Raw genomic sequence first — 72,089 nt, 5'->3', positions numbered from 1 at the left:
ATGGAAAGGATACACTGAAAACTGAACAGAGTGTAAGTATATAGGGAGTACAAAAGCACTAGAAACCCTCATTTAACTGTGTTGGATGGATGAGCTGCAATGTGTTTGAAACTGGCAAGGTCTCAAGTATGAGTCAGTTCAGGGTGGCCATGAAAAAGGATCCAGAGGGACAAAGGAGTTTCATGGGACATGTACAGATCCTTTCAGACTGGGAGAAAATAGCACAGTGTAAAAGTGATAGAAATTGATGAATTTAAGAAATGGAAGGAAAGTCTGGTACTGGTGGTCCTGATGGAGTTGAGAAAGTAAAAGGATCAGAGGAGCTGCTAGATCTGAAGAGGTTATCAGAGACCGTACTGTGAAATAGATGAAGAATCATGAACTGTATCTTTCAGAACACAGGTAGTCTATGAAGAGTCTCAGTGATAAGATCGAGTTAAAATTTTAGAAGACCTTTCTGGTCCCATTAGAGAAATAATTGGGAATGAGGAATCTGGAGAGTGTTAACCTAAACTGGAGGTCATTTCAAGTAATCCAAAGAGAATTGATGTTGAACTTAGGGCTTCAGAATAGACTCCAGACTCGCAGTGTATAGCAGCAAAGGCCTGAATTAAAAACACAGTTCCTGATGGAGATATTGTCGAATGTTTTTAGCTACTTCTTCCACTACCCTCACACAAAGATGTGTCATAAACAAAATATCTTCACTTTCAAACATATTCTACATTCTCCCAACTTTTGCTACTTGGTTCTGAAAAACATCTTTCCAATCATCCTGCATAAGAAATTTAGAAAAATGGAGAGGTGGATGGAAATATATATTTATACAGAATACACACACACACACACACACACACACACACACACACACACACACACACACACATACACACACATACACACTTCTAAGATGTCAACTATGAGAAAGACAGTGATACAAATATTCCTTATTGCTCACTTCTATGATATACACTACCTATCACTAGCTGCTTTAAAGAAACAAAAGATATCTCAAGAATTCCTTTGGAAAAATTACCATTCACCCTGATGTGACTAGACTGTTACCATGGTTATTCAAGTTCTTTTACGTTGTGATAATTTCTCAAAATGGAAATTTGTTTTTGTCTTCTAATGTTACTTCCTTTTATTGTGTCTAGGTATTCACACTCACAGAGATGCAGCTTGGGTCAAAGAAATAAATACTTACAGATAAAGTAAAATTAAAGACTCTGTCCTTTAGTTATTTTCAGAATTCCTACTGCTTGCTATTCTGAAGATATTGTTGAGCTTTTTAAAAGATGCATAAAACGGAGTGTCACTGTCGGGGTTGGAGGAAAGATAATCCTATAATTTAGTTTCTTTTAAGATACAAATATTTTAGAAAAATAAAACATTTGTATAATACTCAATAATCCCAAATACTCGGAGCTCACACCATGCTCAAACACTCATTTCTTCCCAATTAAAACACCATTTCAAATCCAGAGATGGACAATTAAGCCAGCCACCTTGCAGCTCATAGGAAGCTCAGCGGGCTACCATTTCTCAGCCTCATCTGCATATGCCAACCATGTGTTTGGAGATCAGAACAGAAGTATTGCTTTATGCTGTTATCTAAATCTGAAATTAACTACGCATTGATTTTCAGATAGAGGCAACCATGACACAGGATATCTGGGTTGATGCAATTCATCTTTTTTGGTTATAGAATACATAGACACTTTCTGTTTTCAAACAGACACATTTGAACAGTTGTTACCCAAATGGCAGGAGTGCATATGCTGCTGCATACCATACAGAGCTCAGGTCAACTCTCTAAGCAAAGAATGACTGACCCTAAGATAATACTACCGTAGTGCTGTGTGTGAGTAATCCTGACTTAGAAGGTAGAGATGCTGTAGACACAGAGAGTGTGTACTGTGGATCAATTAATCATTAGGATTCACAGCTCCCTTTGTCGTTGAAACAGAAAGAATACATTTAAATGGACTGATAGAAAGACACTGAGAAAAGCAGAACTCATTCCAAATCCCATACATGTCAAATTTTAGATATATAAACTAGAACTTGAATCAAGGCAGCCAAAATTCCACTAGCCAGGCTCACTTTGTGATTTGTTTTGTCACTCACACATGGACTAAATACTGTTTTCAGTGTATTATGAAACATCACTACTACCCAATTTATTTTTGGTTTTGGCAAGTATTGAAGTACATAAATAAATGTTAATAACAGTTATAATAAATGATATATTTAGGGAAGTCAACTGATTTTATTTATTCAATATTTATATTACAAATTAAGATACAAATTTTGTTTTTGAGAGAATGAGGTAGACACACTCACACAGAGAGATAGAAATAGAGATGAGAGAAGGAGAAGGGGAGAGGGAGGGAGAGAGAGAGATAGAGAGAGAGAGAGAGAGAGAGAGAGAGAGTTTTGCTATATAGTTCATGCCTCTCTTGAACTTACTATATAGACCAAGATAGCCTGGAATTTATTGGGTTCACCTGTCTCTATTGCCCAAGTTTTAGGACTAAATACATGAGTCACCATAGCTGAAAAGAAAACTTAATTTAAGAAGAAAAGTATAAAAAATGACTAGAAGAAAATCTACTATATGAGTTAAACTGTGCTAATTACTAATGTAAGTGATATGCCTGTTGATATGGCCAGAACTCTAAACTGGTATGCAAATTATGAACCAATTACAGTTACAAAATGAAAACTCTACGTCTAAATATTTCTCTCATGCCCACTTTCTAAAAAAAATTTTAGGGTGATGCAAGGTGATTCATCACGTAAAGATTACAGCAGTAAGAATTAACTAAAGATGATTTCCATTCACAGGACACACATTATAGAAGAAATGTGATTCACACACCCACCCACCCATACACACACACACACACACACACACACACACATACACACATGCACAGGCACAAACACAGATGTGAGTGCATATTTTGAAGAAAGAAGTTTTATTAATTATTTAATTTGAAAACAAAACAATGAGTGTCATATTTGCTATCTGTATATTGTTTTATCTTGATCATATTCACTTTTCAATCTCACCCCTGTGTTAATTCCTCATGCATCTAACTGGTCTACTTCATCTTGGCAAATACATCACTCCCATTTGCATGCCATAGAAATCTTGAGATTTTTGCCTGGCTTATTTTGTTTTACATTACTATCTCTAGTTGCATCCATTCTCTAGAAAAATTACATAATTTTAGTTTCGTAATTGTGGAATGAAGTTACATTGTGTATTGTATACATATACCATCCATTTTCCCATTCCCCTCCTAGTTACGTATCTTGGATACAAGTGATATAACAATAAGTGTGAGCTTTGGTGTTAAATCCCTGCCAAGTACACATCCAAGAGTGGATCATATACTACTTCTATTCTAATTGTTTTGCAAAAGCTCCATGCTGCTTTCTTTCTTTCTTTTTTTTTTTCTTTTTTTTTTTTTCTTTTTTTTCGAGACAGGGTTTCTCTGTGTAGCCTTGGCCATCCTGGACTCACTTTGTAGACCAGGCTGGCCTCGAACTCACGGCGATCCGCCTGCCTCTGCCTCCCGAGTGCTGGGATTAAAGGCGTGCGCCACTACGCCCGGCTTGCTTTCTTTAGTATCTAAAGCTGTTTGAGTTTCTGCCAGCAATGTGTAACTGTTCCTCTCCCCATGCCCTCACCAACATTTATCAGTATTTATTCCTTTCCTGATGATAACCATTGTGGATGTGATAAGATAAAATTGTAAAACAGTTTGAATTTGAATGTTCCTGTTGAATATGACTGTTAAACATGTTTTCTGACATATAATGACCAATTATAATGATCTAATTCTGTTCAACTGGATCATTAACTGATTGGATGATTGGAGTTTGTTTTGATATTTAATTTTGGGAGCTCTCTGTAGCTCCTCAATCTTAATCCTCTGGAAGTTATAAAATTGGCATAATGTCTTTCACATGATATAGCTTGGTCTCTTTACACTGTTGAGTATTTCTAAGTAGCATAAAAGCCTTTTAACTTCACGTAATCTGATGTTTGAATCTGAGAGTACTCCTTTTGCTATGGGACTCTTTTTCAGATGTCTTGGTTGTGCCTATATCTCGAAGTTTCTCCTTTATATTTTTCTCTCACAGTTTCATAGTTCAGAGTCTTACGTTAAAGTCATCTCTTTGTAATTAAATTTTGTGCCAGGTGAAGGACAAGGATCTCATCTTATCCTTCACATGTGACTCTTCAGTTTCCCCACCACTATTTATTGAAGAGGCATCTGTGCCATAGTTCTTCAACCCCTGCCCACATCTAGCCAATGGACAGGACATGCTCCACAGCTGAGTGGAGAGTGGGGTCTGACTTTCTCACGTACTCTGGTACTCTGGTGGCCATATTTGACCATGTCCCCTGGAGGAGGAGACCTGGTGGCACTCAGAGGAAGGATAGCAGGTTACCAAGAAGAGACTTGATACCCTATGAGCATATACAGGGGGAGGAAGTCCCCCTCAGTCACAGTCATAGGGGAGAGGAGTAACGGGAAAATGGGAGGGAGGGAAGAATGGGAGGATACAAGGGATGGGATAATAATTGAGATGTAATATGAATAAATTAATATAACATATTAAAAAAACAAAAGGCATCTGTGATTTTGATATCTTTGTTAAAGGTTATGTGGCTGTAGCTGCTTTGTTTTGTCTGTGTCATCTACACTAGTGGTTTTCTACTTGTCAGGGAGTGACTCCTTTAGGGATAGAATGACCCTTTCACAGGGGTGGCCTAAGGGCATTAAGAAACATATATATTTATGCTATAATTCATAACAATAGCAAATTGACAGCTATGAAGAAGAAAATGAAATGATTTTATGGTTGAGTGCTACAACAGCATGAGGAACTGTACTAAAGGGGCACAGCATTAGGAAGGTTGAGAACTGTTGTTTATAGTGTTTCATTGGTTTCAATATGAAACCATTATGTTTATCAGTATACTTTGATATCATATGTAATGAGACATGTAATATTGTTCTTGAAGTTTATGATTTGCCAGTCTTTTTTAACTTTTTATGAATTTTAAGATTTCATATTTTAGGGAGGCAGAGGCAGGTGGATCGCTGTGAGTTCAAGGCCAGCCTTGTCTACAAAGTGAGTCCAGGACAGCCAAGGCTAACACAGAGAGATCTTGTCTCAAAAAACAAAACAAAACAAAAAAAAGATTTCATGTTTTAGCTTTTTGTAGGAGATGACTCCAATTTTTATAGGAATTGCATTGAATATGTGTATAATTTTTTTTGTAAATCAGCTATTTTTACAAGATTGATTCTACCAGTTCACAAGCATAAGAGTCTTTCCATCCTCTCGTGTTTTGTTCAACTTCTTTCTTCTCTGTGCTAAAATTTTCATCATGTATAGCTTTCACCTTCTCAGTTAGCTATATTCTTAGCTACTAATTTAGACTTTGTTGTCGATAAGCCTTTTTTCTTCTTTCTTCTCTCCACCTCCTCCTTCTTCTCTCATCTCTCCCTGTCTCTCTGTCTCTCTCTGTCTCTGTCTCTGTCTCTATCTCTGTCTCTCTCTCTCTCTCCTGGAACATTTAGTATTGTTATATAGAAATTATACAATTTTTAAATACTGATATTACGCTCTGCTACTTGCTAAGAGTGCTTTGAGATTTAAGAGTTTTCTACTAGCCTCCATGAGGTCATTTTAGAATATAGTGATGTAACTCAGAAAGAGGTATACTGGGATCTCTTCATTCCTTGTATATAACTTGCTATTTTATTTCTTTGTCCAGACTTAAACTATTCTAGCTAAAATGTCAATGTCTCTATTTCAGTAGTTTTTCCTGCATATTATTTATATTACAGTCATAACAGGAGCAAAATTACAGTTATAAAGTACCAACAAAAATAATTTTATAATTAGGTCACCTACCACAACATGAATTTTGTCAAAAGACTAAAGCATAAATAGTTTGAGAATAACAGTGCTATTACTTGATACCAGAGAGAATTGGTTCACTCCAGATTTGGGAGGAAAGTTTTTTAATATCTTCAAGTTTAGTAGTGTTGGCTGTAAGTTGATCCTAAGTAGCCTTAATTGTATTAGGCATCTTTCTTCCACTAATATATTTTTGAAGGCCCTTTGACACAAAGTTGATGAAATTTGTCAGAGGTCTATTTTTCATGTACTGAGGTGATCATGTGATTTCTATCCTTGTCTGCTATATTTCATTGTTTAGTTTACAAAGTAAATGATCCTTGTAAACTTTGCAAAACGGAACCTCTAGAACTTATTTGTCTGTGGTGGATGACCTTTCTAATGTGCTCTTATATTCTGTTTGCAATAATGTATCTACATATCTTGAAGAAATTTAGCTACAGTTGTTTGTTGTTGTTTTGTTTATTTTGGTTTTTTAATATTTTTCTCTTGTCTGGATAGCAAGGTAATACAAATTTTTTTAGAATGAGTTTTGTAATCTTTTGGCCTCTCTATTTTATGGTACAGTGTAAGCAGATTTTTTAAAAGTTTGGCTAGGAGTTTATTGATTTTCCCCAAAACCACCAATTATGTATTACTTAAGCTCTGCTTATTGTGATTTTGGTTTCTACATTATTATTGCATGCTTTGAATATTTATAAATTCTTTCCACCTTTTGGGTTCATTTTTGCCTTTTATTGACTTGAGAAATACATTTTTTATTACATTTCTCTGATTATTTAATGAAAGCATTCAATATTATAAAATTTGTTTTTACAGTTATTTTGTAATATTTCTATGGTTTTGATGTTATACTTTTATTTTCACTTGAATGTATAAATTTTTAATTTTTCTTCTTTATTGCTTCAACAAATAATTTTTCTTTCTAGGAGTACTTGGGTTGTTTGCAAGTGCTTGAAACATTCCTTCTTCCTGTTGCCATTAATTTCTAGTTTTATTCCACTATCTACTAGAACACATAAGAAATCATGCAGATGTATTTGCATTTATTCATGTGGTTTATTGAATGTAAAATATCATCTATAGACTCATGTACATGATAATTTGGCCCACAAGTATATTGCTATTTTGTAAAGTCATGGAAATTTTAAGACACGGAATCTTGAAAGAGGTTGTATGTAACAGGGTGTGGAGGTACGGGCAGATTCTGAGAGTTTATAGCTTCAATGCATGGTCAGTTATTTTTCTCTGTTAATTGTGTAATGTGATCTTTCAGCATTCTCTTCCAGACATCTACTGTCATGCTTTTGCCACCCATATAGGTTTTTTATTCTGGAATTATAAGCCAAAATATACTCTTTCTTCTATAATTTGGTTTGGGTCTCAACATTTAATTATAGCAACATAAAAATAACAACTACAATTAATAATTACTGTGTTTTCTAGAATGGAACCCATTTTAGAAGGGCTATATGTGTTGCTTGGAAGAATTATATCCTTTCTGTGTTCTAAAGAAATACACACACACACATTTGTTCATGACATCTGATCTAAAGGCTAACTTATTTCTGAACTACAGAAATATATTTGGATACTATTCTAATAACCATAATTTGAAAGTGCACAAAGCATAGTATATTAATAACTAAGAAGAAGAACAGAGCATGGGGAAAGGGACAAAAAGGAGAATAGAGTAGACACAGGAATGGAAGTGTATGGCACAAGCTTATGCAAGACAATTGACCAGAAGCTGGAAGATAGATATATATAAGAATCAAAATATAAAAGTAAAAATTAAGAAAAAGTATTGCATAAACCTTAAAGCTATTATATCATCATTATTTACCTTCATTGCTGTGATGACTATAACTTCATCTCTTTCTTAAATTATCATTTACAGTTGGTTATTATGCAGGTGGAAATCTCTATGTAAATCAAAATTAGGTAGCGTAGACTGAGTTAGGGTCCTCTACTACACAAAGATTCACTTTCCAGAGGAGTTTCCCAATCTTTATTGTGGTTTACCACACTGAATATCTTACACCAGTCCCTCCAACAAACCATCTGCAGGTATAATGGTTGAAGGCACTTTTCATGTCAGTTTCCAATTTCCTAGGACTATAGGCTGCTGATATTTGCATTTACCTTTGACAATGAGTCCTTTCTGCTTTTCTTATCTTTGGCTGTTTTATCACTGAAGACTGAAAAAAAAAAAGAAAAAAAGAAAAGAAAAAGAAAAAGAAAAGAAAAAAAGTTCTTGCTTGAGCATAACCATGGCCACAGAATTGTCTCAGATTCAATGCTAATCCATTTGATGGAAGGAGCCAGTTTCCTGGGATGGGTACATAAATTATTGCCATAATTTCTGCTTTTCCAAGGGAAGCCATTACTCTCAGTGACTCTCTTCTAAATGACACCCTGCTTTGCCCTGGTTTAGGAGGGTCCTGCAGGTGGCAAGTCACTTCGTAACATTTGCTTCAGGAGCTACAAGCAGACGTTTGTCTACAATTTTTGTTTTTGCCTTAGTTTTCTTCCAGAGACGTCTTCCTCACTGTTTATGGCATGGAGAAGTGAAGTGGGAGGTCATCTCTCTTTTCATGCAGCATTTTTTAGTTGGAGACTAATGTTTTCTTTGTAAAGGTAATGTTCAAATTTTTTAGATTTTAATAGCTTTCTTATTTTCTACTATTTACTCTGATATATCTTATCCTATTCATTTTTTAAAATTACTGTTTTGAAACTGCAAGGTCTGAGCAATGAAGAGATTATATAACAAAATATTTTTTAAGATAAAAATGGGTTATACATATAAAAAGGTACAAAAATAGAAGGAGATAGTTAGGAAGAAATGTTTCAGCAGATGGAGTTGGTGAGCTAGGGTAATAGGAGATGACATCATTAAAATTTATTATATAAATGCATGACACTCTCAAATTAAGTATATATATATATATATAAATCAAGAGCATGATGACAATATAAACAAGCAATATAATTAAACTATTAATAAATGTTATCTGCCTCACTCCACAAAGTGGAAAGTAAACTTTTATCTTTGATTTCTTCTGTGTCATCATGTATTTTATAGTGCATAGAAGATGATGAACATTGGGAGTGGTCTCAATAATTTCAGATTTCCTGGGCACAAACTCGAGAATGTTGAATCTTAATTTGTATAGGGACACAGAGAAATTTAGTGTCTGTATTGAACATTATTACAAAGTATATAAAAAATGATGATCCAACCTAAAACAATTAGCTGGAAAAATTCGGGTAAAATCCACACAGTTATACAGCATATGAACTATTCTGTTTCCTGATAGTTCCTTAAGAATGGGAAGAGGGAACATTGAGATTAGAACATATATGTAAATACTTTTACCATTTGTTAACAAAATATCAAATTCAAGAGTGTATGTCAATTGATTCTATTTTTCTAGAATTTCTTAAAGCTATAAACATATAATTTTGTTTTCATATGAATATTCAGATAATTAAACACTTAATATCTTTATCCCTGATCTTGGGACAGGAATCCACAGTTTCAAATACTGAGATTCATAAGTTAAAGATTTTTACCACAATTCCTAATTTCTAAGTATGACCACTTTTCTTAGTCACTGCAGCCCAGAAACCTGAGCATTTAAAAAAACATATCTTTATGAGCCTGTGGCTACAGCTCATTGGTAAAATACATGGTTAACAGGTTCCATAACTGGGTTCAGTAATCAGTATTGACCCAATTAATGTATTAATCAACTAATATTCTCTTTCAACAAGTCTTACTCTCTTTTCTTGAACTATACGGATTATATCTCATTTTGAAGGTTTCTCACAGAACAGTAAAGTAACAACATGAGTGGCCAAATACAACCATAAAAATAATACCTGTATCAATACAGTGATGGCATAAGATAAGCAATCCCCCCAGAATGAATATCTAGGTTATAAATTTCCCCTCCCACTAGAACCTGTTTTTTTTCTTTGAGAGTACTTGTTGATGAGTCCAGTTAAAGCATTCAAAAGCTGGAGATGAGGAATTAAATAACTACCTTACAGCTCAGAAGAAAGTTACCTGGTCAGCATTTCTCAGCTTCATGTGCATATATAAAGCATGTGCTGTAGGATCATGATAGAAGTGTGGCTTCATGCTTGTATTCAAAGCCAAAATTAACTACACATTACTGATTCTCAAATAGAGGGACCCAGGACACTAGTCATCTGGGTTGACACATCCATGCTTAGGGTTGACAGTCACTAGGGAGCAAACTTGCTTGAACAATTGTAACCCAAGGGGAGGAATGAGGAAGAGGTTGCTGCTACACATCCTAAAAATCTCAGGTAACATCAGTGTTCTTATTCCCTCCCTCACACGAAACTTTCCCTTCCTTATTAGTTTCTTCTAGAGAAACCAATTTTCCTTCTCAGCATTCACTACTCCCCAGGTCATTGCCATTAATAAGTAGCAAGATCTCCTTTAATTCACATCATAAATTACTGGGATAACCTGGAATTGATAGGCAATGGCTCTGATGAGCTAATTCATACCAAATTATGAATGAATAGTGATGAGTTTGTAAATTATCTGATTGGGAGTATTGTGGATTTTAAAGAAGTTACAAACATTTTTTTCAAGGATATGTGAAATGTGGAAATGAGTAAGATTGTTTCCAGCTGGACAAAATGCAAGAAGTGTTTAAGAAACACTAAAACCTCAGTATTCAAAGGGAGAAAATAAAGGGATTGGATGTTCTAAATATATCAAGAAAGAAGCCAAATACGTTACCCTTTTTACAAAAGATAATAGCAAGCATTGCTTAGTCTAACAGAGAAATACCAGGTTACTACTCACCCCAGGAATATCTGCTCACACCTGTGTGTATGCCCCTCTCTAGCAGATGTTCATTCCTTTTTCAGATCATTAACACAACAGGAAAAAGTTTCATCCACCCAGGACCCAGTCATCACCCACTGTCTCACAGTTCCAGAGCTAGGTTCTAAAATTGTAATCCACCCATTTGTGCTTGGCTTCTTTCCTTATGTAATGACCTAACAGTAAAACCAACTCAAATTTGCAAAACACAGTCAAGCAAAACTTATAAAAGATGGTTGTTGATTAAATACTCTACCTTTATAAGATGCAAGGTGTCCAGCATATAGAAGTTTCCATTTTACGATTTTTAGACTAGCAGATTCCTCCGAAGAGCTTCCTTGAAGTTAACCTATGAAACAAACTTGAATACTCTTGAGAAGGTCATTTGACATTTGGCTAATTCCAAATGTCCCCTAATGTTCACTGTTAAATTATTTGATGAGAACTTGATAAAAGGAGCCGTCCTCTGTGAGATTCTAGATTTAAAAATATACAAAATCAATGACCCATATGCAGAGGAAAATAACTAGTTCAATAGTAACTCCCTAGGTTACCCCTACTCCTCTTAAAGAGTTGTCTGATTAAAGATATTAGAAAAATTCAGCCCATTCCCAAGGCCTAAATGTGAGCCTTTCTGTATCCTCATTCTAGCAAAGAAAAAATGTTCATTTACCTTTTTGACTAAGCTATAGTCATAGCAAGATTAGGTATGCCCAGAACATCCCACAAATGGACACCTATGTCCTGAACTCAGAACTAAAAAAAAAGAAAAGAACAGATGATGAGGACACAGTAGAAGCCTCTTCTATAAACTGCTGGTCATTCATTTTTAATATTTAATTAGTCACTTTTCCTGTATAGAATCTTGGAAAGATCATAGTACAAATATCCAAAAAATATTCTTCATAATAAATACACCAAAATAAATATTTTATTTCCTTTCTTCTCTTTTTAAATTTTGTTTGTTTGTTTATTTGCTCCTCTACTCCTCTACTCCCAGTACCAGTCTTCTTCCCTCTTCTGTTATCCCACCTCCCCGACTCCTCAGAAAAGAAGAGTGTGTCTTCCTCCCCTACCAACCCACCTCAGCACATCAAGTTACATCAGGACTGAGAGCATCCTTTCCCTGTGGCCTGGCAAGGCAGCCCTGGCAAAGGGAAATGATCTAAAAGCAGGGAACAGAGTTCATGTAGGAGATAGATAGGCACCACTCCCCTTCCTAAGGGAACCACATGAACACTGAGCTGCTGATCAGCTACATCTGTGGCCTGCGTACAAGATATGCAGGGTAAAATTAGAGCAGAGAATGAGGGACTGTCCATCCAATGCCTGGCCCCACCTCACACTCACCCCATCAGAGGTAACCAACCCTATTAACAATGTTCTGCTCTGCTCACAGACAAGAGCCTAACATAGCTATCCTGTGAGAGGATTCCCGAAGCAGTGGATGGAAACAGATACTGAGAAACACATGCAAACATGTTTTTGTTCTTAATACGTGACCTAAAATTTCTCAAAATAGAACAATCCACATAAGCTGATATCACTAAGAGGCCTGTGGGACATGTGAGCAGCTTGGACCTTGTATCTCTCTCAACACACTCTCTGCTTACCAGTCTGGCCCATCTGGGACACAAAGAGCAAATACAATACGCAGAGCTGGCACATTAACTGCCAGCCTGAGAAGGCCTGTGTGTCACCCAAGCAGCTTTGGGCTTGGACTCCTCCATGACCGCCTCCTGCTTACTGGCCTAGCTCATCTGAAACACAGAGATCTAACAAGCAAAGGTGAGTCATGAGTGGGCCACAGCCCACATTAGCTGCTTTACCTAAGAGGCCTATGGAGCATCTCATCAACTCAGGGCTTGGATCTTTCTCTCTCTGCCCACTGTTGACCATCTTAGCCCACTTGGGTTACAGAAAGTGAGCCAGCAGAGGGAAGTTGGGCTCTGGCCATAACACACATTATCCATCATACCAGTGAGGCCTAAGGGGCACCTGAACAGTCTTTGGCTTGGAGCTCTTTCATTCTACTCTCTTGTGTGACTCAACTGGTTCAAGGACAGGAAACTAAGCAGAGCTGAGCTGTGCGCAGGCTCCAAGACTCATTGTCCACCCTCCTGAGAAGGTATCTTGCAAGCTCTAGCAAACAGCCTTCATCTTAGATCTTTCTTTGCTGACTCCCTAACTGCCTGGCCCATATAAGACACATATACCGGAGGAACCCCCCAGGCCTGCTAACACAATAGACAAGCAGATGGCTAGAGGCAAGTGCAGGAACACAAACAACAAAACTCAAAGTTATATGACACCATTAGAAATGAGTGATCTTACCACAGCAAGCCCTAAAGATATGTACATCCACAAAGCCCAAGAAGAAGAGTTTAAATCTGAGGTGATGAAAATGATAGAAGCCTTGAAGGAGGGAAATACATTCAAGCAGATGAAGAAAATGAATAAATCCTATAAGGAATTAAAGGAAAATTTAACAAACGGGAAAAATAAATGAATAAAACTACTCAAGACTTTAATGGAATTAAAAGTAACAAAGAAAACACAATGAAGTGATGTTGGAGTTGGAAAACCTAGAGAAGAAAACAGGAACTGCTGACACAAGCAATATCAATAGAATACAAGAGGTGGAGGAGAGAATCTCAAGTGTAGAAGAAAATGTTAAAACTAAAAATGTTCCTGACACAAAACACCCACGAAATCTGGGACACTATAAAAAGGCCAAATATAAGAATAATAGGAATAGAAGAAGGAGATGATTCCAAGATTCACAACCTGGAAAACTTTTTCAATATAATCATAGAAGAAAACTTCCCCAATCTAAAGAAGGAAATGCCCATAAACATACAAGAAGCCTACAGAACCTCAAATAGATTGGACCAACAAATAAACCTCTCCTATGACATAATAATAAAAAAAACTAAGTGGACAGAACAAAGAAAGACTATTAAAAGTTTCAAGAGAAAAAGGTCAAGTCACATATAAACACAATCCTACCAGAATTACACCTGACTTCTAAACAGGGACTATGAAAGACCCACAGATGCCAACCCAAGTTACTATACTCTGAAAAACTTTCAATCACCATGGATGGAGAAAACAAGATATTCTATGACAAAACCAAGTTTATATGGTACCTATCCACAAATACAGCCCTACAGAAGATATTAGAAGGAAAATTACAACCCAAGGAGTTTAACTACACTCAGCAAAACACAAGAAGTAAGTAAGCCCACATCCTCAAAATAAAAAACAAACAAACAAACAACAACAACAACAATGAAAAATAAAAAAACCATACACATCCTCTACCACAACCAACATCAAAAAACAGGAACTAACAATCACTGGTTATGAATATCTCTCAACACCAATGGCTTAACTCCCCAACAAAAAGACAGAAGCTAACAGAACAGACGTGAAAGCAGGACCCATCATTCTGCTACATATGAGACACACTTCAGTAATAAAGATAGACACTACCACAGAGTGAAGGGCTGAAAAAAATGTATTCCATGCAAATGGATCCAAGGTCAAACTGGAGTAGCCATTCTAGTATCTAATAAAATAAGCATTCAATGACTACTAATAAAAAGAGATAGGAACGTACACTTCATACTTATCAAGAGGACACCTCAATCTTGAACATTTATGCATTAAAGGCAGGAGCACCTACAATTGTAAAAGAAACGTTACTAAAGCTTAATTCACATACCAAACTCCACACATTAAAAGTGAGACATTTCACCAACAGCTAGATCAACAAGACTGAAAAAAAAATGAAGGAATAATGAAGCTATTAGAAGTAATGAATCAAATGGACCTAACAGATATCTACAGAACATTTCATGCAAACAAAAAGGAACATACTTTCCTCTCAGTACCTCATGGAACCTTCTCCAAAATTGACCATATAGTTGGTCAAAAAGCAAATCTCAACAGATTCAAGAAGATTGAAATAACCCGTTGCATCTTTATCAGACCACTATGGGCTAAAACTATAACTCAACAACAGCAGAAACAACAAAAAGCCTTCAAACTCATAAAAACTGAACAACTCCCTACTCAATGACCACTGGGTAAGGGACCAAAAAAAAAAAAAAAAAAAAAAGGAAATTAAAAAATTCCTAGAATCCAATGAAAATGAAGGCATAATGTAACCAAAAAAATTATCAGACACAAAGAAAGCAGTGCTTAGAAGAAAGTTCATTACAATAAGTGCCTGCATAGAGATCCCACATTAACAGTTTAACACCACACCTCAAAGCTCTAGAAGAAAAAGAAGCAGACCACTAGAAATCATTAAATTTAGGGCTGAAATCAATGTTAGAATCAAAGAGAGAAATTCAAAAAAATCAATGGAACTAAGCTGGTTCTTTGAGAAAATAAACAAGATAGATAAACCAAACTAACTAAAATAAGACAGAGGAAGAGTATTCAACCAAAAAAAAAAAAATGAAAAGGGAGACATAACAATATACATGGAGGAAATTTAAAGAATCACTAGGTCTTACTTCACAAGCCTATATGCCACAAAATTTGAAAATCTCAATGAAATTTATAATTTTCTTGATAGCTACCAATTTCCAAAATTGAATCAAGATCAGATAAACAAAATAGTCTTATACCTCATAAGTAAAAAGAAGCAGTCATCAAAAATTTCTCACCAAAAACAAACACATGGCCGAATGGTTTAAATGCAGAATTCCACCAGACCTTCAAAGAGAAGCTTATATCAATTCTTTTAAAAGTATTCCATGAAGTAGAAATAGAAGTAATATTACGAAACTTATTCTCTGAGTTCACAGTCACTTTGATATCTAAGCCACACAAACACCAAAGAGAATTTCAGACCAATTTCTTTCATGAACCTTGATGCAAAATTACTCAATAAAATACTTGCAAAACGAATCCAAGAACACATCAAATATTTAATTCACTATGACCACATAGGCATCATCCTTGCAGGTGTGGTTCAATATATGGAAATTCATCAATGTAATCTATCATATAAACAAACTGAAAGAAAAAAACCACATGATCCTCTCAATAGATGATGAAAAAGTATTTGACAAAATCCAACACACCCATTCATGCTAAAAATCTTGGAGAGATTGATGATACAAGGCACATACCAAACATAGTAAAGACAATATAAAGCAAGCCTATAGCCAACATGAAACTAAATGGATCGAAACTTAAATCAATTCCATTAAATCAGGCACACAAATGTGCTCTCCATATCTGTTCAATATAGTTCTTTAAGTCCTATCTAGAGCAATAAGACAACTAAAGGAGATCAAAGGGATACAAACTGGAAAGGAAAAAGTCAAAGTATCACTATTTGCAGATGGTATGATTGTAAGTGACACCAAGTATTCTACCATGGAACTCCTGCAACTAATAAACACCTTCAGTAATGTTGCTGTGTGAAAAATGTCCTCATTTCTACCACACACAGAAATCTGCCTAAAAAAGGGCAAGCTTGGATACAGGTAGAGTTGAAAGCCAAGACAGGGTAAGCAAGTTATAAATAGTTCCTGCCTCACAGATACGTCTGTCAGATACATTGGGCTCCAATATTATAGAGAGTTTTGGGTGACTACTCAGGTAGCAAATTATCTCTGTCGTCTTCTCATTTGGAAAGCTACTAAACTACACTCCAAGTATACTCAGGTAATCAAGTTTATTCCTTCTCAAATCCCTGATAAGGTTGAAGAACAGATAGTTTAGTTTTACAATTAATCTTAGTTGTTTAAGGGTTAATATGTTTTTAGTTCTAGATTGATGTTTTAAGTTGATAATGATAAGATATGATAGACATTGATTTTTAGAGGCACCAAGCCTGTCAAACACAAATAGCCAAAACACTGAGTATGTAACATTTATATAATTCCTATTGTGTCATGGTTCTTCTTGCTATAGGTAGTTTATTGTATATATGTATAATCATATAAATGTATATGTAAAAAATTTAAAAGTTTAATTAAAGAAAAAAAGAAAAAAATCCGACTGTATTGCCTATGTTCTACAACTCAGCTAAGTGTCTAATTCCTCGCCATGCCCGGTCTTTTGTTGGTGCAGCAGTCTCAGCAGCAACCACCTCCTCCTTCCAGATTTTTAAGTATATATTTTATTTATTATATTTTATTCACTTTATCTCCTGAGTGTTATCCTCTCCCTCTTATCATCCCTTTGCCAGCCTCCCTGCCTCTTATAGTATTATTTTTTACCAACATCAGCTTGAAGAAACCATTTCCCTTAAGTGGGGATTGGGTAGGTTTTTGGATGCTTTCTTGGGCTTTAGATGCTTTTTATACTGGGAATTAGTTATAAGTTACTATTGGTCTTTCCCAGAGAGAAAATAAGGTTAGGCTGAGAGAAGTCTCTCTTTTCCTTTATCATTCATTCTTGGGCTTGGAGATGAGGGGTGGAAAAGAGAAGGGAGAATGTGGAAGTGTATGGGGAAGATATGACAAAAAATGGGCTGTTGAGTCAGCTCTGCAACCTAAGGCCTTAACTCTGCTCACAAGGCTATTTTTAATTCGTTGGTATAGAAACTGGTATATGGGTGCGAAATAAGTTTAATTTTTGATACATTGGTTTAGAACTCAAATTTAAGATTATTCTTCACATGTTATATATATATATATTTCTACTCCAATATGAAGTATTGTACATGTACCACTCAAGTAGAATACATTTACATCCTAGGTATAAGAGATATGTATGATTCAATAGACAGATATGATAAATTATTTAGATAAAGTCTTAAAAACCTCAGAGTCCTATGGTATATGGACTTTAAAGATGTGTATATTATTTTAATGATTTTTGACAAGACAGGTTAACTCCTGGCAACACCGAGTGTACCTCAAAGATGATGAGCACCAATTAACCTCCTCATGGAGATGGCTTCTTATATGGCAAACAAGACACTGGGAAAAATGTCCTCATTTCAACCACTGACAAAATTCTGCCTAAAACTTGGCAAGCTTGGATACAGTCAGAGTCAATGGCCAAACCCTGCCAAAACAGGGTAAGCAAGTTCTCAATAGTTCATGCTTCACAAATATGTCTGTCATATATACTGAGCCAGAAGGTTGAAGATGATGCTCCAATGTTTTGAGAGCTATGGGTGAGTGTTCAGGCAAAAAATTGCATTTTTTTAAATTTGGAAGCTAATTACTCACACTTCCTCTTTGCTCAGGTAATTAATTTTACTCCCACTCAAGTCTCTGATGGGGTTGAAGACCAAATAATTGAGGTCACAATTAAGCCTAGATCTTTAAGGGTTATGATAATTTTTACATCTAGGTAGATGTTTTAAGTTGATAGAGATAAAATATGCTAGATATTGAGTTACATTCAGAATTTCAGACTCACCAAGAAAGGAAAGTGTTTTCTTCAAAGTTGCCAAATACAAACAGCTAAAACACTATGAATTTAATATGAATGTATTTCCTGACTGTTTTATTGTTCTTATTGATATAGGTGGTTTATTGCATATATATGTAATAATTAAATGTATATGTAGAAAAATAAAAAAAATAAAGTTACAAAGGGACAGCCAACAGTCTGAGAAAAGATCTTCACCAACCCTACATCTGAAAAAGGTCTAATATCCAAAATATATAAAGAACTCAAGATATTAAACACCACTAAACCAAATAACCCAGTTGAGAAATGGGGCTTGGGACTAAGCAGAGAATTCTCAACAGAGGAATATCAAATGGCTGAGAAACACTTAAAGAAATGCTCAACCTCCTTAGTCATCAGGGAAATGCAAATCAAAACAACTCTGAGATTCCATCTTACACCCATCAGAATGGCTAAGATCAAAAATTCAAGTGACACCACATGCTGGCAAGGATGTGGGGAGAGAGGGACACTCCTTCATTGCTGGTGGGAGTGAAAACTAGTACAGCCACTTTGGAAATCTATCTGGTGCTATCTCAGAAAACTGGGAATAGGGCTTCCTCAAGACCCAGCTATTCCACTCCTTGGAATATACCCAGAAGATGCTCCAGCACACAACAAGAAAATTTGCTCAACCATGTTCATAGCAGCCTTATTCATAATAGCCAGAACATGGAAACAGCCTAAGTGTCCCTCAGTAGAAGAATGGATAAAGAAACTGTGGTACATATACACTATGGAATACTATTCAGCTATTAAAAACAAGGAATTCCCGAAATTTGTGGATAAATGGATTGAGCTAGAAATGATCATAATGAGTGAGTTAACCCAGAAGCAGAAAGACTCAAATGGTGTATACTCATTTATATCTACATATTAGCCCAAGGGGCATGTCCAATGAAAGCCTTCCCTTACCAGGAAACTGGGACAGAGTGGAGGACATCCTATTGTGATTCTAGCTGAGGGAAGCATGGGAGAATAGCAAAGTAGAAGGATCTAGAGGGTCCTAGAAACCTACAAGAAGAACATTATGATAGGCAGATTTGGGCTCAGGGGTCCTGCTCAAACTATGGCACCAGCCAAGGACAATACAGGCAGTAAATTTAAACCCCTACCCAGATCTAGCCAATGGTCAGAACATTCTCCACAGTTGAGTGGAGAGTGGGGTATGACTTTCACACGTACTCTGGTGCCTCATATTTGACCATGTCCCCTGGAGGGGGAGACCTGGTGGCACTCAGAGGAAGAATAGCAGGCTACCAAGAAGAGACTTGATACCCTATGAGCATATACAGGGGGAGTAAGTCCCCCTCTGGCACAGTCATAGGGGAGGAGATTAAGGGGGAAATGGGAGCGAGGGAGGGAAGAATAGGAGGATACAAGGGATGGGATAACCATTGAGATGTAACAAGAATAAATTAATAAAAAAATAAGAAAAAAAATTAAAGTTAAAAAATTCAGTAGCCTCCTTTTATATAAAAGACAAACATTCTGAGAAAGAAATTAAGGAAAGAGCACCCTTCACAATAGTCACAAAAAGTGTAAAGTATCTTGGTATAACTCTAACCAAGCAAGCCAAAGACCTGTATGAACAAAACTTCAAGTCTGTGAAGAAATAAATTCGTGAATATATTAGAAGATGGAGCAATCTCACATGATCATGGATCAGTCAGATTAACATAGAACAAATGGTCATCTTAACCAAAAACAATACACAGATTCAATGCAAATCTCCTTCACATACCAACACAATTCTTCATAAACCTTGAAAGAACAATTCTCACCTACATCTGGAAAAATAAAAAAACCTGAATAGGTAAGACAATTCTATACAATAAAGAATCTTATGGAGGTATCTCCATGCCTCATATCAAGCTGTACTATGGAGCAACAGTAATGAAAATGGCATGGTACCAGTATAGAAACAAACAGGTGGATCAATGGAACTTAAATGAAGACTCAGAAATAACTCTCGTACTATGAACACACGATTTTTGACAAAGAGCCAAAACGATACTATGGGAAAAAGATAACATCTTCAACAAAGTAGAATCAGTGTGTCTGCTTCTGGCTGCATCTGAAAAAGGTCTCTGGAAGGAGGCTATTTATTGTAAAGCCTTTTCTCTCCTTTGCTCTGCCAAAAGTTTCAAATATATACATATGTTAAAATGAAGAAAATTTTCCTACATTCAAGCTTTTCTCTTCTACACTCCAAATCATTCATCTTTGCTCGCTCACTTAAGAGTTTTAAATATAAACCAAAAGAAAATTTTCTCTCTAACCTACTAACTTTGTCTTCTGCCCACATATAAGTTTCAAGGTCCTGCCAGACTTCCTATATTCAGGACAGCACCAAAGCAGCTATGCTCAGGTGCTCCATTCTAACCTTACAGACCATGTAAGTTGGACCTGCATTGCCCTTCCCAGCCACAGATGTTCTCAGACTCTGAGCAGAAAATATAATAGCCTTCTCTTCTAGAACCTGGCCAGAATTTCATCCCTTCAACCCCCTGTCTCAGCTCTGCTATCAGCACTAAGCAGTAATAGACATTGATTTCTTCATCCTTTATCCATTTACAAAAGAAATGATGTGGTTGTGCCAGGAAAAACAGCTCCAGGTTCTCCTAATACTCCTTAATTCCTTTCTACTGCAGGCCATGGCTGACATATTCTGGTCTCTACCATAAGACCTTCCCCTTCACCATATAATCCCCAACACCATTTTGTTGTTTCTCTCTCTCTCTCTCTCTCTCTCTCTCTCTCTCTCTCTCTCTCTCTCTCTCTCTCTCTCTCTCTGCCCAACCACTATAATAAACATTTCCATATCAAAAAAAAGAGAGAAATATTAACTAACTTGGCTATGCAGCATAGAATTATTCTCTAATATTGGAAGGGATTGGTGTCAGTTGTGCTTGCAGTTGGTCAGCAATTACAATGGTTGTTTTGGTAGAGACGCAAAACTAAAAAAATAGAACAATATGGCATGGCAGGGGGATAAATGCTGTTAAAGACCAATTGCTTGGTGAAGGGGATTATGCTGACCTACAAAAATGAACACAATATTATGATGTGATAATTGAACAATATCATGTTAAGGCAGGTGGTACTAAGAAAACATGAATATCAAAACTAAATATTACTGATTTTATGCATGCTAGGCAAGGCAGTGCAGCTTTGTATCCAGCCACAGATACACCTATTATACTATCTCCAAAAGTTAAGTTGAATGTTACAAGATAACCACTGGTGTTTATGGACCTTTACCTTCAGGGACAGTAGTAATAATCTTGGAAAGAAGATGATTAACTTCTCAAGAATGTATTATGCATCCAGATGTTATAGATGGAGATGTAATGAAGAAATTACAATAATGGTATATGTGAAAAAGGAGATACAAATAAATGCAGGACATAGAATTTCTCAGCAGTTATTATTTCCTCACATCAAGGACAAGACCACACCAGTGAAAAGAACATAGTCTTTTGGGAATACCTGAAAATGTGTGTTCTGGCAAAGAGTGGTTAACAATCAGAGACCCAAATTAATGATACAAATAAATGGTGTTGAAATAGAAGGTTTGGTGGGTCCAGGAGGTAATGTCAGTAGACTTTCCCAAAATTTGAATTGAAATTATCTATCTCACAAGGTTATACACAGTTTAAAAGAATTGGTAAATTATCACTAATAAGACATGGATTAAGTGTGTGGGACCAGAAGGGCAAACAGGGAAGTTAAGAGTCTTAGATGTGGTTGAGCAAATTTTCTTGTTGTGTGTTGGAGCATCTTCTGGGTATATTCCAAGGAGTGGAATAGCTGGGTCTTGAGGAAGCCCTATTCCCAGTTTTCTGAGATAGCACCAGATAGATTTCCAAAGTGGCTGTACTAGTTTGCAATCCCACCAGCAATGAAGGAGTGTTCCTCTCTCCCCACATCCTCGCCAGCATGTGATGTCGCTTGAATTTTTGATCTTAGCCATTGTGATGGGTATAAGATGGAATCTCAGTGTTGTTTTGATTTGCATTTCCCTGATGATTAAGGAGGTTGAGCATTTCTTTTAGTGTTTCTCAGTCATTTGATATTCCTCTGTTGAGAATTCTCTGTTTAGTTCCAAGCCCCATTTCTCAATTGGGTTATTTGGTTTGGTGGTGTTTAATTTCTTGAGTTCTTTATATATTTTGGATATTAGACCTTTGTCAGATGTAGGGTTGGTGAAGATCTTTTCCCAGTCTGTAGGCTGACGCTTTGTTCTCTTGACAGTGTCTCCTGCCTTACAGAAACTTCTCAGCCTCATGAGGTCCCATTTATTAATTGTTGACATTAATGCCTGGGCTGTTGGTGTTCTGTTCAGGAAGTTGTCTCCTGTGCCAATATGTTCCAGGCTCTTCCCCACTTTTTCTTCTAAGTGACTTAGTGTCTCTGATTTTATGTTGAGGTCTTTTATCCACTTGGATTTGAGTTTTGTACAAGGTGACAAATATAGGTCCAGTTGCATTTTTTTACACATAAACATCCAGTTAGACCAGCACCATTTGTTGAAGATGCTATCCTTTGGACAGAACATTCTCCACAGTAGAGTGGAGAGTGGGATATTACTTTCTCACATACTCTGGTGCCTCACCTTTGACCATGTCCCCTGGAGGGGGAGACCTGGTGGCACTCAGAGGAAGGACAGCAGGTTACCAAGAAGAGACTTGATACCCTATGAGCATATAGAGGGGGAGGTAATCCCTCTCAGGAACAGTCATAGGGGAGGAGAATAAGGGGAAAATGGGAGGGAGGGAAGAATGGGAGGATACAAGGGATGGGATAACCATTGAGATGTAACAAGAATAAATTAATAAAGGAAAAAAATAAATTAAATAATAAAAAAAATAAATTTAAAAAAAAGAGTCTTATACGTGTTTTCCAGGTTCAATAGCACAAATAAATGAGGAAATTGACCAACTACTCGTAAGACATTTGTTACAAGCCTCAAAATTTCATGAGAAACATCATGTTATTGGAGAAGGTTTAAAGAAAAAAAATTCTATCATTGTCAACAAGACAAAGATATAATTTAAAAAAGTTCTATTATGTTTTCCCTACATAACCAAATCTGTTACCTGATGTTAGTAACTCTTGGGGAGCCAAAGGAAATGAAATCTGGGAAGTGGACAGTTTTCATTTTTCAGAAGTTGGAAAACAAAAGTATATACACCATATCACTGACAAATACTCAGCATTTCAATGAGCAACTACTTTAAGTTCTGAAAAAGCTGATTACATAATTAAAAACTTACTGGAAATAATGACAATTATGGCGATACCTATAGAAGTTAAGATTGATAATGCTTTCATATATGTATCCAATTAGATGAAGTAACTCTTTGCATATTACAATATAATGCACATTACTGGTATCCTACACAATCCTACAGGACAAGTAGTTGTAGAAAAGGTCAATTGCACTTTAAAAGAGATACTTATTAAACAAAAAGGAAGAGCAACAAACCCTAGGGATGCAGACTACATGGTGCTTTGTTAACTTTTAATTTTCTTAATTTTGACAAAAAAAGGAACAATAGCAGCCGAGAGACATAGAGTTATAGAAAGAAATGAAGAACTAAGTCAACCAATATACTATCAAGATGTGTTTACATTAGAATAGAAATTTGCAATACTTTTGAGATGGGCACATAGTTATGTTTATGTATCTACAGAGAATGAAAAATATAGTCACCAACAAAACTTATTAAGATCAGATCTGAATAGGAAAAACCTCTTGTCAGCAGAGATATGAATGTATTCATAAAGCAAATAACCCAGATGATTCACCCTTACAAACTACCTCAATTACTGATTTTTTAAAAATTTGTAATCAAATCAACTTCAAAATGGCTGGGCCAAATGATTGATCACACAGAGACTGGACAGACAACAGAGATTGGACAGTCAACACAGGACAGAAAATGATTATTGTAGGCCTCAATATCATGGCTCTTTCTCATGGTGTGAGTATCAAGTTGGATCAGTCATTGGCTTGTCATTTCCTCAATCTCCACTCTATATTTATCCTTACACTTCTTGTAGGCACGTTAAATCTTGATTTGGCAGTTTTATGGGTAGGTTATGGAGGGTGTTGCCCTCCCTCCACTGGAAGTACCACCTGGCTACAGGAAATGGTGAATTCAGTTTCCACATCCCATACTCTTAGAGATCTAAGCTGGGGTAGCGCCCCTACACTGTCAGGTGCCTCCTTTCCCCAAAATGCTTCTTAACTAATTTTTGTTCTTTGCAGGTCCTCCCACAAACCCTGCTCTCCCTGCCATCACTACTCTCCCCATACCCTATCGCAGACACCTCTTCTACATGGAATTCCAGCATTCTCTATTGAGCCATCCATTTGCCTACAAGTTGAATGATGTCTTTGTTTCTAATAGCTGAGTAGTATTTCATTCTTAATTTGAGGGACATCTAGGTTGTTACTAGTTTCTGGCTATTATGAATAAATTTGCAATAAACACAGGTGAGTAAATGTCCTTGTGATATAGTGGAGTATCTTTTCAGTATATGCTTAGGAGTGGTATAGCTGAGTCTTAAAGTATCACTATTCCAAATTTTCTGAGAAAGTGCCAGATTGATGAATGCATTAACTATCTTTGTAAGACTAAGATGAGACCAAGACATTTTAATTCCTTGTTAATGAAAAGAATGTATAAATTGACTAATCTAAAAGTTAATAAGCACCATAACAAAAGACTAGTTATTACTACCTATAATGTTGCATGAGTTATATATTTTCACAATGTGCTTTAGTTTATTTTAATATCTTATTATCTTTTCCACAGCAGACACATCTTCTTAAATCAGGCTGAAGATACAAATACATTAAACTCGAGGAGTCCAGAGAAATTTGTACTTACATGCAAGAGACCAGGGCATAAATGTATGAAGACATAAATCCTGAAACCTTGTTCCACTTGGGCAAATTAAGCACTACATTCTGAAAAGGCTCTGCAGAAGTTTTTTTTTTTTTATTTTACCTAGCTTTCCCAAATATTAGAGCTCTTTGTTATCTACAGGTGTTAAGACTTAATTACAACTTCCTTGATCCTTCTAAAAATCTTATTTCTCTCCTTGCTTTCAGATTTCCCTGATCTATCCCATATACTTTCAGTTGGAAATCATAGTCCTTTGGGGCTTCTCTCTCATTTTGTTTCTTTTGAGTACTCTAAATTTCTTCTTAAGGAGATTTATGTCACAGCATTGTATTTATCTCCAGCTTTTCTTCTGGCTTATTTATTCAGATTTTTATTGTTTGTTTAAGCCATATAGCATTCACTCTTAAAGAGAAGTGTTTCTCTATAGCATCCATCTAAGTAAACAATAGGAAGAATTTCCTAACGGCTTTAAAAGAGTTTCTTACTGAGATCCACTAAGAAGTCTTGGTATAGAATGAGGATTGTGAACACTGCACATAAAATTCAGGGTTTATTTTCTGCCTGTTGCCTGTTCACTGTTTTATTGTTTGCTTCAATGAATGTAGCAGAGTTCCCACACTATATGCCCTGACTGCCTCTACTTGCATAAAACATGATGCTCTACCTTGAACAATACTGGAATATATTACATAAATTTCCTTTTGATACCCAGCATGTTTTCGACTATAATAGAATCTGAGCAGAATCACATCTCTTTTCCCTCAGTGTTCCTGTTGTGTTTCATAACTCTCTCTTCTGCGAATCCAATAACCATCTTGAAGCTATTAGAACGGCAACTTTTCAATGAAGAGTGGAAGGTGCTCAGTGGAGCAGAGCAAAAGATGATCTAGCATGCAGTTGAATCATAGTATAACAGAACACAGTCTGTAGGCTTGGAAAACTGTATAGTCAACTCTTTTCACTAAAAATTCTTGCTGGATGGAGCAGCCTGTTTAAAATGCAGAGGAACTCCTGAACTGTTCATGTTTCAAACTTGGTTGCAAAATTTCTAACTTGTTTGTCTTCCTTCCTGTACAAGACATTACAGTGTAATTCACCTTTCATTCATTTCCAAACATCATGCCTTTCCAACTTCAGAAGATGCACACACTCTTTTGTCACTTTCCTTTACAACTACACAAGGCTAGTTAAGGCCAAGAAGATGAAAGTAGACTCCTGCATTGAGAGTCTTGGAAAGCTTTTGTTATCCTGATATAAAGGGGAATAAAAATAGCTGAGAACTACACTTCAATATTTAAATGTTTCTGTGATGTTCAAGGCTATAAAATGCCCACTACTGGCAATGGAAAAAGAACTAAAGTCCTTTCACAGACTCCAGCACTGATAACTCAATGTTGCCTTCAAATATTTTTGTTCAATAAATGATAAAAGATCAAAACATCCAAAATATTTAAGCTATATGCATAATTTGTTTGATTTGCTTTTATTAATTGCACTAAAACTATCTCAGTTATAGTTTTAATGCATTCCTAAATACTATTAGCCTGAAATATGGCTTTGAAGACAGTGTTTTTAATACCATGGACTAATATCAGAGCTGGAGATGTTCATCACTAGACCCAGTTTTCTGGAAAAGCACATATTAGAATAGCTTTAGACCAAAGCAGCCTTTGATCTCATCGCTCTTCATGTGATGTTAGGAAAGCCAACCTAGTGGTTTAACTTTAAGTATGAAATTGATTTACAGCTTCTCTTTGAGGTAGGACAAGTTCATCTCAGCATCCATAGTGTACCACAAACTTATACTTTCTAAATGTTCTCTATAATAAGGTAGTATGTAAAGTTCATATTAGGGTACTACTGAGCTGTTCACTATGTTTATTTTCTGGAATCTCTATAGTGTACCACAAAGTTACCATTCCCACACATTCTTTAAATCTCATTTTTCTCAAGAGAATGAGAACATTATTAAATAATCCAATAGTATATCATGTGGCTTTAGACAAATTTAATTGCATATTGTTTCTTTAAGAGGTCTAGGGGAGGAGACTAGGGTGAAAGAGGGCGGGAGGGGGAAATGGGAAGATACAGTGAGGGGATATCAATTGGGGAGTAATCTAAATAATAATTTTTTAAAAGAGAAGGTTGGATTTGGTTATTTTTATTTTGCTGTATTAAAAATCAATACAAGTGACCTTATCTAATGTCTATGTTGTATCTTAAATATATAATCAGTCTATAAGGAAACACAGATTTTACATGCTTCATGAAGTTACCTTTTCAATTTGATATTACTTTATTTAGGACAAGGCTCTGACATTGTCTGACACACTCATTGCCCTTGTTTAGGTTATGTATTTAATACTGAGCTCTATAAATTTTCTAATATTTTAATGAAAAGTGATTCCTTTCTCATATAATGCATCCCAGCCATAGTTTTCTCTCCCTCCATACCTTCTAGCTTCTTCTCTGCCTACTCTTTCCCCAGATCCACTATGGTCATTCGCAACTCTCCAATTGACTCTAGAGAGATTTATGTTGTAAAGTAGATATGTTAAGTAATTTGAGGGATTGGATTATGGGCTACAGAAAATGATGTCTAAAGCCTCTTCAAGTTCAACTAATATAGTATTCCATCACAAGCTAAGTTGTTTTGAGACTTTGATATGTTACTTGACAAATCATTGAGTAAGATGGCCTTGAGCTGGTCTTAGAAGTCACTAAAGGGAGCAATACTTCACCTGTCACAATTGATCAAAGATGTAAACACTAATAGGTTAAAATCAGGGTTGTAGGTAAGCCCTTCCCTAAAGCTCTGAATAAACACAATCAGTTTACTCAGTACTTAAGCAAGTATTTCTCAAGGCATGTTTGTAAATGTGTTTATAAAGCAAGAACCTTGAATCCATCAGCTCTCAAAGACCTAATCGATACATTCCAAGCTGATCTCAGAAAAGTTTTGCCTCTGGGAAGTTTAATTTATTTCAACTCATGGTAATAAAAAAAGGGGGCAACAAAGATATTTTGACAAAATAGGAAAATTGGACTATGTTGTATCCAGCACCAGTTACATTTCAATTTTCTGTTTTATCTGTACAAGTCACCCTAATGAGTGCAATGACCATTAAAGTTAATCAGGCATGGGGTTAGTGTATGGGTCCATACAGAAAGGAACATACATGGTTGCTACAAGGCACTGTTACTCAGAGCCCCAACTTTCTGTAAAAACATTTATGTTAGAATGGCAATGAGAAGCCAGAAAGGGAATTCTGTATGTAATCTACTAGATAAAAATTTTAATGGTGTTTGTATCTGAATATAATCACTTCTCATTGCTAGGGAGTTTGCCTCTAAATAATAAATTTCCCCCATTGTCTTTAAAGGATGGATATCAAATGCCACTTCCCTTTTAGAATCTGGCACAGTAATGGCATCAATGATTCCCAGGAGAATACTTCTTATTTTTATGCACCTGAAATAGAATCCAGGTCTATCATACACTGAAAGGCAGCATAGTTCCCTGGATGGTCCCAAGGGAAATACTCAGAGTGGCAGAAATGGAAATGTGCTATCTTGAGAACCCTGCTGTTTTACAGACAGCACCAGTAGCATATGTTTGCATAAGTGATACATTGGTCTTTAATTTTTAAAAAAAAGTCAGTTTCAGTAAACAAGTGTCCACTCACCTTAAAACTCAGAGACAGCATCTGAAAATGAATAATAAGATGAACTAAGAAAGGATTTTTAATGGAAAGAAGACATTTTAAGAACTTAGGTAAGCAGTTTTATTCTATAAATGGAAAGCAGGGTAAAAGTAGTCCTCTAAGAATCATTGTGCATAAGCACCCAGAAAGACAGACCGTATTCCCACCAGATGCAGAGATTAAGAAGAGGTGAGTTATTCTCATTTCCCCTGGATCTTACTCAGACCACTGTTGAACTTGTGAACCTGGAGTTAGAAATCATCACCATGAAAAGCATCTAATCTCATCTGAAGCCCCATGGACTTACCATAACAACATCATAGAAAGACTTCATGGCTATTACTATAAAGATGAGACATGGAAGAAGATATTCTAGAATTAAGACAATACAATATTTATACTACATGGTATTGTGCCACATACCTACACTGGGAATTACCTTTCTTGAACTGGATCTCTTTGTTTATTAAATAAGCAAGTACACTGACAGGCTTCCAACATTCTATCTGACTAGGAAATGTCTGTTTTGACAAGTGATATCCTACCATCCCCTCTCTCTATGTCTCTACTAAAGGATAGCGTGGTGGATTACATACAGCAGTTTTAGAATGACAAATGCCTAGATTCAACCTTTTTTTTTAAAAAAATAAATTTATACCTTTATAATTCACAGTAGGAGATGTTTATTTTCAAAGTCATGATGTACAGTTAATATGTAATGAATTTATGGCTTTTACATTTCTCACAACTGTACAATTTCATTTGTAAGTACCTACAAGTTTCCAATGCTATCCATAAATTGTCCAAGGTTAGTGGATCATGACCAGAATTGTAGATAGGAATACATTATCAGTGGTATTATGTATGAGGTAAGCCACAATAATTTCCTCACTTATTTTCTAAGTCACAATTATCCCTGGCTGCTTATTTTTAGAGAATATATCATTGTTAGAATGTTCTGTGATTGACAGATCCACCAGCTTTTATACAGTTAAATTACCACAAACCTTACATCATGTTACAATGCTATCCTGTTTGGGTAAAAATATCTAAAATGATACTAAAATTATACAAAGTGATATTTCAACATAAGGAAATGACAGTTATCATTTACATTGAATCACCACATTGTTACTAAGTAGTTTAGTTGCTTATTGTCTCTATTCTTAGCAGAATGGGACTGAATACAGAAGATGAAGACAAGAGTTTGAAGCTTAATGTAGTGGTTCCTCCAAGCCTACATTACATAGGGAGACCTTGTGTCAAAAAAGTATGATTCTAAATTAAATACAAAGAAAAAAAAGCAAAATTATGTTTTCAGAACAACAGAACCAGACATTGATGCTGGATCAGACCTGACAGGATTCATTCCTCTCAGCATGCTGGATGACGGAATCCTGGACCCTTCATGTTCCAGCCCCAGGTGCCTCAGTTACTGTTCCCCATCAGAACAGGACAGCTTTCAGGACAGCCTTGTGGTCCCAATTGGTCCAGCATTCCAGACTGTCCTACCTAGGACTCCTAGTAAGCCTGGAATTCTCAACATTTACAAAGTGGACCACAAGTGCTATAGTTAGCATTACCCCCAAATTTGGGGGGCCTTCAAAGGTATTACTTGCCCTAAATCAGCCTGAAGAAACATTAAGAGAATGACATCCCATTTCCTCTAATGGGAGTTGGATAGGTTTCTGTTTTCTCTCTTCATCTACATTTGCTTATTTTAATCAGGAGTTGGTTATAAGTTATTATTGGTCTTATACAGAGAAAAAACTAGGTTGGACTCAAGGACATCTCCCTTTTCCTTTATGTTTCATTCATAGGTATGGAGATAACAGCTGGAAAGAAAGAAAGGGGGATACAGAAATATAGAAGGAGGATGGAACAAAAGGTAGATTATTGAATCTACTCCTCAACTCAAGGCCGTAATTGTTACTCACTAATAAAGTTATTTTTTAGTTCAATGGTTTTAATTTTGTATACTGATACAAAATATGTGTAATTCTGATACATTGGTACAGAATTCAAATCTAAGATAATTTCCACATACTATGTTTGTGTGTGTGTGTGTGTGTATATATATATTTCTAATATATATATATATTTCTAAACTAAAATGGAGTATTATACCCATCCAACTCTATAATACAAGGTTTACTTCTAATACCTTGAAAGTGGTGCTGTATCCAATTTAGCCTAATTAAGTAATACAAGCTAATTGTTGGTTGAACATATGATGGCCGTGTCAAATACTAGTGTAATTTTATCACAAGAATATTTATCTTAGTTCTAACAGATAGATATGATTGTATAGATATATAAGGTAAAATAGTTAAATAAGGTCTTCAAGAGCCTCAGAGTCCTACAGAATATGGCATTCAAAGATGTTTTTATTATTCTAAAGAGTCTTTGGCAACAAGACAAGTTAACTCCTGGCAATGCCCAGTCTTCCTTAAGGAAGAAGATAAGCATCAAGGAACCTCATTATGGAGTTGTCTTCAAATGTGGCAAATCAGCCAATGGGCAAAATATCTTCATTTCTAACACAGACAGAAGTCTGCCTAAAAATGGGCAAACTTAGATGTAGGCAGAGTCGACAGCCAAAGCCTGCCAAACCAGGGCAAGCAAGTCTGCAATATTTCCTGCCTCACAAATCTATCTGTCAGATATATTAGGCTAGAAGGCTGAAGATGATGCTCTAATAATATAGAGAGTGTTGGGTGACTGTTCAGGCAACAAACTGTCCCGGTTATTTTTTTCATTTTTGAAGCTCCTAACCTGTACTTCTGGTTGACTCAGGTATTTATGTTTTATTACTTCTCAAGTCTCTGATGTGGTTGAAGACCAGATAGTTTAGTCTTACAATTAAGTTTAGTTGGTTAGGGGTTATGATGTTTTTAGATCAAGATAAATGTTTTAAGTAAATAGAGATGGGATATGATATATATTGATTTTCATTCAGGAATTTAGACTGAACAAGATAGGAAAGATGTTTACTTCAAATATGACAAATCCAAATAGTCAAAAGACTATGAATGTAACATTTATATCATTCCTGATTGTCTTATAGTTCTTCCTGCTGCATGTAGTTTATTTTATTCGTGTATAATAATGTAAATGTATATGTTAGGAAAAACATAATAAAAAAAAGAAATATATGCATAATCTCAAGGGCAGGAAGTAAGTAATGTTAAGATTCTGATAAGTCAAGAAAAGTTGAGATTTCTATTGCTAGAGACATTTAAGTTTCTTTTTGTTTTTAGCATTTATGTTTGAGAAAGTACAGGAAGGAAATACATGAGTGGGATGGTGATGAACTTTATCTTCTCTGAGTACTTCATAGAATCATTTGATAATCCACACAGTAAGAAAGCTATTAAAAATTTGTAAAGCTATTCATAGTACAAATGGGGGAGTTTGATACAAAATGTCGAGCCACTCATCCTCTGGTGGTAAAAGATAACGTTGTACCTGTACCTATCAGGATATAGAGATCTAATAAAGAAGGGTGCCTGATACATTGGTATTTATGATATTCTAGACTATTTGTCTTAAATAGCAGCTCATGGAATTCCATTTACACTTAATCTAAGACTAGGGCCCAGAAAACTTTCTTGGAAACAAAGAATGACATTTTTAGGATGTAAGTATAGGCTTAAAATATGATGCCCTTTACTCTATGTCAACGAATTTCAAAACATGAGTTCCAGGACCATTTTGTGTCATATAACTGAATGTGAGGGTTCTAAAAATATTTGGCAGCAAGAAAATATTTCTAAATATGCAGAAACCAAGACTTAATTCAGAGCCAGACTCATAATGAATTAGGGTGCTTCTTATCATTGTAGCATCTGCTATGTCATACTTCGATATAGCCTGGTGTGCTGGCTAGGATTATGCCAACTTGACAAAATGAGAGTCCTTTTGGAAGAGAGAACTTCAGTGGAGAAAATCCTCTCATCATTTTGGCCTGTAGATGAGCCTCTAGTATATTTTCTTTATTGATGATTGATGTAGGAGGGCTCAATTTAGTCTGGGAGGTACCACTCATTGGCACTGGTCCTAGGTGCTATAAGGAAGGAGGGTACAGAAGCCATCAGGAGGAAGCCAGTAAGCAGCACTCTTCCACAGCCTCTACAATCTAGCTCCCACTTCCAAGTCCCTGCTCTGTTTGAATTAATTCTCTAACATCCTCAATTGATAGACTGTGTGGTGAAACTCAAAGCTTGAAACATACCCTTTCCTCACACTTCATGGTGTTGTGGTCACTGCATTTTATCACTGCAAGAATAATGTTAGTAAGATAACGTGGGTTTAGACATACAGCATTTACTGTTCACACTGTATCTGCCATCAAACCACCAAGTGACAATTATCAATTTGAGTTGCTTGTCAATACCTTGGTTTAGTACTGAGATTCTTTTTTTGATGAATGGTAGTCTTTTTTATTGTAAATACAAAGGTAGCAACATGGAAAACAGAGGCATTTAATATTTTCTGGCATTGTGACATGGAGGTCCATAGCCAGCCCTTACACTCCTTGGGACTCAGGGACCAAGACAAAGGCATGCAAGAAGTGGTGGGCCCTTGCAAACTGCCCTGGAGAAGGGAGCTTTAGCCTGGGGCAAGAGCAGAATCCAGTGGTGGTGGTGGGGGCTTGCCTGTTGGTCTCTACCATAAAGCACAGGCAGTGAACCTGCTATGAGCAAAGAAAGAACACTGAGCAGTTTTTCATCAAATCTGTGGACAAGGGAAAAGCCTCTATCAGGTTGAAAGAAGCCTCCTGTGGATACATGTCTGAGTATGCAGCTTGAAAGAAACTTAGATATCTACCTAGTGAGTTCAAAATGTTTATCTTTGGAGTACTTGGATCTTTCTGGAAATATTTTTTGAAAAATCAAAAGACCTTCCAATTATAAATCTTCAACTACTATTAACTTTATTGAACTCTTCTGCACAAACCATACTAGCCAATAGAGTTCCATTTGTCACTCATAACATTCCTTTCTGTATTTGTGAAGATTTGGAGGCTGCCAAAACCTGTGTCTATGGAAGATTTTGTCTACAATCATTCACACAAAGAACTAATAGAATTAATCTACAGTCTGTTGCTCACACAGTGGCCTTAGTAAATAAGATGGGTAGAATGGAAGCTCCTATTATATCTTACTTTTGGTCTCTAACCTGTTATGTAAAACTAAAGTCCAAGTGGATTAAAGATTTCAACATAAAACATAACAAACTAAATCTGTTAAAAGAAAAAGTGTGGAAGAGCCTTGATCTCATTGGCACAGGAGACTACTTCCTAAACAGAACATGAACAGCACAGGCTCTAAGGTCAACAATTAATAATAACAACTCATGAATTAATTAATGGGGCCTCATGAAACTGAAAAGCTTCTGTAAGGCAACGAGCACTGTCAACAGAGCTAAATGACAGCCTACAGACTTGAAAAAGATCTTCACCAACCTTACATTTGACAAAGGGCTATTATCCAAAACACATAAAGAAATCAAGAAAATAACATGGCCAAATCAAATAACCCAATTTAAAAAATGGGGTACAGAGCCAAACAGAAAATTCTCAACTCTGATACCTGTGATTTGATCACTGCCCCTTAGTGGAGAGGCCATGTGGAAAAACAGAGGAAAGGGATGCAGGATATCCAGATGTGGCCTGCTAGGCTGTGGTCAGATGGTGGTCAGATGGTGGACTCCACACTTCAGAGGCCTAAGGGGGAAGGGGGAATAGAGTGCAAAAATGGAGGGAGGGTAGGGAGAGGAAGATAAGAGGAAGGGGATTAAAATCAGGATGTAATGTGAATTAATAATAATAATAATAATAATAATAATAATAATAAATTTTTAAGATCTACACCAAGCCTACATCTGAAAAAGGTCTAATATCCGAAATATATAAAGAACTCAAGAAATTAAACACCACCAAACCAAATAACCCAATTGAGAAATGAGGCTCGGAACTAAACAGAGAATTCTCAACAGAGGAATATCAAATGGCTTAGAAACACTTAAAGAAATGCTCAACCTCCTTAGTCATCAGGGAAATGCAAATCGAAACAACTCTGAGATTCCATCTTATACCCATCACAATGGCTAAGATCAAAAATTCAAGAGACATCACATGCTGTTGAGGATGTGGAGAAAAAGGAACACTCCTTCATTGCTGGTGGGAATGCAAACTAGTACAGCCACTTTGGAAATCTATCTGGCACTATTTCAGAAAACTAAGAGTAAGGCTTCCTCAAGTCCCAGCCATTCCACTCCTCGGAATATACCCAGAAAATGCTCCACCACCCAAGAACATATGCTCAACCATGTTCATAGCACCCTTATTCATAATACCAAGAATGTAGAAACAGCCTACGTGTCCCTCAGTAAAAGAATGGATAAAGAAACTGCGGTACATTTACACTATAGAATACTACTCAGCTATTAAAAAACAAGGAATTCCCAAAATTTGTGGACAAATGGATTTAATGATCATAATGAGTGAGTTCACCCAGAAGCTGAAAGCATCAAATGGTATATACTCACTTATATCTAGGCACTAGCCCAAGGGGCATGTCCAGTGAAAATCTTCACTTACCAGGAAAGTGGGATAGAAGTGAAAACATCCTAATGGGACTCTAGGTGAGAGAAATATAGGAGATGGGGAAATAGAAGGATCCAGAGGGTCCTAGAAACCTACAAGAAGAACATTATGATGGGCAGATCTAGACCCAGGGGTCCTGCTCAAACTATGACACCAGCCAGGGACAATACATGCAGTGAGCATCAAACCCCTAGGATGGGATAACCATTGAGATGTAACAAGAATAAATAAAAAAAAAACCCTACCCAGATCTAGCCAAGGGACAGGACATTCTCCACAGTTAATTGGAGAGTGGGGATTGACTTTCACATGAACTCTGGTACCCCATATTTGACCATGTCCCCTTGATGGGGAGGCCCAATGGCACTCAGAGGAAGGATAGTAGACTACCAAAAAGAGAGTTGATACCCTAGGATCATATTCAGGGGGAGGAGTTCAGCCTCAGTCACAGTCATACGGGAGAGGAATAGTGTGAAATCAACAGGGAGGGAGGAATGGGAGGATACATGGGATGGGATAACAATTGAGATGTAATATGAATGAATTAATAAAAATAGTATAATGCAAAAAAAAAGAAAAAAGTTTTTTAAAGTTTAAAAAATGTTTGACAACTATATTACATACCCACATATCTGGGCCCCATAAAATTTTCTAGAGTGATAAGGAGTTGGACCTGGAGAAAGGATAAGAAACCCTGACACAGACAGTGAGGGGACTCTGGTTGTAAAATGATGTTAGCACAAGCCTGGACGCCTGCACATGATCACCTAAAAACAACATTTTAAAGAAAAAAAATATAGTGTTTCATAGATGTCATCCTTGCACTCCTCCAGTGAGACGGAAGACAGGAGAATCACTGAGAAGTTCATGGGCCAGATTTCCAGGAATATACAGCACTGAAGAACCACAGAGACCATTTGTTTGAAGGTGAAAGTTGAAATTTGCTTCCCCAAGATTGTTTCCTAATGTCCACATATTCACCAGGAGGTGCATGTGTTAACATAAGCGTGTGTGCAAACACACACACACACACACACACACACACACACACACATACACACACGCACAATTTTTAAAAATTAAATAGAAGAGAAAGATTTGTTCTATCAGTTTGCACAACTACAAGGAGTGCCACCATTGGGAACAATTTCATAGCAAGTCAACACAGGAAAATTTGTTCTTTTCTATTTGTGGACTAGATGGAGCATATTGATTCCTGGGACAATTAAGTTGTGATCAGGAAAACAGAACTGATTTCAACCAACACGGTCTGCTAAGGCTTCTGCAGTATAATTCAGAGAGAATCACCCAGTTCTATTTTCTGGGAGTGAAATATTTTGCCTCATTTCCTCTACCAGCCCCAGATCTTCCATCCACTGTCCTACAGGAAGAGCTATTGCTGACCGGGCTTAGAGAGTGTCCACAATATACACTAGGCCATGCTTCAGAAGACAGGTTTATTCCTCTGTAAATGAAGGATCCCACTCGCCCATTATTGCAGTTCTTTTTCAGCCCGTGGTATGCTCAATCCCTGGGGCAGAGTGCTGATCGTATGTCTTTCCTTTCAAGGCAAGCGGCTGGTTATATAACTGGACTGAGAAGTTTTCTCTTAACCTAATATGTCAACTTGTTTTGAAGGAAAAATACAGCGGGCAGAGTATGTGACCGTGTTGCTTAATGGCTTGATGCTTCTGGATCCCTCTACATGATACCACAGCTGGAAGACATTGTCTATTCATCCCTAGAGAACAAAATAGTCCTTTCATTATAACTCCTTTTAAAGATTTATATATATATGATTATGGTCGATGTGTGTATATGTCATATGTGTGCAGGTTCCCTTTGAAGTCAAAAGAGGATATCAAATTCCCTTGGAGCTGGAGACACAAAGTGATCGTTCACGTAATTGAGCTGATATCGTCAGGAAGAGTAGCAAGTGCTTCTAACGACTGAGCTACCTCTCCAGCTTCGTTTTTTATAACTCATAAGTTTAAATGAACTCTGGTGTAAAGATGAAGTGATAAGTGAATCACTTGATGAGGTTATTTTGAATTTACAAAACTGTTTCTGTCCTAATGGGGTTAACTCTCTCAACTTCTTAATGTGAAATTTACTATTATATTTCTATTTTACTTTAATAATAGCTACAATCATATAATATGTAAAGAGAGACACAGGCAAGTGACAGAGAAAGAGAGACAGAGAGGCAGAGAGAGACACGGGGGCAGTAGGGCAGACAGGCTGACAGATTGCTTTTCACGACACAATCTCATATAGGCTAAACTTTACTGAACTGAACTGAGTACATAAATAGAACTCATGTGAAACTCCTGGCCTTCCTTTGTCACCCAAGCATTGATATTACAGGAATACACTGCTTTGTGCATGTTAGTCCTAATATTTTTACTCTCTAGAAATATTTGGTACTATTGTTAATAATATCTCAATTAATAATTATTATAAACCATCAATTAAGGATCATTACTATAAATTTAGAGCTTACGTAAATTATCTGTGTAGATTTTGTGGCAGTTATCTATGCCTTTATACAGCCAGCTGTATCAAGTTCAATGCTATGCAATAAGAAACTAATGATCTATGTCACCACTAGGCGTTGGCTATGGTTTGGACTCAGCTATATAATCTTCCATTTGTGTTTTGCATGTAATCTAAATCAGATGTTGGCAAAAAGCTATTATCATCCCTAATACTTTAACATTTATATGTTAGGTTCCTGAGCTGGGAAAAATCAATCAACTGTGAACTGAATCATATAGTTAGTTACCCAGGGCAGGGCTCTAGCAGAAGCTTTGGGTACATCACATGCCCCACATGGGGCTCATGACGCTGGATGCACATGCATTGAGACAGTTGATTAGGGCACTCATCAACTGCTGTGATTCATCCTCTAAAGGAAATTTGACACCCATCACAGCTGTTTACTGCCAGTGAGTTACTAAGGCCACTTCTTCTCAAAAGATATAAGCTAGTCTCAACCTCTTGATAAGAAAGAACTCCAACAAAGAAGGGCTGATAATTTCATTTAAATTCATGTATTTGTGAGTCTGTATCCACTCTTAACCCTGTTGTCTATACCTTTCCAAGTGACACTGAAAAGCATATAAAGAACATTTGTTCCCATGACCTGTTTTATTACACAACCAACTTAGGTTAGATATCTAGTCCAGATGAGGTCTTTAGACCTTGTTATTCTGGCTAAATGTTCAGTATATGCTTTTATACATAAGGTTCTCTAAGAATTACATTTTATAAAAGTTATAAGCAATTATAATACCAAATTACTGTATTTGAAATATATCATTTCTTTTTTTAATTTTTTATTAATTTATTCATATTACATCTCAATGGAAATATATCATTTCTTAATACATTTCAAAGTTTGACTAAACCCACCTTAAAGTTTCATCTATGTACCCCTATCCAAAGGCTATAATCACATATTATTTTTGACATGGTGTGTTTTTCATCCATTGACCAAATTAATTTTTCTATCTACAATTCCTTTGTAGAAACCATTTCTTAACATTCAAAAGATACCATTCATTTTGACAAGAACCTTCGAATTCTGTCACAAATGTGATGAAAATTCTTTCCAATGAAGCATTCTTTTCACAGCCTGGCTGTTTAGGGTGCGTGGCTCTGAGATCACTGAGATACCAGACATTTTACTGAGTATTAATATTTGCTACAGTATTCGCTGAACCATGAATTTCTGTGAAAGATTGATAAAGCAATGATTAGATTTCTCTCTGAAGTGAAAATTCTCATATATTTCTGTGTCTAGCTTTGCATATATTTCCAGATGTTTCTCCAATTTTTCATTCAATATGAAAATAAAGCCAAATGCCCCAAACCATAAATTAAACACACGTTTTCTTTCTCTCATTTTGCATAACAAATAATATTCTGGATAAATTATCACTTCACAAATTTTCATCTTTTATTCTGTTGCTGCTTATTTGTTAAAGTCTTGATATTTCAAAACACTTTGACAATGTTAACCTAAGTGTCTTCGTATCCTCACAGCTACATGCCAAATGTCTCTTCACCAAGTGTGGAAAATTTTCCTTGGAACCCAGAGCCACATCTCTGGATAAATGCTTACAGTTTGCTTAGTGCATCTGAACATTCACTGCCTCATCAACGAGATAAAGAATATAATTTATAAACATCCCAATTACAGGGCTTTTTTAATGGATCCATAGTTTCTAGGACTTTGTTGAACCAGTTCACTTATTGATTGACCAAATGGTTCACATAACCTTCCATGATGCAATTTCAAGATTTCTGGATATGGAAAATGATTTATTGTGAAGATGTATTGTTTATATGCATGGATAGGTGCACCTGGGTACAGTTTCCAACAGAGGCCAGAAAGGTGTATCCTAGTTGTCTTCTGTATGACTTGGAAGACAGTAATTGAACATCAGGTCTCTGGGAGAACAGTAACTGCCCATAACCACTGAGCCATTTCTGCACTGCCTGTCATTAAGAAGTAAGCACCTAAATGGTTAAATAGTATTTTACCAAAAAAGAAAAAGAAAAAGAAAAAGAAAAAAGCATACAAATTGGAAATTAATTATTTTGCTTATTCACAAAAGCATTGTGAAGTAATATCATTTATAGTTAGGAAATCCCTGATTATATTACAAGAAGCATAAAACTAATACACACCTTGCTTTTCAGGACATCAATTTATAACTACTCCAAGTTATCCTCGGAATATACTAAACATTTGGTTTAATAACTATATATAATGTGAATACAGACTATGAATTGTTTGTCTCATTTTCCTTTTCCTAGAATGTAAGACTTATTAATTAAATATCTTTATCTATTTTTATGACTATTTATGGTAACATAGTACCATGTAAAGTAGAAAATCATCAGTTCTCTCTTTTGATTTGCCTTTGAAGGATGCTATGCAAGTTTATTTCCCATTATATCCACCATATAAATTTACACTCTAGAGTCAGACCTACTCCTCAGTGTGCATATGCCTCTCTTTCATAGCACAGTCAAGAAATGTAGCTAAACTAGACTACACCGACACCCCTAAGTAGTAGTAAGGGTAATTCAGGCCAAAACTGTAGCTTTAAACACTGTTCTCTTTATATCTGTGGAAGAATTAAGATCCTCATTGTAACTAGCAGATAGGGAATTCACAGATATTGAAATTTTTGAAAAAATAAGTAGCTAAAAAACAAAAGAAAAAAGCTTATCTAAACAATACACTTACTAGATTCCATGGACTCCATCTCTTTATCAAAGATTAAGTAACTATTTAGAGAATGATTTCCATAAATGGCTTCTCACATTAAAGTTTATTAGCTGTTTTTACGTGTTGTTTCCTAGAAAGAGATATGCATAAAAGCTACCTTTATGCAGCCTTTTAGTGCTTTCTCAAAAGACTGTGAAGGAAAATTTAAGTCTATACATGAGTTGAAAGTTGTTTTTAAATGATGAACAAATTAAGTTCGAAATAAGTATAAATTTTAATGCTTTTCCATGTAAAGATATTATGTTTCTTAACATAACATTTAAATAGATTATTTTGATTTGTTTTCCATAATCAAATAAATGCAGTAAAGTCAATAGGAATTTTAAATATGTATGAGAAAATGAAGATGGAAATAAAAATGATTGACATAACTCATAAATTTAAAGTTAAAGAGAGCATGCATTTTGGAAGTAGGAAGTAATTAATATTTGATAAGTACTTACTCATGCCAATTACTTAATATATGCTATTTCATTTAATTCTTCTAATTCAAACACACATTAAATTTCTTCAGCTAATCTATTCATGAACATCTTTAAACAATACAATGTAACTGCTTTTCTTAATACATAAAAATGTGGATTTGATTATGATTCATAGCTATGGGTTAATAACATCAAAAATTGACAGTTGTTGAAAACACGGAAGAGCTTTTAGAAGTATGAAGAAGTTCACTTCAAGAAATGAAATGCAAATCAAAACTACTCCAAGATTCTATCTTATACCCATTAGAAAGACTAAGATAAAAAAAAAACTCTCAAGTGAAAGTAATTGCTGACAAGAATGTTGATAAAGGAGAACATTCCTCAATTGCTGGTGGCAGTGCACACTTTCCAACCACTCTGGAAATCAATATGGTGCTTTCTCAGAAAATTGGTAATAGTGCTACCTCAAGAGCCTGATATACCACTCCTGGGCCTATACTTGAAAGATACAACAAGAACATTTATTTAAATATGCTCATAAGAGCCTTATTCATAATAGCCAGATTCTGTATAGACCCTAGATGTCCCTCAACTGAAGAATGGATAAAGAAACTGTGGTGTAGTCACACAATAGAATACTATTCAGATATCACAGGTAACAAAATCTTAAAATTTGCTGGAAAATATATGGAACAAGAATAGATCATCCTAAGTGAGGTAACTCAGATCCAGCAAAACATGCATGGTATATATTCACTTATAAGTGGATATTCGCCCAACATAGATGTCGTCTGAGAGACTCTACCAGGTGGGGGAACAGGACAGATACTGGGACTTGAAGCTGGATTCTGGGGAAAGCACTAAGAGTTGTATAGAAGAGTTGGTGAATGGAAGGATGAGGTAGGGTCGGACAGTTGTTGTCAGGAGCTACACAAGGAGAGTCTCAAGGTTGGCAGATCTGGACCTGGGGTGGTGGTGGTGATGCACAAACTGAAGCACCAACAAAAGCCATTGCAAGGAGAGATCTTAGACCTCTTGTTCAGATGTAGCTGGTAGACAATGAAAAGCTCCTTCTCCATGTGGGGAAGAGGGAGGGAAGAGTGGGGGACTGCCTCTGACATGAACTCTGTCATTCTACTCTCCATTTAATCACTGCCTCTTGGAAGAAAGGTCCTTTGGGAACATAGAGGAAAGGGTTGAAGACTATCCAGATCAGACCTGATAGGCTGTGGTCAGACAATGGGGAACGAGGACCTCACCTATCAGAAGACTAGGTAGGTGACTAGGGTAGAAGAGGGAAGGAGGGTATGGTCAAGAAGAAAAAAGTGAGGGGTTATAACCAGAGTGTAAAGAAAGAATAAGCAGACTACCAAGATAAGACTTGATAGCCTATGACCATATAGTGGGGGACGAGGTCCCTTTGGTCATAGACCTAGGGGAGGGGAATAAGGTGAAAGTAGGAGGGAGAGAGTAATGGGAGGATACAAGTGATGGAGTAACAATTGAGTTGTAATCTGAATAAATTAATAAAATTAAAATAAAAAATTAATCAGAGTGTAATGTGAGTAAATTATAGTAAAAAAGAGAAAGAAAGAAAAGAAGAAAAACTACAGGGAAAGCTCGTTCCACTGACTCTATAACAGCAAATTTGGAAACTAATACTGTCACCTGGTTTTCTGGAAGATGGAAAAATATGTAACAGACAGTGATGGATACCACGAATTGTCATGAAAGTAATTACAGTGGTGATCACGGCAGATATCCCTTCCTCATTTTGGTATGAATAGGAGGAGTCTTCGCTTTTTATTGTCCTATTTGTTTTTCATGAAATAAAGATATGAACTCTAAAATGTACTTTGTCTTTATGTGTCTGAATCAGCTAGAAGAAGAATAACCACCACCCCTAAATGAAACTAAAGGAAATATTTGTGTGTTCTGAGGAGGAGACACTATCATTAGCTCATTGGGCAGCCTTCTAGTATTAATCAGTAGTAAAATTAGAAGCTTGTTAACAGGAAAAGAGTGAACTATGGTATTAACTAAGCTAGGAAGAACTAATTTCCCAGAAGTTTGTCACTTCTATGTTTCCAGTTTAGATAAGAAAAAAAGAGAGAAATGAAACAACCTCTTCAAATTTAAATAAACACATGTAATTTTTATTATTGGAAGGCTAAACATAATCCAGTCAGTTGATTGATAATGGTTTCCAAATTATGTTATGTTTTTATGTGCTTCAAGTTTCTTTGGCAAGGTTTCTTTGCATATTTTAGTAGTATGAAACAATATCTAGGGTCCTGGATGTGACTTGAGGTAAAAGTTCTTGCTGCTAAGGGAGACAGCCTAAGTTAGATCCACATGACTCACTAGATGGGATGGTGAACTGCCACAGGTTCTCCTCTGATTTTTACACACTTGCAAGTTATTCCAGGTATAGCCCCTCCACATTAAATAACCAAATAAACAAATACACTAATAAATATGTAAATATCACATAATAAAAAAAAAACTTAAAACCAATAGCTAACAGTACTGCAACTTTGGGTGTAATCTTGTAGCATAAAGATATCTTTGGCCTTAAGACTAATTAAAAGTAGATATATTAAATATAGAATTACTCCAAGTTTATCTTTATAGGATTTCACTGTATAATATTAACCCTTGAGAATTTCTGATAAGACAATTGTCAGTTCAAGGCCAACCTTGTCTACTGAGGAAGATTGTGTCCCAAATTAAAGCACACAGTACCTGCTCAAGAATATCATCACAAAAAATATATAACAGTTTTTGACAAATCACTAAACATCTACCTTTCTTTTATGTATTCATGTTACACACATAAAAATTATTAGACACCAGAAACCTTGTCATTAATACTGTTATTGTTATTTTTAGATGATGGAAACATAAATATCTACATGCTCCTCCATTATATCTAGCCAAGGGACTTTTGATTTCAATTGAATGAGGCAATACTTTTGAGTTAAGTTTGATAACTCAAACTCATGTAGACTATTTTGCCTATCTTAGATGCAGATTCTCTGTTTAGTCTGATGCCAGGAAATGTCAAAAACAGAGACAAATGTGTTGATTCTCTCTCCTCTAACTGCCTTACATCCTCACGTTCTCTGCTGTGGTGTGTCATTCCTGGTCATGTTTGATGCAACAGCACAACATCGTCTTTATGTCAAGACTTTGCTTCAAACACTCCATTGCGAGTTTGACTTGTCAAAAGCTAGAGAAAACGTGTTTTAAGCATTCAGCCAGCATCCTTCTGAAAAGAAAAACCATGACTTCTAATGAGCATTTGAGAGTGCAGTGGATTGCAGAAACTATTTTCTAAGATCTGTCACAAATGATGTACTTTTATTAGTTTTAATGGCCCTCAGCTACAGGCATGGAATATAAGTGAAAATTAAGATATTTTTCATGAGATGAAAATAGATTCAATCAGAGTGTGGTTCCCTCCCTACCTCTTTCTATTTATTATTTATTTTATTTTATTTATTTGCTTATTGTTTTGTTTAGTTAGTTTCTTTGGCACACGATTCTGGCTAAAAGAAAATCACAGTGAAAGATGAGAATTCATGGTGTTCTTCCATGAGAACAAAGCACTGTTTTCATCAGAATCCTCTCTGTCAATTGTTTATAAACTGGTTGGTTTGCCAAGCTCATAGGATAATAGTCAGGGAAGGAAACAATGTAGAAAGTTGCATTTGTCTACTGGGAAGGGACAAGAAATACATATTTATACTCATAACTTAGGCTTTGAGAGCCAAAGTAACTAAGAATAGAGTAAGTAAGAATAAAGGCGACCATGAAATCCAGTTGTTACTTCTAGTTCATAATGCCGTTTGCTTGTCACTCTGTTTTTCTTTACTTGTTGCTTTCATTCAGAACTTTATTTTTCAGGTTTTGGGAGAGAGCTTAGACTGTATGCTAAAGATTCAGGAGGACCCACATTGGAATATCTAACATCCAGGTAAAAAGCTAAGATTGACAACCTGTGCGTGTAACCCTGTCTCTGAGAGTGGAAGATACAAGAGGAATTCTTGGGCTTGTTGGACTGGGGAACATCCAAGACAATAACCGGGGAGGTGCAGCTTCACTGGGATAATCTGTATCATAGGAATAAGGCAGATAGTGAAAGAGTAAGATAAACAATGTCCTCAGGCCTCTGCAGTAATATGTGCAGAAAAGCATACCTATATACATATAGACACAAACATGTGTCACACTTATATAGGTGCCACCACATGCACAAATACAGACTCTTTTTCCCTGTCATTTGCCACTCAAAAGCACTGTCTTCTTAAGAGATATCTATATTTTATTCTTCACAAATAGCTTAAGTATTTTTTTCAAGCAAAGTAAGATTTAGACAATTTGTCTTCATTGCTCTTGTGTGTTTAGTTATGTACAGGGGTCTGATTATGAACCTGATATTGTTCAATTCAACAACATGGCCCTATAAATTTTCAATTATTTGTACCAAGGTAACTGCATAGTCATAATGTCAGCCTATGAGGATGACTAGAGTTCCTGCTGTCTCTGTTGTTCATTTCCTGAGGTAATAACTTCAGGCAAGACATTTCAATTTTTTCATCACACTTTTCTCATTCTCAAAACCTTGGACTTTCAACAGTACAAATATACACATCCGAGACAATCAAGAGGAACAAATGTATTGTATTCATGGAGATTATAATTAGGTCTAAGAAGGCAGCAGCTAAGCAACACTTATGCCTTATGATTAAACTGCTGTGCAATAAGAGGTAATGATTACTAAACTAATTTCTGGAACTTCTGTAGCAAATGATCACAGCCTCTGTGGCTTCAACCACAGACATTCATTTTTCTCAGAATTGTACAGTCTGGTACACTGATATCAGAGTGACAATAGGACAGGTACTGTTTAGGTCCTCTCTCCCATGTGTGCAAATAATGCCCTCTTCTTCCAGTGTCTTCCTTCTGCAGCCTCTGTGTCTTCTACATAAGTTCAAATTTTTCTTTTATTTGACAAATGTAATTGTTGGCTAAGAGGCTTACTGCTTACTAAGATCACTCTTTCCTGCTATTTCATAACTCTAGCTGCCTGGTTCAAATCAGCTCTTCTGGCTCAAAATTCCTCTCTAAGCTGACTGCTTCAATCTAGTTTCACTCAGATCCTCACTGAATTGTTCTACTTGGCCTCAAACTAACTCTAGCAAATTTTTCTAATGTGGATCCTCTTCATTCTCTGGTTCATTCTGTCTTCACCTGTCTCTAGCATGTTCTCTCTTCAACTTGTCTCCATAAATCTCTCCTGATAAAATGGCATTATACCTCTCTTCCTCTGCACTATTATCTCTTAATTTTGCTCCCTTTCCTCTCTCTTATTGTGAGAGAGTTGGTAGTATTTTATCTCTGACTAATTCTGTCAAATCTTTCTCTCGTTTGTCACTTTGTCTTCCCCTCAATTAGACATCACTTTTAAACACCAGTGCTTCCTTCTCCAAAGTAACTTTGCCTTCATTGTTTGGAATTAAAGATGTGTACTAAGGTCATGCCAATATTCGAAACAGATTGATTAAAGATGTGCTGAATTAAATTTTGTCTACATTTTCCCTCTTTCTGTTTAAACTAAAAGTTAGAGTTTAACTATTCTATGAAAAGCAATGATCAATCCCAGGAATTTAACAGTCTGGATATCTTTATGGAGATCTGTTGATGCTATGGCCATTACTAACTTCAGCCCTGATCATCTCTCTTCAGCAATAGTCCATTTCAGCATCAAGGTTTTCCAATCTCCCAATCTGATGAACAATCTTCTCTTCTTTAGCTGGTTTGTTGAGCTTCTCCATGAAGAGAATATCTGCTTTTTGCTTTGTCTGCATTGTTGTCTTTATGTATCTTCCTTGTGTTGTACCTTTCATGTGGATGCTTGTTTTATTCTGATCATATCTTTATCAACTTTGATTGAACTCATAGTCTTTCATGACTTGTGGAAATATGCGCAAAATTCTTTTCCCAACATAACACATTCACCAGCTTTCCACTTTAATGTTAGAACATCCTTAAAGTATGTAAGTTGATCTGATTCAGTAGATTTTTTTTCTACATCCAGTGTCTTTAAGATAACCTTATTCCTCCTTTCTCTTTATCAAAGTACAATTAGATTATAATGAATCCACACATATCAAGAGCTAGCATTTCTTAACTTTTAAACTAGACACTTAGGCATTCACAATCTATGTCCAGCTTCATGTCAGTGAGCCAGACTTTTTACTCATTTAAAAACTGATGCAATCAAGGCATATCACATAAGATGTCAATATACAGTATCAGTTAAAGTAGGTATCTGTTGTCTGAGATTGCAGAAATATTAATATGAGCTTCTATGGTCGTAGTAGATCTCTTCCCACAGGTGTATAGCTATATCTGGCACATAAGGACTTAATCTTCCTACCTGGCCTTCTGGCCTAACATATTTATTTTGTCATATAATTTGTTTTACTTGGGATAACCTTTCAATCCCCACATATTGTGTAGAAACTTCTGAAGGGGCCAATATGGATTCCAAGATTCTCATGAGATAATAGTTACATCAGCTCTTATGTCCATCAAACCTTCTGTTTCAATACAATTTATTTTTTTCTTTTTCATTTAATTCATTTATTCAGATTATATCTCAATTTTTATTCCCTCACTTGTATCCTTCCATTCCTCTGTCCCTCCCTCTTTCATCCTATTACCCTACCCTATGTCTGTGACAGAAGGGGACATCCTCCCCCTCCATGTGATCACAGTCTTATCAAGTCTCATCCTGGTAGCTTGCTTCTCTTTTCTATGAGTGCTACCAGGTGGCTCCACCAAGGGGAAGTGGTCAAATATGGGGCATTGGAGTTCATGTCAGAGTCAGTCCCCGCTCCCCCTACAACTGTGGAGAATGTCCATTTAATTTTAATTCTAATTTTGATATCTAGTCAGTGATAACAGGTTAACAAAAAACTTAAAAAACAAACAAAAAATCAAAACAAACAAACAGAAACCTGTCTTCCTGTACATCCAAATTTTCCTGTTCTTTACATTGGAGCTGCTTTGCCTTTGATATATGAAATCAGTAAAAGGTGAACAAGCCTGTCTTCTGCCTTAAGCTGCATATTTTTCTTTATGTAAGCAATGATCTCAATTTCACCCTTGAAGTATTCATCTACAGTTTCTGGATGTCCAATGAATTCTTGAGATGTTAAACTATTTCTTCCTAAGATCATTCTTACTGTCTTTTGGGGTAGAGGTCCATGAAATCAAGTGGATATTTTACATGATTGAACTTTTGGTGATAATATGAGATTTTTACTCATGACTAAGTATAGGGCAGCATTCCCTTCTGTAGCATGGATTAGATCTCCAATACCTTGGTTAGTTTTCTCTAGTTGTTCTATGCATTGCTGACAGGGATGTGTCCTTGTGTTGTTTGTTGCTGGGGTACAGGCTAAACCCATTGGGATGGTTCTCATCAGTAACGAATTACTTCCCATAACACTTACTGATCTGGATTCATTAGACCAGTGTGTACCCTTACCACACTTTCTACAGGGTGAGGTCTTCTAGAGATGTTCTAGGAATACCTTGTCTACATCTCTTTTACAATCTTTTTTCAAATGACTTCATATTCTATAGTCAAACCACAGAATTTTTATATCTAGGATTATTGGCCATTGCTTGTTCAATTATCTTGTCATTAGCACCAGTAAAATAGTAGTTTTAATCACTTTATTCATGGATGATGAGCAAGCTTTTAAATGTCTAAGAAATTTTTATACTTTGCATTTGAATTTTCCCATGCTAAAGTTTCCATTAGTTGCTGTTTTGAGTCTATATCTGATATTCCCCTGTTTCCAGTGGACATTAATTTATGTAAACAACAGTTAAATTCTTTGCGTGGCTTTGCATGATCTTTCTGTATTTCCCTTGTTTCTCCACCCTATCCCATGGTCTTAAAGCAACTAAAGTTCAAGGTATAATAATAAAGTCATAAAATAGCATCTACTGTCTTAAATCCGCAAGTAGACTTGACAAGAAGACTTGACATTTGGTCTTTCATGATATTAACACTTTTAGATCTTTTATGATTTTCCACAATTGCAGATTCTTCTTCTCACTGTGTCAGCCATTGTAATTGAGAACAAGCTCTCAGTACAACTGTTGCTAAATCCCTCCAGTCTTGGGAGATAATTCTGTTTTGGGAAGCTCAGACATTTGAAATTTGTATAACAAAGGGGGAATGCATTTCATAAGTTACTATTGATTCTTTAAAATATTTATAATCTTACATGTAAGATTTAATTGGTTAGTTTTTTAATTGGTGAATTAATACTACATTTTGTTGTACCATAATTGGAAAGTTGTACATAGAAATGGTTTTATAGGAAACAGACTTCATACCAAGTGACAAGTTAGTGACACATGTGTGTGTGTATATGTGTGTATGTGAACATGTGATAAACTGTAATTTTTATGAAAATATACTTTTCCCAATGAAGTAGGAAGCAATGTTATCATCAATTAAAGTGAGTTGGGAGATAGTGGAGGCCTTAAAACAACAGCAAAGATTGAGATTTGATTCTCTCAGTGCACTTGAAGGATCATGGACCCATAGGGTAGTGCACCTAAGATCAGAGAACATTTTTCAGCAGCAGCTTATGGAATGATTTATTTTTTTAATTAACGGTAATGAGATTCCCTGAGGGAATAGAATAGACACTAGCAGGATTATGATTCTAGTAATAGTTAATTCCATTTCTATGGTAAGTTGGAAAATCAGCACAAATTTTCCAAACTTGACAACCTCTCCTAAGAGATTCTTTCTTAGTTATTAAGAACTGGGTGTCAGTCCTTTGACTCAACATTTTTGGTCATGAACCTTTCAGCCAATGAAAACTCTTGACCACACAAGGAAATGAGACAGCATGAGACAGCAGGAAAGTAAATAGTTTAAACTAGATACTTGAATGCATAAAATGTGCTGTTACTTTAGGAAAAATTTGAGGGTAATGTGAAACTAAAAAGAGGAACAGTTAAGGGATGAAGGTATAGCTCATCTGGTGAAGTGATTTAAAGTTGTAAGAAAAGAAAGATAATAAGGATGAGAAAGAAGAGAATCTTGTGCTCTGTTGCTGTCAAGTAACACTATAATAAGTCATTCTAAGTGTATCAGGATTATCTAAATGATACAATGTGAGCAGAAATGACATTTGACCACATAATTTAAGGTTCAACTGTGCATTTCTTTACTGATTCTATTCTTTCCAACCAGTAAGTATTAGAAGATTCTGAGGCATAAAAGTAGAATGAGCCAGATACTCTAACCAACACATGAAGAAAAACTAATATTAAAAAAACCTATTATGAAAGACTTAAATTAACTTATAATTTACAAAGACACAGAAATTCTGCACTTTGCTAGTCTAGTGCACCAATGAAAATGGCATAGGAAAAGTCTCTCTTTTGACTCTCATTTTATGATGGCTTTACCAAAGGGCCCGCCCTTTCGAAGGAACAATTATTAGAATTATAGATCTACATAAAATCCCATGTCTCTGAATCTTCAGATTTTTCATCAGTATCTCTGAGTGTTTTATCATTATATTTTTAACTTAATTGCTTGCACATTTTATTTTTGTTGGTATATATGCATAACCTCTCTCTACCATCATGCAGAGAGACATGGGAACATATAAGCAATCATCTCTTGACCCCGGACAGAAAACTAGTGACAGACAAAAGTATGGATAATACCAAAGTCCAACTTGTTGATGTATGAATGTTATCAAGATTACTTACAGAATCAAAAACATAGGTATCACCAACACTCCCTCCCCCTCAGCACTGGTGACAGAACATAAAAGCTGGAATCCCGTAACTCACTGTTCAACTTGGAGGCATCTCTACAGGGTGGAACCTGGCTTTTTCACCCTGTACAGTTGATAGGGCCTCTTTAGGTAGCTTTTAGAAGGCTTGACTAGTCACTAATTGTTACAGCCTGTTCAGCTGGTCTGAGAGTGCCCTCAGAAATCCTTACCACTTATGTATATGCTTGAAAAGGGAGCAGCCTGGCATACTGATTAATTCCAGGGGTTTCTGAAACTTTTGAGTTGTTTACTTCCTGAACTTAACAAGCTTCCCTCAGGATGGAATGTTTTACTTTTTCTTAAACCATTCTGTTTTTCCAACTCCCTTTTAACAGCATGTGTCTGACTGAGCTTCCCTCCAAGATGGAAGGCTTTCACCTCAGAGGAAACTGCCGCACACCACGCAACTAGTAAAGAAGCTCTATGGTATTTGAAAAGTTGTCTAATATACAGATGTAGCCTCTAGTACATCGGATATGGAACACAGGATGGGTTCAGCAAACATTCCTTTGAGAAGAGTGTTTGCACTCCAGACACATTTCAAAAGAAAGTTATGTGTTTTATTATATTTGTGTTAGTAAATATTCAGTGTATGTCATTTGGTAACAACCTTTTCATTTTCATGCGTGAATTAGCCATTTCACTTCTTTTCCTCTACTGAAGCGCATTCATTCAATATTTTCGTTGTGGAACTCTAGCTGAAAATTAACTCTGATATCAGCTAGCCCTATTCCATTGCTCACGGGAAATCTGAGAATCAGTGAGGTGAAGAGACTTGCTGTGTAATGCCTCCAATTCACTGAGCAATTTACAGGCATTGTTTTATTTAATACATATGTTCTCCTATGTAAGAACAATGCTGATATAAGTATGGCAAGTTTACAAATGAGGCAAATGAACTTCAGAAAGATTACATATATTGTGTGAATATTTTCTGGGGAAATATGAATAAGTGTCTGTTCATTTCAGATGGGTTACTAATGGTAGAGTGATAAACATTTTTACCCAATGAGTTTACCAGGGTTACTCACAGGATCATGTGTGGACTCGGCAGCTGAATCGGCAAAAGACTAACTCTAGCATGAGTACTCCCTTGGGAAAGAGGGATTCCTGGGGTTTCCTGTAGCTTAGAGACAGCATTGCTAAAGCACATCTCCTTTCTCTAGCAATTGGTTATTTCGGTTATACTTTTGGGAGAAGCCTTGCTGTTCTGTAATTTTCTGAGCTTCTCATCCCTTTTAGTGTCTATAATCCTTGAGTTATACAATTGTCTTTTCTTCATCAGGGAGGAAATTAGCAACACTATATACTGTGTTCTAAATTCACAAAGACACCAAATGTTAACTCATGGCTCAAGTCAAATGAATAGTCCAAAGCCAGGATTAAAAATTCACATATTTTTCCCAAAGTAATTTTCAGTCTGACTTCCAGTTTTGCTCTATACGGTGATACGGTTACCTATTTTTATTTCTGATATACATATTTTTGTTTTTTCTGAAATATTTTCATTTAAAATATGATTTTCCTGATGAAAACTTCCAGGAGCCTGAGGTCTCCTTACTTGTCCCAGCTTCATCAGATCTTGGAATGGATCACAACTGCTCCTGCTGCACTGGCAGCTCCCGCACCTGCTCCCGTTCCTACGGCTGCAAGAACTGCATGCACATCCTGCAAGAAGAGCTGCTGCTCCTGCTGCCCTCTGGGCTGTTCCAAGTTTGCCCAAGGCTGTGACTGCAAGGATGCTTCAAACAAGTGCACATGTGTGGCTGATGTGAGGACAATGGTGCTCCAACTTTTAAATAGTAGTACTGGACCACTCCAGAGTTTTTCATACAGCTTCATCCTGGTTACTAAACCTTCTTTTGTATGAGGTATGTGAATAATAAAGCCAATTTGGTTTAAATAAATAAATAAAATATGATTTTCCAACACATAGGCATACAAACTTGAGAGTCACAAAGATAAAACTAAATTTCTACCTCAGTATGGATTATTTTCTTTAGGATATATTCCTCTAATTTTGCCATGTTTCACATCCTCATTAAGGCCAGAATTCTGCTGAATTTTTATTTTAAAGATTCATATAAATCATGTAAATGAAGTCATACAGCTAATTATATTTTTTCACTAAATTCTTCCATTCACTTTACACTTACGTTTATTCATATTCCTGAATGCACCCAACACTTGAGTGCTTTAAATACCAAGCACTTGTCAATCATCTGAATATAGAATGATCTGTTTTGTCCTTCTCCTGTCAATGAACATTTAGGAAGCTCTCAGCTTTGGACTTTAAGAAATAATATGCCATGTAAGCTCACATTGAAAACTGTTTATGTGCACCAATAATATGTCATGAAAGCTCATACTGAGAATTGTTCATGGATATCTTTTTTCCCTGGCCTTTGGGTAAATGTTTTTAATGTTTACATACATTTAAACTATTCCTTTTATTTTAGATATTATAACATAATTATATAGACTGACCCTTCCCTTTTCTTCCTGTAAGCCTTTCCATGTACTACCCTTTGCTCTTTTTTCAAATGCATGGCCTGATATTTTGTTAGCTGTTGCTTTACAACAAACACACACACACACACACACACGCATGCAGACACAGATTCCTAAATCCATAATTATGACTGCCTTTGCCTGTACAACGTTTCTTCTGTGTACATTTTCAATCAGCATTGATTAGTTATAGCTTAGAAGAATGGAGATGTAACCCTATAGCACTGAAGGTCTGAAGTCTCAGACCTTGTTCTACACACACACACACACACACACACACACACACACACACACACACACACACACACTTCTTCTCAAGGTTATAGGGAAGGACTGTGATTGGCTACTTTCTAGCTAGTGGTGGGTTCCAGAAAATTTTTACATTTCTTAGCTCAGTTATATTACTCTTACTTCTGTTCCATAGTCACACAAGCTTATTTTTAGTCTTTTTTCTAAAAATGGTTCCTCTCTATTTCCCTTCAAAAGAATAATCATTGCACTGAGTGTCCACCTTGAAACCTTGAATCAAGGTTTACTTCATCTCAATCTATTCACTCATTATGAGTTATATCCTAATATACTTGTAACATCTTTCTTCACGTACAATCAAAGGACGAACTTCCTTACCTCTTACATCTCATATTGAAACTTAGATCTTCCCTCCTTCCTTCCTTTCTTTCTTCCTTTTTGCCTTTTCTGATCATAGGTCTCCAAGCAAGGGATTTGTACACGCTAAACAAGAGCTCTACCGTTGGCATATATTCCCAGCCTTCTTGCTGGCGTTCAATTTGTTTTTAATTGTGCAAAGCAAGTAAAAGTACATGTCACCATACTTAATTCCTTGCAGTGTGTGATTTGACTCTTCAGTATCCTTATGTATAATTGTTGAGTTTCCATAAAGTTTGTATTTTGATTTAATTTTGTGACCTGTATGTTACGGGTCCTATATGAAGCTATTTAGTCCAAGTGCATAATTTTCATTCTTAGTGGACTACACTAAAATTTAACATGTAGAAAAAAAACAGACATAAAATACAGTTAACATTTATTAAATTATGTTTTATCATTATTAAATATTTACCATGAAGTTAAATAGCTCCAGAGTTCCTTACATGGCTCAGACCACCTGTTAACAAGATAGAGCTTATTCAAGGATGCAGTAGTTTCACATCTCAGCTGACAGAGAATTTACTTCCAGATTTAATCAAGGATATAGTGGCAGGACTCAGATAATTCCAGAATATTGCACTGAAATCTCTTGTTTTTTGCCACATGGTCTTCCACTGCAGCACTCAAAACTGTGGAAGCTTGACAAGGAAAGGATAACAAGCAAGAAAATGAAACATAGATGTTAAAGCTTGGAAATCAAATAATGGGAAAGGTGGACTGTAGATGCAGCTTACTGGAACAACATTTTTCTGGCATTTACAGGCTCATAGGTCCAAATGCTACTACCACAAAAAAGTTGCAGCCCATAACTTTAGTTTCCTCTCTATTTGAAGAGAGTGACTAGAGTGGCTTAGATTTTTACATGTAAGCATGTAAATCCTAAAGTTTTCGTTTGAGTAAGTTGTTTGTTTCTACACATAATTCTGCCAAAATTATGATTAAATTGCTTTAAATCATAGATAATTTGAAGAAGTACTAGCTATATTTAAAATAAGCAGTCTTTTATGTGGTACATACTGTACATTCCTCCTTTTATTTGGGTATTATTGTGTTTCTTTCAGCACTATATTTAAAAATTCAATGTAATTGCAATTCTTAATTACATTTAAGTAACAGTAGGCATTTAATGCTGTTGCGAATAGTATCTTAATATTTAAAAAATTTTTAGTGTACTTTATATCGTGTTTCAGCAGCTGTTGTAAGGATGACACATGAATCTCTAAGCTATCATAGTATATTTAGAGTTAAAATTGAATTGCTTCAGAAGAAAAATTGGCTTGAAACAACATGCATCTATGACCCACCATGACACTTAGAAACATTATCATATATATTAAATTTTAAAACTTTATTAAAAATGTTATAAGCATTGCCCTGGATAGTCATACATTTTTCTTTCCTTGATTTATGAAACATCTCTCCTTGTTTTGTAGTTCTCTCTCTCTCTCTCTCTCTCTCTCTCTCTCTATATATATATATATATATATATATATATATATATATATATATATACACACACACACACACACACACACATATACACACACACACACACACATATATATTTGTCTGTATATCTACTTGTCCTAAGGATTCTATTCTGAAACACCTAATATCAGTAACCCTGTGGAATTTAAAGCATCTCAGGTGACAGGTAGGGCCCAATGCAGCCACTCCCTCCTCTCCTTCAAGTACTAAGTTTCTATATAGCATCCTTGCCTGTGAAGTCAAGATCTTCAAGGTCTTGCTACGTGATTCGCTGCAGCACACCATGGCATTTTTATTTGCTTAAGATTTTGTTTTACTTGAACTTTTGTTTGGAAGTTTCAGAGATGTAATTTTGGTTTTGTTTGTTTGTTTGTTTTGTGAGACAGGGTTTCTCTGTGTAGCCTTGGCTGTTCTACACTGGTTTTGTAAACCAAGCTGGCCTCGAACTCATAGAGATCCACCTGCCTCTGCTCTCCTGAGTGCTGGGATTACAGACATACACCACTCTTATATTTAAAATTCTGATGAGTATCTTTCATTCCCTGAGATGTTATTATTTTAATGTTCTCAAACATTAAGGTTTATGACTAACTTTGGTAAACCTTGCCTGTTTTCCTTTTGAGTAATGTAACAGCCACCTCATTTTTTTGGGAATTCCCAGGGTTTTCTTTCTTTTTTAATTTTAGTTTATTTAATTTTTACATCTTAATTGTTTTTACCTTTATTTATTGATTAAAAGGGGGACATGCCCATGCCACTGGAAATATTTGATAGACATAGGAAACTTGTGGGAATTATTTCTTGCTTTAGACCATTCAGTTCCTGGGGATGGAATTTGGGTCATTAGGTTTTGTGACAAATCTATACTTGCTGAGCAATCTCACTGAGCTTTCATTTTCTTTATTTTATTTCAACTTTTGGTGTTATTTTGCTTCTGGCTTGATACAAAGCTATTTGTTTTAAATTTGTGCTTTTGGACAGGTTGGTACTACTTGACTTTGTCTGTATACTAGTATTTTTCTAAATCAGGTGAACTTTTTCCTATGTTATTTCTGCTTATCATTTTCCCTCATGAGATTTCAGTTAAGATTACTTTAGATTCTTTCATAATCATTTATTATTATTATTTATTTACTTATTTTGTCACTTTACTCACCACAACCCATTGCATCTTCACCTCCCAGTCTCATCCTCTGTCCTTCTCTTCCATCCTCCTTTCCTATTTATCAGAAAAGGAGAGCACTATTTCCAATCCATCCCAGCTCATGAAGTTGCATGTTCTATTCCTCTATGCCCTGGGAAGGCAGTCCCACCAAGGGGAAGTGAACAGAAAGATGGCAACGGTGTCCATGCCAGAGAAAGCTCCCTTTCCGCTTTCTAGAGGATCCACATAAAGGGCTGCTCATCACCTACATCTTTGTAGGGGGCTTAGGTCCAGTCAATGCATGGTCCTCAGGTGATGCTTCAATCTCTGCAAGCCCCTTTGGTGCCTCATTAGTAGGCTCTGTTTGAATTCTTATAGAGCTCCAGTCTCATCCAGGTCCTTTTCCCCTCTGCCTCAACTTTTCATAATACTCCCTATGCATAATCCAGTGTTTGTATGTGCATCTGCACATCTGTTTCAAAATGGTCCTAGGTATAGCATTTCAGAGGACTATTCTGATAAGTTCCTGTCTACAAGCAAAGCAAAGTAGTGTTAATATTGTCAGGGGTTGGCTTTCTTCCATGGGGTGACTCTTGGGTTGGGCCAGGCACTGGTTGAATTTTTTTCTCAATCTCTGCTCCATCTGTTCTATCTTTATCCCTGCACATCATGTAGGCAGGGTGAGTTTGGGTTGAAGTTTTTGTGGGTGAGTTGCTGTTCCCTTTCCTCTACTAGGAAACTTTAGTTGGAGATTATTCTCTTCAGTCTCTATGGTCCCTGCTACCAGGGGTCTCTGCTAGAGTCCTCCTTATATTTTTCTAGAAGCCTACCCTGAGTTAGGTCTGCAGCTTGTCATAGAGATGCTCCTTTCCACAGTTTCTTTTTTCTCTACAGGCCTTCTTTCCTCAATGCCCCCCAATGCCCTATGTACTCTCCCAAGATCTGATCTCTAACCTCATTTCTCTTTCTGCTCCTTCTCCTACCTTGTTCCCTTTCTTCACTCACTTACTCTATGTATTCTATTCTACCTCCCTTCTAGATGAGATTTAAGCATCCTCCCTTAGGTCATCTTTGTTACTCATCTTCTTTGGATATGTGAATTATGGTATGTTTATCCTCTACTATATGGATAAAAGCAACTTATAAGTGAGTACACACCATGTCTGTTTTTCTCATTCTGGTTTACCTCACTCAGGATGATGTTTTCTAGTACTGTCCATTTGCCTGCAAATTTCATGATTTCTTTGTTTGTGATAGCTGAGTAGTTGTATTCCATTGTGTACATGTTCCACAGTTTCTTTATCCATTCACTTGTTGAGGGATGTCTAGGTTGTTTCCAGATTTTGGCTATTACAAATGAGGCTGTTTTAACCATAATTGAATCAAGTGTCCTTGTGGTATGGTGGAATATCTTCTTGGTATATGCTCAGGATGGGTATTGCTGTGTCTTGAGGTGCCACCATTCCCAGTTTTCTGAGAAGCCACCAGATTGATTTCCAAAGTGGTTGTACAAGTTTGCGCTCCCACCAGCCATGCAAGAGTGTTCTCCATTCTCCACATCATCAGCAGCAGGTGCTGTCACTTGCGTTTTTTATATTAGCCATTCTAATAAGTGCAGTATAGAATCTCAGAGTCATTTTTACTTCCATTTCCCTGATAACTAGCAATGTTGAACATTTCTTTAACTGTTTCTCAGCTATTCGATATTCCTCTCTTGCGACTCTTTTGTTTAGTTGTGCCTCTTATTTTCATTGGGTTATTTTGTTAGTGTTTACTTTCTTGTTATATATTTTTATATTAGCCACCTGTTAGTTGGACAGTTGGTGAAGATCTTTTCCCAATCAGTGGACCTTCATTTCATTCTATTGATATTATCCTTTGAATTATAGAAATTTTCAGTTTTAAGAGGTCCCATTCCTTAATTGTTGATCTTAGAGCCTGAGCTGTTAGTGTTCTGTTTGGAAAGTGGTCTCTTGTGCCAATGATTTCGAGGTTGTTTGGCACTTTCTCTTCTAGTAAATTTAGTTTATCTAATTTGATGTTAAGTCTTTGATCCACTTGGACTTGAGTTTTGTGCAGGGTGATAAATATGCATCAATTTGCATTTTTCTACAGGTAGACAGAAGGTTAGGCCAGCACCATTTCTTGAAGATACTTTTTTTCCCCATTGTATGGGATCAGCTTGTTTGTCAAAAATCAAGTGTCTGTAGGTATGTGGGTTTATCTGGATCTTCTATTTGATCCCATTGATCCTTCAGACAATCTCTACATCAGAACCATGCAGTTTTTATTACTATTGCTCTCTAGTATAGTTTGAAGTCACGGATGGAGATATCTTCAGAAGTTCTTTTATTGTATAGGATTGTTTCCCATATGAAGTTTAGAATTTTTCTTTTGAAATCTGAAAAGAATTTTATTAATATTTTTGTGGACATGGGAGATCATTCCATCTTCTCATATCTTCTTCAGTTTGTTTCTTTGGAGACTTGATGCTCTCTTCATACAGGTCTTTTACTTGCTTGGTTAGAGTTACACAATGTACTTTATATTATTTGTGGCTATTGTGAAGGTTGTTGTTTCCCTGATATTTTCTCAGCCTGTTTGTATTTGTATACACAAAAGCTACTGTTTTTAAAAAATTAATCTTGTATATAGCCACTTTGTCAAAGGTCTTTATCGGCTGTACGTATTGTCTGGTGGAATTTTGGAAGTCACTTATGTATACTATCATATTATCAGAGACTAATGATACTGTGACTTCTTCCGTTCCAATTTACATCCCTTGATCACATTGAGTTCTATTATTGCTCTAATTAGAACTTCAAATACTTGAAGAGATATGGAGAGAGGTGTCAGCCTTGTCTTGTCCCTGATTTTAGTGGAAATGATTTGAGTTTCTCTACATTTAATTTGATGTTGGCTATAGCCTTGCTGTATGTAGCTTTTATAATGTTTAGATACGGGCCTTGTATCCCTGCTTTCTCTAAGTCTTTCATTGTGAAGTGGTATTGTACTTTGTCAAAGTTTTTTTGCATCTAATAAAATTAGGATAACAGCATAAATGATCTGGCCCTGCAGCTTGTCTTCCATGTAGTGGCATGGAAAAGGGAAGGATAAATTCCTCCCTCCTCCTCCCTCACCATTAACCACCTGTGGTAAGCAGGAGACCTGGCACCTGTGGCCATGAGATTAGGAAAGCTGGCTTTGGCCCTCACCAGCTACAGCACTCAGGAAAATGGGCCCGGCACTTCACCTACCCATCAGAGTAGAGCTGACTCTGTGTTGGGGGTGTGGCTGGTGTGTTGGCCCTATGGTCGTGAATGTAGGAGATTCAGCCTTCTCCCTATCTGCTGTGTTGTTGCACTGACAAGGGAAAGATCCTCTTTTTTTTTCCCCTTTGCCCTCTCCACCAATGAAGGTAGAAGAATTAGGTCTGACTGGGTAATAGGAGCAGCAAAGTTGGTCTTACACCCCACTTGGGAAGCATAATAGAGCTTCCCCTGGATTTAACGGTTGCATTTGAGCCAGCCAGGAGGGTATGAGCTTGAGAAAGACATCCCAGACTCATGTTTGCTGAATGGTCATTGGAAGAGGAATAGATGGCCTCCTTCCTGGTGGAGGGGGCTCAAGAGAGTGGAAAAACTAGCCCTGTCCCTCACTGGTACAACACTCAAGGGAACAGGCATTGTGCCTTGCCTGGGTAGCAGGGTGGAGTTGGCCCTGGTTTTGGAGGTTGTTGTTGAGCTCACCTAAGGGCATGAGAGCTGGAGAGCAAGAGGGATGACCAACTCAGATACTTCTCAGGCCCAGTTTCAGGGGTTTGAATTGTCCCCACTATCTATTCTATTGGTGAATTACTGGAGTGCATGATGGGGCCTGTCCTACAAATCCAGAAAGTACATGGTAACACAGGGCAACAACAGAATAGCCGAGAGGAGTGCCAGTGATGTTCCAGTATGAAGAGTAGCAGAAGACGGAGACCAAGGATTCATTGCAATGAACATTTACATGCAAGAAGTGTGGACAGAAGTGTGTATACACTGTGACACACTCCTGCATACACAATGGGATGTTTTTCTCTGTTGTGGGGGGATTATGTAAAGGTGAAGAATGGGTACAAGGTGGGGGTGGCAGTGAGTTAGTTTGATTGGGGTGTATGATGTAAATCTACAAAGAATCAATAAAAAAATTGTTTAAAGTTATCTGTTATATAAAGTTCATGTCTATCTCCAAATAGACTCTCTTTGTTAGGTTATATCTTTCAATACTTCTTCCTTTTCTTCTTCTTTATTTATTTATTTTTTTGTAGTTCTTGATGTTGATATTTAATAGTAAAAAGTAGAGACAGCAAAAAAGGGGAAGGAGGGAATAAAGAGACCTAGAGATAATACCAAGTTCATGTTTACCTTCAGAGATACTGACATGACAGTGTGGTTTAAATAGAAGCAAGAGTGATGCATAGCTTAACAGACCACAGAGCTGTGGTCCTTACCCACCTTTTTAAAGGCTCAGTTCACTTGAAAAAGGTCATCAGACAAGTTACAAGATTTTCTCCAGGAGAAGAATTCTCCTCTGGACTCAAGGAGGACTTTAAAGATATTTTTCCCAGCAGGAGATTCCTGATGAAATTATAATTTTGAAGATGTATTTTTTGAATGGCCTAATAGCCAAGGAGAGGCCATAGGTGTTGTTTTAGAATATTCTCATTCCTAACAAAGAGATTGGTTACATTACCAGTTTTTGTTTTATACCACAATTTTGAGATGAGTTATGCCTGTGTCCATATACAGAATACAAGCAGGAACCAAGATTAGAACAAATTCAGATAATGCTAGGATTTTGTCAATAGAAAATCAATTTACTTTTAGATGCCCTTGATCTTTCATGTCTGGTTGTAGATTTGGTGAGCATTTCCAGGGTAGACTTTAATACTAGTCTGAAAATCTAGACTTCTGGATATTTTACAGAAAGTTCAAATGCTTATCTCTGTTTATAATGATTCTTCATTTTTATGTGATCATTATTTGAATGTTGTAAATATCTTCAATTGCTTAACCTATAAATAGACAATCTACCACCAGCAACTGGTTTGGTCCTTTTACCTCAATCACAACAAGTCACACAGAGAACTTGATATTTAACTATAAACTTGTAGAGTCTGACACAAATGTAAGAATGATTTCAATTTTGATTCTTTGCCCCACTACTGCTAACAATATCACCATCTCAAATTTGCTACCTTCTTTTAAAAAAAAAATCTGAATGATATAACTTCACTGTGCCTAACTTTATCCCATCCAGACTGGGTAAATGATTGTGGTAGAAAATTAAGCATAGCTTTAACTCCCTTTGAGTATTGCTTTGCTAATGTCTAAAGAATATTATTTCATGCATATTGTTCAATTGTCTATTTTAGCAATAGAAGATGAACTTAGCAACATTTCTTCTGTCATTCATAGTAACATCACTGTTATTCAGTCATGTGTTTGCATCCTTTACATTACTATGGTTTTACACAGTGGGATAGGGGCTGGGGTTCTTTTCTTTCTTCACTTTTATATGCTGCTCCATTTAAAACTCAAGTAAAACAGAAGGTGGTCAACCATAAGATCCAGCACTCCCTTGTACTTCAGAAAGCTGGCTAATAAAGGAAATTTGTGAGTGTTTTTTTTTCCCCATGACAAGCAGGAAATTTGCTGTTATTATATTCAGAGTATTAGAGGAAAATATTTCTGTCAACATTTCGCTTTGTAACCAAGTTCTCCATTTATTTAACCAAAAGGCTTTGGCATTTCACTTTACATTTTTACATACTCATAAAAAATTTAAATGTTTAAGTACTTTGCTTTCAAAAACCATCATGGGGGGTGGGGTATTTCCAGTATCCATTAGATTAGATAGAGTGATACATATGTAAAAGGAAAATCTTTTTCTATTGTCTACATAGGAAGAGAAACATAATTTATTTTACTTTGATGGCCAATACATCTTTTTATTTTATTTCATTTGATTGCTTTTTTCTCCCCAGAGACATAGTTTCTTTCTGTACCCTGGCTGTTCTAAAACTAGCTCTGTAGAGCAGGGTGCCCTTGAACTCATAGCAATTAACCTGCCTCTGTCTCCCAAGTGATGGAATTAAAGGCATGTGCCTCCACTGGCCAGCTTCAATTGATTGCTTTTTAAATAGATATTTGCCAGAAAATATGTGTAAGTATTTATTAACCTTTTATCATTGGGTCTTATTTCTCCAAATGTTTTAGGAAAACATAATAAACTTCTTTTTTTTTTTATTAATTTATTTAGATTACATCTGAATTGTTATCACATTGTCAATGCCGTCCCCGTCCAGCAGGAAAGACACCAACACCGGGAACTCTTTTTGCAGCAGTTTTATTCAGGATCCTTGACTACCGGAGTGACCCCGGGAAAAGCTCCCACAGAAACTTTATAGTGTGCCTGGTCCTATCAGAAACTGCCACATCGCTCCTGTTTGGTGCATTCGAATCACACCACCTCATGCTATGCCTTGTTCGAATCACGCCACCTCACGTCATGCCTTCAGGCATGCGCATAAGGGGCTTGCTCACTGGGCGTGTGCATAAGGTTTACTCACTGCATGTGCAAAAGGGGCGCACTGCACATGTGCAAAAGGGGCGCACTGCGCATGCGCAAAAGGGGGTGTATTGCGCTGGGGAAGCAGCAGGGGGTGCTGCTACCTGTGGCTCTCCACATCACATCACTTGTATCCCCCCTCCCATTCCTCCTTCCTTCCTCTTTCACCCTATTCCCCTCCCTTAGGTCTGTGACAGAAAGTCTTCTCCTCCACAACCGTATATGGCCACAGCCTATCAAGTCTCATCCTGGTAGCATGTTTATCCTTTCTGAGTGTCACCAGTCCTCCCCACCAAGGGGAAGTGGTCAAATATGGGGTATTAGAGTTCATGTCAGAGTCAGTCCCTGCTCTCCACTCAACTGTGGAGAATGTCCTGTCCATTGGCTAGATCCAAATAGGGGTTCAATGCTTACTACATGTATTGTCCTTGGTTGCTTCAGTAGGTTGAGCAGACCCTCTGAGTCCAGATATGCCCACTATGGTGTTCTTTTTGTGGGTTTCCAGAACCCTCCAGGTCCTTCTATTTCCCCATTTACCAATATTTCCCCCACCTAGAGTCACAATAGGAAGTCTGTGTATATATTCCAATCTCTTGGAAAGTGAAGACTTTCATGTGACCTCCCTTTTGGGCTAGTGTCCAATTATAAGTGAGTATATACTATGTGAGTCTTCTTGGGTCTGGGTTAACTCAGTTGGGTGATATGTCCTGGCCCATGGGATGAATCAAACCAGGGTTCACCTGAAAGAGGGAGTGGGGATTGAAAGTAGGGGTACAGAGCCACGAGAAGTAATGAGTCAGGCCTAGAAATTTCTGATCAAGACTCTCTTTAATGCAGACAAGTAAGGCTTTATATAGCAAGGTCAATAGGATCCATTCTGACCCCTCTCTCCCTAGCTCCCAAGGCAAGAAGAACACAATAGCCAGAATATCTCCCTGTAAGAACTTCCTATTACTGAGTAGCTCTGTGAAAGGATTTCCTTAACCCTCTGAATGTTACCTAATAGGGACTTCCCTACTTCTTTCAAAGGTAAATAGTCCAAGGATAGCCTGGAATGAAAAGACATCCTCTGGCAAAGCTCAGCAACTGGAAGGTCACAGAGTGCAGCCTAAGTACAGGCTTTCTGACATGGCAGAATTTAGCTTGGCTTCCCACATTCAGGGTGATTATTTCTTTTTTTCTTTTCTTTTTTTTTTTTCTGGGTACCAAAATTCTTTATTTGAAGAAATGGTATAAATTAAAGAATGTAAGCAGACTGTTTGGTGCAACTTATAGAAAAGATAAAGGCAGACCAACATGCACGCACTGCCTCTCTTCAACCGGGATGATGTGGTTCTGAGGAACTTTGCCAAATACTTCCTCCACAGTCTCATGAAGAGAGAGAACACGCTGAGAAACTGATGAAGCCGCAGAACCAACGAGGTGGCCAGATCTTCCTGCAGGATATCAGGATGATCATTTCTTGTTCCATCCATTTGCCTGCAAATTTCAGGATGTCCTTTTTTAACAGCTGAATAGTATTCCATAATGTAAACGTATCACAGTTTCTTTATCCATTCTTCAACTGAGGGACTTCTAGGTTGTTTCCAGCTTCTGGCTATTATAAATAAGGCTGCTATGAACATGGTTGAACATTTTTCCTTGTTGTGTGGTGGAGCATCTTCTGGGTATACTCCAAGGAGTGGAATAGCTAGGTCTTGAAGTAGCCCTATTCCCAGTTTTCTAAGAAAGCACCAGATTGATTTCCAGAGTGGATGTACAAATTTGCACTCCCACTAACAATGAAGGAGTGTTCGCTTTCTCTACAAGCTCACCAGTTGTGCTGTCACTTGAGTTTTTTATCCTCTAATGGGTCTAAGTTGGAATCTCAGCGTAGTTTTAATTTGCATTTCTTTGATGCATAAGGATGCTGAGTATTTCTTTAAGTGTTTCTCAGACATTCAAGGTTCCTCTGTTGAGGATTCTCAGTTTAATTTTGAGTACCATTTCTTAAGTGTGTTACTTGCTTTGGTGGAGTTTAATTTCTGGAGCTCTTTATATATTTTGGATATTAGACCTTTGTCAGTTGTACGGTTGGTGAAGATCTTTTCTCAGACTGTAGGCTGTCACTTTTTTCTCTTCACAGTGTCTTCTGCCTCACAGAATCTTCTCAGTCTCATGAGGTCCCATTTATTAATTGTTGACCTTAGTGCCTGGACTGTTGGAGTTCTGTTCAGGAAATTGTCTCCTGTGCCGATGAGTTCCAAGCTCTTCCCCATTTTTTCTTCTAACTTATTTAATGTCTCTGGTTTTATGTTGAGGTCTTTTATCTACTTGGACTTGAGTTTTGTACATGGTGATAAATATGGATCTACTTGCATTTTTCTACATGTAGACATCCAGTTAGACCAGCACCATTTGTTGAAGATGCTCTCCTTTTTCCATTGTATAGATTTGTTTTCTTTGTTAAAAATCAAGTGTCCAGATGTATGTGGATTTATTTCTGAATCTTCCATTTGATTCCATTGGTCATCCAGCCTGTTGCTATGCTAGTACCATGCTGGTTTAATTACTGTTGCTCTATAGTATAGCTTGAGATCAGGAATGGAGATTCCTCCAGCGGATCTTTATTTTACAGGATTGCTTTAGGTATTCTAGTTTTTTTTTTCCACATGAAATTGAGAATTGATTTTTAAATGTCTTTAAAATATTGTGTGGTTATTTTGATAGGGATTGCATTGAATTCTGTAAATTGCCTTTGGTAAGATGGCCATTTTTACTATGTTAATTCTGCCAATCCATGAATCAGGGAGATTTTTTCATCTTCTGATGTCTTGTCCAATCTCCTTCCTTAGAGATTTGAAGTTTTTTTTTTCAAACAAGTCTTTCACTTGCTTGATTAAAGTTATTCCTATATACCTTATATTGTTTGTGGCTATCATGAAGGATATAGATTCCTGAATTTCTTTCTTAGCATGTTTGTCATTTGTATATAGGAATGCTACTAATTTTTTGTAGATAATTTTGTATCCAGTCACTTTGCTGTAGGTGTTTATCAGTTGTGGGATTTCTCTGGTGGAATTTTTGGGGTCACTTATGTACACTATCATATCATCTGTGAATAGGGATAATTTGACTTCCTCCTTTCTCATTTGTATCCCCCTTGATATCCTTTTGTTGTCTTATTGCTCTGGCTGGAACTTATAGGGCTGTATTGAAGAGATATGAAGAAAGTGGACAGCCTTGTCTGGTCCCTGGTTTTAGAAGAATTTCCTTGAGTTTCTCTTGATTTAATTTGATGTTGGCTATTGGCTTCCTATAGATAGCCTTTATTATGTTTAAATGTGAGCCCTGTATCCACAGTCATTCTAAAACTTTAAACATGAATGGGTATTGGATTTTATCGAATGCTTTTTTGGCATCTAAGGAGATGATCATGTTTTTTATTCAATTTGTTTATATGGTGGATTACATTGATGGGTTTCCATGTATTGAACCATCTCTGCATCCCTGGAATGAAGCCTACTTGGTAATGGTGAATGATATCTTTGATGTGTTCTTGGATTCAGTTTGCAAGTATTTTATTGAGTATTTTTACATCAATGTTCATATGAGAATTTGGTCTGAAATTCTCTTTACTCTTGAGTCTTTGTGAGGTTTAATTTCCAAGGTGACTGTTGCCTCATAGAAGCAGTTTGGTAATGTTCCATTCATTTCTATTTTGTGGAATAGCTTGAAGACTATCAGTATTAGCTCTTCTTTGAAAGTGGTGCTAAGGAAAATTCATAGCACTAAGGGCCTTCATAAACAGACTGGAAACATCTCATAAATGCAACTTAAGGACACATCTGGAAGCCCTAGAAAAAAAAGAAGCAGAATCGCCCAAGAGAGTAGACAGCTGGAAATAACCAAATTCAGGAATGATTCAATAAACTAACTAAAAGACAGAGAGATACTATCAAAATCAAGAGAATCAGAAATGAAAAGGGAGACATAACAACAGACACTGAAGAAATACATAGAATCATAAAGTCCTACTTCAAAGTCTTCTATGCCACAAAATTAGAAAATCTAAGGGAAATGGACAACTTTCTTGATTGTTTCCACTTGCCAAAGTTGAATTAAAATTAGATAAATATAATAAACTTCTGTATGAAACAGCATTTGTTTCCAAGGCCTAGAAGATGGCCTTATCTATAAAACGTAAATATTTTCCAGGCAAGTATAAAGTCTTGAGTCTGACCCAAAATAAAGAAGCTTTGTATGGTAGCCAGAATACCCTTAATTCCTATACTGAGGTGTGGAGGAATGCAAGTAAAAGGAGCCCTGGTGCTCATTGATCATCCAGTCTAAACTCATAAGTAAGCACCAGATTCAGCGAATGAGACACCTATCTCAAAAAAGGAGAGACTACAAGGCTAACAAGGGGTATTGAAGGCAGGAAATGAGGGAATTAAGATACTATTACATCTTGTACATGTACAAAATTTTAAAATGAAGAAAAAAATAAAAATAATGAGTGGCACAATTGAACAAGGAAGATATCTGTCAACACAAAATTGCATCTTTCATCTCAAAAAGAATACAAGATGTATTATTCTGAAGCTAAATATGAATAACTATGGGCTAAGAACCCAGGTATAGTTTACCATAAATTTCATGTTCCAATGAGGTAACAATTTTGTCAAGTCTTTATAGTACCAGAACAAAGAATGACATCAATCAAAACATTTTTCAAATACTTTGGTGGACATATCTGGTAGAGTGTTTACAGCCAACTAAGAAATCTCTGCTATGGGACTTGATGCTTTCTATTGATACTCTTTGTTTTTTCATTTGTGGTAACTACATATTTCTTCCCACTCTTCAAAGAGTTTATCTATGATCCAGAGAGTGTTTGATTACATATAAAAGTGGGCAATGCAAGGACATTGAAGATAATTTTATTCTATACCTGCCAAATTCCATGGCTCTCCACACGTACTGAAGTTCAAATCCTTCAATCTTTGTAAAATGTTTGTTGTGAGTGCATCTTCTTTCTTCCTTCCTTCCTTTTTTTTTCTTTCTTTTCATGTACATAGTGTGCATAAGTGGCTTCCAAAAAAGATAAGTACATCTACACACACACACACACACACACACACACACACACACACACACACGTTCACATTGGTTTTGCTGTCTGTCTTCGTGGTTTTTGAAAATAAAGCAGTACCTTGTGCATGTAGTAATGGAAACTTATGTACTCCAATGTACCTCAATGTACTCCTGTAACATATGTTTGCATGGAAGTCATTCAATAAAAGGTCTTCTAATAATTGAGAAGAAGCAAGGCCAGGTTTGGCTCTTTAATGACTATATAATTCAGATGAACTATTTTACCTCCTAAGGCTTACTGATATTGTATTTTGAGCTGAAAGCCTCAAACTGAAGATAAACAGAAGGTAAGAAACGTAAAAAAGAGCAATAATGTGTTATACTGCAGGAAACATCACCATATATTTTAATCTGACTTTCCCAGAAACAGGCTTGAAGATACTTTCCTCATGAGTGATATACCAGAAAAACAAAAAACAAAGCAAAACAATATCAAATTAAAGCAAAACAAAACAAACAAACAAAAACTTCACAACCAATCAACTAATTAAACAGGTAAACAAGACAAGTTATATTTAACAATGCCAGGGCAGAAGCTGGACAAAGGACCCTAGAACATCTTGACAAAGCATATGTACTACCTTCTACATTACATTTTGCCTTTTACCTTACTTGAAAATGACTTTTCTTTCCATCTTGATACTATCATATTTTTAACATATTAATTTTATCAAGTGTTTAAGGTTCCTCCAGACTTATTTGATATTTGATTATTTAGTTTTTAGGCTTAGTTTTCAATATAAGATTCATGAAATTAGGTACTTATTTTTAAATTGACTGTTACGGAGGGGCAACTAGTCAAGTGTGCGTTTTACCAGTCAACTCATAAAAAATCTCTCTTTCCTAATTCAATTTGCCTACAAAATAACAAGTCTGTCTATCTAGTTAGTAATTTCCCTTTGAACAAAAACTGTTTAACATCCTCCTTTCACCCTTAAACTAATTGTAGTAACTCTAAAAGAAAAAAATGTCCATGTCAGCATGGTCGTTTTGTATCTACTTGTTCCTATCTGTCCTTTGTGATTGAAAGCAATCAGAAAAAGAATCATATCTATGTTAATCAACCTGCAAGGCAGATTGACCTCTGTGATTTTAGAGAGTTGGAATATTTTATTCCTAGAGCCCAACTATCTTGGGCAAATGTCAGCTTTTTAAATAGTCATTTATTTCCAACGCTGTGCTTGATTTCCTTGTGTATACAAGGTAAAATCTTTTTTGAAATATGAAAACAGACCTCTTAGAGCCACCAGGCCAGAGCCTAAGAATAATACTAGATAACATTTGTAGCCTATGTGTCTGATACTTCCAAGATAATGTTTTGAAAATGCCTTGATATAAAAAATTCTTAAATTTGTTACTTTAAAATTTTTGATAAATGCTTATAACACTTGAAAATAGTATTTATAGTAAATTAAATCTGTATACTATACCTTCTGGGTGTCGTGGGACACATTAAGCTGTCCTGAGCTGGCAGTGACCTCTGACTTCCATTGTCTGACCATTACTCTACCCAAGTTCACCTATCCTGGTACTTCAGGAACATCCTGGTCTTCTGCACCAGGAATCTCCAGAACAAGGCTGCCAACTGGATGCATGCTACACCAGAAACCCCCATGTTAGGCCCAGTTTCCAGATACCTGCTTCACTAGGAACATCCAAGGATAATCAGAGGGTGAAAAGATAGTGCAAGAACACAATCAACAAGAGCACGGGCAATATGGCACCTTCAGGGCACAGCAAACCTTAGATATCCTAACACAGCCAAAGCACAGGAAAAATGAACTTAAGTTCTAACTTATAGTGATGATAGAGGCATTTAAAGAGGAAATAAATAAATTTCTTAAAGAAATATAGAAAACTACAATTAAACAGGCAAGAAAAATGAATAAAACTGTTCAAGCCAATATAATGGAAGTAGAAACAATAAAGAAAACTCAAACGGGGAGTTCTGGACATGGAAAGCTTATAGAAGAACAACAACAGACATTAGCATCACTAATAGATTACAAGTGATGGAAGAAAGAATCTAAGGAACATAAAATACAACAGAAGGAATTGATATATCAGTCAAAGTGTCACAAGCCCTCCAGTGGAGTCTGTGTGACAAACTTTACCACAGAATCTGAGGTTACAACCCCTACTCATAGGGAGATCCTCCTAGAAACTGGTCTGATGTTCCTCCCAGGAGTAACTGATTACAGTGCTCAATGTTTTGCAAACATTCTGACTCTTTTCTCTTTCTGCCTTTGTTTTACTTTTCTTATCAAAGATCTTTTCAGATGTAACTGTGTTGCTAGGCTTGACTTGAAACTGAAGCCAAAGGTCATTCAATCAAGTTTACCACTAAGTTATGTTCCATTTGTTAATAAAAACATGGCTAAGAATTAGTCACCAATGAATGGTTCATATGATGACTTACAAATAATGTGTTAGAGTAAAACTCCAGATAGTGGTGGATGAACTAAGAAAACAAACTGTCTTGACTCACAGATGTTTGACATAATGAAAGAATATTGACTTTTGATAAAGAGGGCATATGCATTGATACCAATCTAATGACTTATGAATGATTGTTCAAGATTGATGACAACATAATTACACTGCATCCTATATTTTTGAATTGTATGGAAAAATAATGAAAAAACCCCCATTTTAAAATGTGTATATAAATCTGGCTTGCTTTTCTCCAAAATGCACTCAAATGTAGACTCAATCCTAAGTTTTGTCTGTTTGTCACTCGCATATCTTCTGCCCATGGACACATCAAAGACTCCCAACACCGCAGGTCGTATACCCTACTGAGATGGTCCACAACATCAAAGAAAAATGCTAAATATAAAAACTTCCTGACATAAAATATCAAGAAAATATTGGTTACTCTAAAGAGACCTAAGCTAAGAATAATAGGAATCAAGGAAGGTGACAAGTCCCAAGTCCATGAACCAGAAATATTTTAAACAAAATCATAGAAGAAAAATTCTCCAACCTAGAGAAAGTGATGCCTATAAATATACAAGAAGCATACAGAATACCAATTATATTGAAACAGAAAAGTAAATTCTCCAGCAATATAATAATCAAAACACTAAATCACAGAACAAAGAAAGAATATTAAAAACTACAAGAGGAAAAGGTCAGGTAACGTACAAAGGAAGATCTACCAGAATTACATCCAGTTTCCCAAATAGAATCTCTAAAAGCTAGAAGGGCATGGAAAGATAGCTTGAAACTCTGAAGAGACCTCAGATGTCAGCAAAGACTACTATATTGAGCAAAACTCTCAAACATTATAGATGGAGAAAATGAGAGATTCCAGGGCAAAAACTAATTTAAATAGTATCTATACACAAAGAGAGAACTGCAGAAAATACTAGGAGGAAAAATACAAGTCAAAGTGATTAACCATATCCAAGAAAGTACAG

General features: G+C 36.3%; 1 pseudogene across 1 annotated transcript; it reads left to right on the top strand.

Moving 5' to 3' along the window:
• Positions 1 to 52,694: 52,694 nt before the first annotated feature.
• Positions 52,695 to 52,977, top strand: LOC311597082 (metallothionein-1E-like; annotated as a pseudogene). The gene has a single exon. The product of its transcript is annotated as a metallothionein-1E-like (transcript).
• Positions 52,978 to 72,089: the final 19,112 nt, after the last annotated feature.

This window comes from Acomys minous (genome assembly GCF_964271855.1).
Source record: "Acomys minous genome assembly, chromosome: 1".
Taxonomy (NCBI): Eukaryota; Metazoa; Chordata; class Mammalia; order Rodentia; family Muridae; genus Acomys; species Acomys minous.
The sequence above is the reverse complement of the archived record's forward strand: the minus strand, read 5'-3'. Positions and strand labels throughout refer to the sequence as shown.